The 72089-nt window shown below is 51.4% G+C and overlaps 1 protein-coding gene across 1 annotated transcript; it reads right to left on the bottom strand.

The window, feature by feature from the left end:
- Window positions 1–10697: 10697 nt before the first annotated feature.
- On the bottom strand, window positions 10698–28786 carry LOC144136797 (uncharacterized). Its single transcript, XM_077687538.1, has 2 exons — window positions 27461–28786; window positions 10698–10781 (listed from the first exon to the last, which is right to left on the bottom strand). Exons 1-2 carry the CDS (start codon window positions 28784–28786, stop codon window positions 10698–10700), a joined length of 1410 nt encoding a protein of 469 aa, XP_077543664.1.
- Between the last annotated feature and the right edge of the window lie 43303 nt (window positions 28787–72089).

The raw sequence follows: 72089 nt of genomic DNA on the forward strand, positions 1-72089 counted from the left end.
TTTAGATGATGAAAGCACCACAGATTCAAGCGCAAACTCATCATCGGACAGCAGCAGCATCAGCAGCAGCAGCAGCGACAGCGACGATTTGACATTGCATGAGTTTATGTTCGAGCACCTGTTCACCCCACCGGAGCAGCGACCGATGGTAGAGTCGTATCTGGAAAAGACTGCGGACGCTGTTATCGTTCGCAGCTAATTTTAGGGAAATACGATGGTGACCCTATCATGGAAATGAACATCCGCTCGGCTTCTTCATTCGTCGCCATGCGGAAGGCAGACATAAAACCACCGGCACGTATCTGGCAAAACTGGCGAGGAACAGCGTGCGGAAAACACGAGAGCGCGAAATGCTCCGGGAAGCGAGAGCGGGAAAAGTTTGGTCACATGACTCTTGATATCACGCCCTCCCCCTCTTTTCACTGCTGCCGGAGCAGCGCGAATGTTTCATTCGCGGAACGAAAGCACACGTCCCCGTTACTCCCGTGTGGCTGCTCTGGCTGCTCGCTCCACTTGCTCCTGTTCTCCCAATGGAATTCGCCATAAGTGTAACACCAAACAATCTGCTTAGCACAGTCCAAAACGTTACCTCTACACGACACTGAAACAAGGCATGTTCCAATGTTTCAGTGTGCCCGCAGTGCGGGCACCGTGAGGAACGCACAATGCCGAATCTCGCCAGACGGTCACACGTCGGAAGAACTTGCCAGCCACGCAACCATCCGAAATCCCTAACATCAGAAGGAAGCTCCGTCGAAGTCAGCTGATGCCAACGGAAACCGCGTGATCTTGCTATCTGCTGATTATCTAATTGGTTTATTGCCAATTTTTCGCACAATTCGCTTGCTGTACTTTCCCTAAAATTTAGGCTTGGCAAGGTAGACTGGACGTTTCTCAGTGTTTTGACAACATAGGCATAAAATGGCGGTGACTGCTCAGCAGAGGGACCGGCAATGCGTTCGTCATAAAACATTGAGCGGCGAGTTCCCAGAAAGTACTGCAGCAGCGCCCTCCCTGGGTACTCCGTTGAGTCCACAAGGTCGAACACTGCGCGTACGGCCAGCTGCTACACATGGTTTGCAAGCAAGGCAGACTGAAACCACCCATTGACTTGGGCAGTCTCAACAGCGCACGCGACACTGTTTCTGCCTTGCCCGCCCAAAAGAACGACCCAAACTTCGTGGCAACCTAACGGGCGAAATGGCGTGGCGGTTTCGCTAGCGAAACCGCCACGCCATTTCGCCTGTCTGTAACAAATTTCTGTAAATTTACAAAGTTTTTACATATAATGTCTGTTGCCGTACAGAAATTTTCCGTGATGCTTAGTAAACAGAAACCTGTGAACAGAAAAAACACAAATTTTCTGTTATCTCCTCGTCTTGACCAATAACCGCCATGAAATAGAAAATAACTATTAATTTGCATAAAATAGAATAAAATATGAATAATTTTTTTACAGTTTTACAAGAATTTACTGAACCGTCAAAACAGTGCCCGGCCGACGTCGTTTTGCTTCGGTCCTGCAACTTTGAAATGCGGCCCTTTGCAAATGGCCGCCCTGTAGGTACAAATCCTCCCTGTTCTGTGTAGGTACCAGGCAACGTTGGTACCAGAACAACGATTCAGCGGCGGGCTTTTTTCTTCGATTTTTCCTCTTCCAAGGGTGAGTACTCAATTTTAACAATGTCGTGTGGAGGCTGCGCCTTGTTCCTATTTATGCCTCTAGATTTTGTGCCTGCACTGTTGTTTGTTCGCTTGTTGGATGGAAATCGATTGTTATGAAGCGCTCGCCCCGTAGCGCAACGATACGTCGCCTCGCGCGACAAGAGCTTTGGGCCTTGCCTCGATTGTGACGCTCGCCTTAAAGGGAAGCTGAAGCGCTTTCCAAAAAATTTGAGTTAGATTAACAGTTATATAGTTTCTTGCGCACTGATTCCGAATATCACATTGAAATTTATCGTACATGAGTCCAAGTGGCATTTATCTTGCAAAAAGCGCGGCCCCGTTTGAAAGACGCGCGCCTTTCGTCTTTTGCCGCCCCTGATTGGTTGCGCCCGTCATGACGTCAAAGGAGGACACGCTTCGGCCGCGCGGGTTGTCGGAAGCATCGCGAACGATCGCACGGTAGCTTTTGCGGCAATTTAGCTTGCAGTTTAATTTTCGCACATGACTGCAAGTTTGTTTTATAATTTCCCGTGCTGTTGGTTCAATTTTCTTGGAGCTTAAATTTGCTTTACACGACAGAGAACCCCAAAGCAGTGACTGTGACGTCGACTAGTGGGTTCCATCAAAATATTTTTGAATTAGGCAACCAGCATAGGGGGATTTTATACCTTATGATAATGTTAGGTACTGCCTTAACTGTTTCTTATTATACACAAAACAATTTAGGCCGAAGATTAATGGGCGTTTTATAAACAATCTACCAGCGAAAAGCACGTACGTGAACTGCGCGAAAAAATAGCGTTCATGCGCTGTAAACGTATATGCGAGACACATCTTGCCGGTACACGCATAAACCAACAAGCAGACTCTGCTTCCGCATTTCCTTTGTTCGTTGTCGCCCACCCCAGCCCCGTTACTCATCCCCGTACACAGACCCGCACGCGCGCGCCATTTCGGCAGCGCCACTACGGCGCCTCCGCGATTGCTAGCTGCACTTCGATGAGTGGCGTCTTACTGCTTCACATGCATTTATTCTGAAAACACTGCAGCATACTAGCGCCTGCTCAGCATTATTGGCTGTAGTAGGGCTTGATTTTCGCTTGTGCGTTGCGCATTCTGCTACAATATTACGGCCACCTCGTTATAATTAACAGACCAGTCGGACGAGGCAGTTACGTTGTAGTTACGTCACTTTAGGTAACAATCACCAAACGTTTGTGATAATGAATCGTTGGCCTGTTTCAGCATTTCTAGATTTAAGCATTTACCGCGCTAGTCGGACAAAGGCCGTATATTTACTCTTCGCTCCTAATTTTTTTAGTATCATCATTATATATATCACCGACTATCACTGGAGCACACTTGAGGTTCAGTGACAACAAATGCTTGCCAGGTTATAATATGCAGCCACACGGAATCTTGGGCAAAAAATTAGGCCCCCGCAGTCAACACAAATTATGGCACGGTGGTGGTTCGGAGTGGTGTTTTTTTTTTAATTCCAGACAAACATTACCTTATCGTGACATGTATACTTGCAAAATAAGTAATGTGGTTGTCTTGGTTCTTTTACTTTGTAGGAATACTGTTTACGTCTTAGCCGGGAGAGAACTTCTATCAGGATTGGCCCCTTGTTTTAGTTTCGCCAAAAAATTGTTTTTTTGAACACTGTCCTGAGCCCATAGGGAAAGAAAACCGACGTGTTTAACGGAACAAGTATTTCCTGAACAAATGTCACTTGGTTTCTGGAATGGAACGAAACATCCCCGGCCAAAGTACAGCAGTATTCCCCATCCTTCCTAAATCTAGAATCTAATGTGAACGTTCCCGTCCGTCGCATAAAAAAAAAACTGCATTGGAGCGGTTTACAAAGTATTTAACGTAGTGTAGTATATTCTCTGTCATCAAGCACAGCCACCTCGGCTGTCGCTTCCGTATGTTATCAAGCATCCCGGCGTGGCATTATTCTGCTTAGGGATACGGCATGGTAACGTATGCCTCGTTTGGCGTTCGTGCATACTTTTTGAACACGAAAATTGTACAAATGAGTGCTATCAACCACAACAACAACAAGTATCATTCACAAGGAAACACGGCTAAAAGAGCATGGCCGAAGCGGCCGATCCGGCCGGAAGTCCAGGTATGACGTTTTTCAGCCGGTTTTCGCCCGCGCTCTTCGGTCTTCCGGTATCGCGCGGCGAGATGGGGGCGGGGCATCGGGCCACTTTTGTTTTCTCATTGCGCCGCTTCTATTGCATGTATTGCGAAAATATTTCGTACACATGAACTATTCAATGTGTACTTGCTGCTAGTCAACTTTTCTTTTAATTCTAAAACCGCTTCACCTTCCCTTTAACATGAGTATTTTTTATTTGTTTGTTTCGATGAAGGATGTTATATGTATGACGCGGCCGCCGTGCTCTTCGTTTCCTCTCTATTTACCCGCTGGTGACCGCGGCACTGGAGTGCGGCGACTTAAGCTTTCCTCTTTTTCTTTGTTTTGGGGCCGTGGCTGGCATTTTGTAATAGTTGTAGCTATACTTCACGCCCCGCATGCGCAGATCGGTACTGGAAAAAGATGTGCACATGCGCGGGCTGGCGGTCCTCCATTCTTGGCAGTAGCCTCGGGCGAAGTAAACAAAAAGGTGCCGCCTCAACTTGCTGCTTGGGGAGCGGCTATGCTTTTTAGGGCTGCACGTTTTTATTTCCTTTTTTTCCGACAGCTCGCAGTGAGTTCGTACGTGCACACAAAAAAGGCTTTCAAAAGAAAGGGGCGAAAATGTTTGAGGCTGACCACGCTGCGAGCGCTTGGCTCCCAGTGAGGGAGCATTGAAAATGAAAAAAAAAAAAAAGTGAAGATAAAGAGGCGCTCCGGCCACTGCAGATTAGTCACGTGAGCGTGCGCCTGCTACCGTGACATTCATGTGAAAAGCACGGGTGACGGGTGGGTGCGGGACGTACTGCTGCACGACAACGTTTCGTGCACGAGTTCCCCGAAAGCCAAACATTTTTGGAGGCGTGTCTTACTACCACTTTATATTCGCCGTGGCGGCCGCGGCTGGAGTGCCGGTATTGGAAAAGGGTCCTTTCCCTCAGTGAGAGCAGTCGATCTCGCTTTTTATTCACTGGCCGAACCGCTGCCGCTTACTGAAGGCTAATGTAGCCACTAATAAAGTTACCTGGGATAATCTGCAAATATTGAAGTGATTAATAACATTGACTAGCAAGTCAGTGAGCGGGCGCAGTTTCGCTGGTTGGGTAAAAATCAAGGTTGACTGCACCCTGCTCCGTATAGTGAAATGGTCAGGGAAATACAGTGAACTGTGTTTATTCACTACCTTGTAATGTTGATAGTCTGCTATTAATATTTCTTGACTGTGTTCAGGTGGTACGTCTGGATCGCCTCAGTAGCACAAGAGACGGAATGCAGTTATAAAGCACCTGAGTCTAGCTTAACACTTGATTTAAAAATACTCGTAGCTGTTATTACAGCATGATACCATACATAAAACCCTGCAAACGATGTTGTTGTGTTGGTGCACATGTATTTTATATGCGGAACGTATGCTATTCTTGTTGCCGGGTTATTGCAGCCATCCACCCGGAAATGGGAGCAAAGGTGGAGAAGTCAAAGCAAAAGCAGCATTTCCTGTTTCCAAAGATCGCATCTCTGATCCCGTGTTGGAAGACCACGAAATCTACTAGTCCCCACTTTCCCTGAGAAGCAGTGAAGATGTCTCTGACGGAAGCGCCCTGCACCAAACATGCCGCGTCCTTGGTTACTCTGCTATTATATGAACTCACATTTAACAGTTCTCTGCTTTTCTGTGATTTCATTAGGGTGGAAAAGATGTTGTGTTTCTAGCCTCACAACACTTCCTCCCTCAGTTTTAATTAGTGTTACTTGCGTTGTGTTGCATCTTTCTGTTCCCAGAAAGGAGGAAAAATGTCTGCTTTTTTTATTGATGTTCCTTTTTTGGAAGTAGAAAAAATGTGTTCCTAGTCCTATCGGAGTTCTCAACGTGGTGGTATTGTACTGTAGTAGTGCGATATATGAACATTTTGTAGCTTAATGTCACTGTAGGAAAGGTGTCCTCAGTTTAGCGTCACTGATTACGTTCTGTAAATAGTTTTTTTACGTCAGTGGCGTGTTTGTGTGCATTTCTGGAAGTTGAAAAGAAACTGATCTGCCTAGTCTAACAACACCTCTGTCACTGAAAGTCTCCTTTGTTCACTGTCACAATATCATAAAATGTGCTTTTGTTTTAATACTCATAGATCCTCATATTTTATTGATATTGTTGATACGTTGTTTGAAACTGCGTTAAGTCGTGGTAGCAAAAGCCTTAAGTTTGGCAGAAAAATAAATTTCATTGATACTTTCACCCTTCTTTCTTGTTTGCCTGAGTGGTCACTTTATGCTGTTTATTGTACACCGGTAATTGTGTTGGCAGTTTCATACAATATGGTACAGGGTGATGTTTTATTTTCAATGTATTATTATTCTCACTCATGATGCACAAAGCCGCAAATTCAACTGCAGAACTTCCAAGATGTGAAAAAGTAACTGAAAATGTACTTTATGAAGGACCATAACCGAAATTGTGTCAAGGTGCTGAATACTTTGGCTTTGACTTATTTTGACAGAGACTGATGTCAAAATAAGTCAAAGCAAAACATTTTAGCCTTATACTTGTTGAATGAGCAAAACAATTTTACCAGAAACGTGAAACAGTACATTATTATTATTTTGGTAAGAAAAAACGATGTATGCACAACACAAATAGTCTGTAAAAAAGCTGCCAGTAGAACACAGAACGTTCACAGATTTTCTGTGGAGAAAAACAGAAGCTTAAATAATAGAAAACTTTTGTAAAAAAAGCAGAGAACTAAAAACCTAAAACAGAGATTTAACATAAATTTTCTGTAGTTAAAAACAGAAAATGCTAGTAAAATAACAGAAACATGAAAAACAGAGAACATAACTTTACAGAAAATGTCTGGCAGGACAGCTGCCAGAAAATTTGTTTTTTCGAGGAAAAATTTTTTTCAGTGTACGTGTGCTACATAAAAAAGTGCCGCCGAGACGGACGACTTCATTATGTAGCTGCGCTCTGCGAGGGAAAGTCTGAACTTTGACGCAACCGCAAGACGCTGCTCCGCTGTCTCGAGGAGGCGCTTCCACGTACTACGCACCACTTCACCCGAGGAATGGAAAATCACACCAAGTACTCGAACACCCGTAACCCACTCTACGTCGCCCGCCAGGCTAGATGCAAATGTGCCGAAGCGCACCGCCATACTTTTGCCCCTGTTCAGTCGAGCTCCAGACAGCTCACCGTACTCATAAAATAGCCGCATAAACGCTTGGTAGCTGTCCTCGTCCCGAATGAACAGGGACACATCGTCCGCATACGCAGACACCTTGACTTGGCCTATAAACGGGAAGCCGCGGATGGCGGTATTTGCATCGATACGGCGGAGCAGCGGGTCTAGACAAATGACAAAGAGCAGAGGCGAGAAGGGTCATTCCTGCCTTATCCCACGGGTGACGGAGAACGGCCTACTTAATAGTCCGTTGACAAGGAGTCTAACGCTCACGTTCGAGTACAGCAGCTCAAGCATTGTTACAAATTCGGCCGGAAAGCCGTATTGACGCAAAACGCCTGCCAGGTATCGATGTTCCACTCTGTCGTAGGCTTTCGCTTGATCTAGGGAGATGAAGCAGCCAGAGGTGCCAATCTTCGTCGCATAGCTGAATAAATCACGCGTCAATGCCAGGGACGAGAAAATCGTGCGACCTGACACGCTGCACGTTTGCGCTTGGCTGATCGGGTAAAACGGCACCGGTGCGTCTAGTCAAATCGGATGCTACGATCTTGTAGTCCGTGTTGAGGAGTGTGATCGGTCGATACGCCTGGGGCTGCGTAGGATCCCCGCCTGGCTTCTCGATCAAGATTACGCGACCTTCACGGAAGGATCCTGGCCTTACTCCATGGAGAAAAAAGCCGTTCAACATGTCAAGGAGCGCACCCGGAATGGCCGGGAAAAACCTCTTGTAAAACCCAGCAGGAATCCCGTCAGGCCCAGGCACCGACGCACCATTCAATTTTTCAACACACTCGCCGAGCTCGTCAGCATCCACGGGAGCACACAGCGAATCAACAAGATGATCTGGCACACACGGCAGCACCTCACAAAACGCACTAAGCTTCTCCTCAAAATCCTTTGCATCCCACTACGCGTTCTCGGTCGAGAAAAGTGTGGCGAGATGTCCCACGAAGACCTCGGCTATATCTTCAGCCCTCGTGCTAACCGACCCGTCAGCGAGTGTAACCTCTGGAACAGTAGCTAGCCCACCCTCGTCGATAGAGCCCGCTCTAATGTGCCGGAGTACAGAGGGGTCCGAGACGGGCCTGCCCAAGGTCTGCGCACGGCTCGCCGCTTGCGATGATTGCCGTAAGAGGGACTCGTAGCGTACCTTTAGCAGGTTAACATAGTCCCGCATCGCAAAGGTTAAGGTGCCCCCTCTCTGTACGATGCGAAGCCTCCACAACGTGTCGTTAAGCGCGGCCGTGATGCGCGCCTTGCGCGCACGACCCTCCTTTACTAAAAGCACGCGCCAGTGGTCCTTCAACTCACCCCAAGGCAGAGAACCGAACTCGCACAGAGCAGTCAACGAAGCATTAAGTGCTGCTGAACTGTCCCTGTCGGTTAGCAGACGTTCGTCCATTCGCCACATCTGGTGGCGTGGTGCACAGTTGCCAAGGTTGTGGGCATCATCCTCTATTCTTAATTCTTGCCATTAACATTAAGCAACAGAATAGAATAATAGAATAACGCGCCGTCGTTATTCTCACTGCTCTCGCGCAGTACCGACCTTGCCCTGCCGAGAGACTGTGTCCACAACGGGTTCGAGAGCGAGCCACGACTCTCGCCGCGTGTGTACGTTGTCAGTCACTTCACCGGGAAGCGAGGTATTTCATAGTACAGGGGTTTATTACGCGGGAAACCACGATACAAATGCTACACTGCACTACGCACCTAGCCCCTGGGCATACAGCCGTCAGCGTGTGCCCAGCCCGTAGTCGGGCAGCAGTTAGCGTCCGCCGGCGTTGGCCGGCCGCAACGCTCGCTGACGTAGGGGAAGGGGGCTCTCTGTGGCCGCTACACATTTCAAGCCACTGGACTCGACCGGGCGGCATCGGCGCTCGTCCGCTGACTTTAGATGGCGCAAGCCGTCACATCGAGGACGCGGGGGCAACCCACCAATGAGTGGAATATGCCCGCGGAGACTCGCCGGGCATCCTAGATAAACGCACTGACGCAAATCGAGGCATGCGCTAATCGGCACGGTGGGTGCCGTGACCCATTTAAGTGGGAAACAACTGCCAGTGCAAGAAACAGCCAAAAGTGGCCGAAGGGCATTTACGTACCGTGCGGTCGCTGCGCGTCCCAAGGGTGGTCTCCCTCCGGGGAGTCTCCTGCGCGCATCCCCCGTCGCCTCGTAGGGAGAGGAGGGAAGCGCGCGAGTATCGCCCTCGCCCCACCAAGGAGGAGGACGTCGCTAGCGCCTTCTCGCCCCGATTTCAGGGGCTTGGCCCCCACAAGGTTAAGCGTCGCTAACACGGGCCGGTGATCGAACACTCGACGAGCCCCAATTGGGAAGGAGAGGACGGCACAGCATTCCAAGTAGCAGCTCAACTAGGGTGGGAAATAGAACTTATCTAGCCTACTGCCAGATTGTCCCCTTTCCCAAGTAGCTACAAACCTGTCGCCGTGGAGCTGCACCCAGGCATCGGAAAGATGGAATTGACCGATCAGGTCCTTTAACTCCCGGGCACCGCTATAGGGTCTACCTTGCCCACGTCCCCGTACATCACGCTGAGGGTCAGTTACATAATTAAAATCACCCACCAAAAATGTTGGGTAAGGTTCGAGCATGAATGCGTCGAGGGATGCGAAAAAAGAGGAAGAGTCAGAGTGCTGCGCGGGTGCGTACACTACAACAGCTCGGAAGCGACGAGCAAGCAAGAAAAAATCAACTGCGAGCACGCGCCCTCCGATCCCATAAGTACAATGAGCCTTGCGGCGCAAGCTCTCACGCAGAAATACAACGCCTACGCCCGAAGCCATCCTGTCAGACAGGGTGAAAAAGCTTGGACACAAAAGCGCTCGCGAAATGAAAGAAAGTCGCGTGGAGTACGAAAATTGCACTCCTGCAAAAAGAGAAGGTCAACGTGTTGCGCCCGAGCATAGTGCACCACTTCCCTCTGTTTGTCCAACTCCCGAAAGCCCTGGACATTCAAAGTAAGAAAACGCACCAGCATAAGGTGATAAATGCACAAACCACGTTAACCCTCCCATCCTCAAAACTCACTATCGTCGGACGGCACGTCGACTTCGACGCACAGTTTCTTGTTGTCGTCGGCATCATCGGTGTCCGCTGACGACGACGGCAACGCCCGCTTGGACGCATCTAGGCGATCCGGTGGAGAGGGTCGGGGGGGAAGCAAGTCGTGCACCTGGTTGATCGGGTTGCCGAGGCGAGGGTCGGTCACAACGAGGGAGGGACCAGCAGGCTCGTCAGTGCCTCCCACATCACCTGAGTCTGCCGAAGAAGGCTGACTTTGCTTGGTGCACGCTTCGAGCCGCTCCAGGAGAGATGGGGAACTCTGCAGATCGGCGACCTGGCTGACAGGATTGACGAGACGGGAGTCCGTAATGTTGGGCGTCGGGGCAGCAAAGGTACTGGCCGTACTGCGACCGGCTACAGGTGACTTAGAGGAGAGACTAGAACGGCCAACCGCTGCCTTGCCGCTCGTGCCGGTTTTGCTTTGTTCGTTCCGGCGGCTGCGCGAGCCGCTCGAGGAACCGGGGAGAGCGATGCTTTTATCCAGTGCACGCCCTGGCTCATGCTGAGCATGCTCCGCGGGGTCACTGCTCTCGGAAGAGCTGAGGCTCGTGAAGAGGGAGGTATCGTCCGATGGCGATGACGTGGCTTCTGCCGCAGGTGCAAGCTCTTCCTCCGAAGGCTACAGACAGCTCTCCAATTCCATCTCTTGGCTGTCGGTAGGGGTGACGCCCAGATCAGCACCTTCACTTGACTCCTCGGCAGGCTGGCCCAATGATACCCGGGGCAGCTCGGGAAAGTCACTTGTACTTTCAAGAGCTTGCAGACCGGGGGCGCGCGAGGCGTCTCAGAGAAATTTCTCGCAGCATCCGCATAGGAGCGGGGCGCAGGCAGTCAGCGGTGGCATGGTTGCCCTTGCAGCGGCGACACTGGGCATTGCAGTTGACATCATCGTGGCCGTACTCCGAGCAGCGGCCGCACCAGGGGGTCTTGCAGGCGCTAACTTGGTGATCGGTCTGGCCGCAGCGGGCGCATACCCTCCGCACATCTTTGTATTCAAACTGGGCCTTGAACCCTCGAATCTTCATGAAGTTAGGAACGGCCTTCGCCATCTCCATCTTCACGAGTCGCATGCCGGTCTTGATATGCTGAAGGCTCCTCCACGCCGGCTGGCTGACGTTGAGGACCTTCCCATACGGTCTCAGTGCTGCCGCAAGCTCCGCGTTACTCACAACGGGGTTCAGGCGGTACAACCTGCGGGCCCATGCAGGCCACAGGACACAAAACTCCGTTCACGATGACGGCTCCTTTCTCGGTGAGCTTGCGAGCAGCAGCAGCCGTAGCCGCCACCGCGCAGAACTTGAAACCACCCTGATGCATCAGGGTGTCCAGGCCATAGCAGCCTACGATTCCCTCCAGGGCGTCCACCAGGTCATCCACGGTGACGTCCTTCGGGGCGCGAAGTAGAAGACATGGGCTTTGGGCGGTGGCTGAACAGCCTCCCAAGACGCCATGATGACGTGTCCTTAGTTCCAAGACGGTGGTTTAGGGGTCAGTAGGTTGAGGCATCCAGGAGGAAGCGGCTACCCCAACGTAAAACGCAGGGCCGCCCCTCTGCAATCACGGCGAAACCAAGGGAACCGTTCACTGAGGCCCCACGACGTGGGTGCTGTCTTCTCAAGTCGACCCAGCAGAACGATGATCACGGTCGTCCTCGGTGATCAATACGAGGAGAGTTAAACGTCGTCGCATGCGACACTGCCTGTGGGCATGCAGTGGTAAGGAGAATTTATTAAACACAAGTTACTGCTAGGACTCGCTGTAGTTAGCTACTACACGGGTCGACAGAGCACAGGATTTACGCAATGTTCCACAAAGGAAAGGAAGGGAACGTCGCACAAGTTCACAAAACAACTAGTACACCGCACCGAAGGTCCTTTACAATAATGTCCGTGGCACGAGACTAAGACACCATAGTTCACGCGTGGTAGTGAACATAAACAAACCACAACAGTTCACACACATCCGTTGGATGTCCGTACAGAGACGCATGCTCAGCCAGTGATGCTTCACGGGTGGTGCAAAGCCCGGTGGCAGATCCCTGGCATGAAGGATTTTTAAGTTGATAATTAAACCACTGGCGTACCGCATTTTGCGCCAGTGACAATCGCAAAAAAAAGATGTGTTTTTACCGCAGTTCCGCATCCATATCCAAAATAATTCAAATGATTCGGTTGAATTTTTTTTTTGTACGTCGAATTTTTATTTAAATCGTCCATGTTACGCCGGTAATACAAAGGTATAAAATCCAGCAGATTCTCTTGCTGCTGAGAAAGCCGCTTAGTGTGCATGCCGGCGCGAGGGGCGGCGGACAAAGCAACGGGTTGTAAACTAATGCTGTATTCGGGTGGTCGTTTTAGAGCGCTCTGGAGCACTCCGGAAAGCGACTCCGTGTTCGGGTGGTCGAAATCGAGCGTTCGATGTATGTTCGGTTGGTCGTCTCAGAGCGTCGTACTCACTCCGAGCGCCTCCGACTGCTCCGACTCCGAAGTGGGAGCGTCGCCGAAATCTGGAGGCGATCGGGTCACGTGAGCGGGCGGGCCGGCGCGGCTCGCCCGCTTGCCTATCTAGTCGGTGGCGTTCGCTGAGGCCTAGCCAGCGGTTTGTTGTGGGAGTATTTCGACGTTTTTGCTTCTCGTGCTATTACTGAAGGAATCTCCGCATCATGTCGAAACGGGGACGTCTATTGAGTGTAGGGGAACCGTCTCCGCTGCTTCTGCAGCTCGAAATCGACGCCGAGAAGGACAGCAGCTCAGACGACGACGACTCGCACGTTTACGCGACAAAGTTCGCCGAACCGTTCGCCGCACCGCTTCCTGTGTTCAAAGTGCAGGAATACGTTCACAACTTTGGCTTGGAGCTAACGCGTCCGATCTGGAAGCCGCAATTTGTTGAAACACCTAGGCCACCTACGCCGGCCTGGCTGTTTGCAGTTGCCGTGTTGGCCGCGCGGCGGCGCCACGGTCGCGTTCGGTTGGGGAGCGGTGACTCTTGCTCGGTTTGGGGGAAGCGGCGCATCGGCGTACTCCGAGTCGGAGTATCAGAGCGACCACCCGAATACAGCATAAGGTAGCGACAACTGCTCGCGAGCGCCAGACTAGCAGACGATGGCGTGCTGCTTCCCGTGATTTCTGCAGGCTCATGCAGATGCGCTCAGCGCCTCCCAGGGGTTTCCCCAGGAATCGAATAAAGGGGGGGGGGGGGGGGTACGCCTCAGTGGCTGGGGAAGAGGGGGGGGTGGCGTGCAAGGGAGGCGGGAGGCTAGATAAACAATAGGCGCCATGCAGTGAACAGAGGGCGACACTGAGCCGCGACACCCAGCGCCGCCATCGGGGAGAAAGAAAAATACTGAGTCGGCCGCCGCTCGCCAGCGTGCTCGTGTTTCGGTTGCGCTCCTGATTGGCGGCACCGGATGAAATGTAGAATACGCAATTTTTAACTTTTATATTAACTAAAACATACGGCAGTAATTCTACCCCACCGGGCTAGGAATAGACTGAAGGACTGAACTGTTGACTACGCGTACGGAGGAAGGGGTCAAGCGATATTGACTTCCCAGCATAGCCAGAACCAGGTGGAGCATTTCGTGCGCACGTTTTCACGTTTCCACATTGTTTTTTTCCAGTGAATTTGTGTTTCAGCTAGAAAGCACAAATTAATTAGCTGTTCACAGCATAGGAGAGAAGCCGTTTTGTTTGTATTCTTGAAATCGGACCACCGTGGTTTTGCGAGTACGGTGCTCCGTCTCACAGGATCGATTGTTTGGGTGTAATGCGGTCTGCACGCTGCGCTACGTGCTAGAGCATTGACTTCAAAGCAAGTATAATTACCTTAAATACGCGGGCTCCAATGTGTATCAGGCGGGTGCGAAGCATCGAGAACTGTGAACGAACTGGCGGTGATTTTCGATTGATTTATTGTGCGGTTCAACCCGCCGAAGCCAGACAGGCTATGAGGCGCGCCGTAGTGGAGGGATCGGGATTAATTTTGACTCCCTGGGGATCTTTCACGTTTCCGGAATCTCGAACACACGGGCGATTTCGCTTTTCGCCTTTATCGGAAAAGCGGCCGCTGTGGCAGGGAAACGAACCTGACGACGATTTTCAATTTCATGGCTTGAATTATCGCCAAACATTCCCAGAATGCGTCCTGCTCCTCGCCCCTGACAGTTCGTTTCCGCTGGTGCCAGTTCGTCCCACCCCGATATCACGGAGCGAGCACGTTTTCTTGCTCCGCGTACGAGGTCAAGCAGTATCGCCTCATGAGCGAAAGGAAGACTCAACCTGTGTGCCTTCCGTCTCCTTTTCCGTGAATACATTAACAACGTACACGGGTTCCGCTGCAAGCCCGCCAGGAAATGCCCGTGCACGATTTAAAGGAGCCATGAAGAGAAAACACAAGTTTGGTTCATTCGAAAGATTGCCTCGTTAGAACCATAGCGACACCACTTATAACGCAAACTTCGCTCAAATAAGCTACATAATTAGGAAAAAAGGAAATGACCATGCGACCCACCAGCTCATTTTCCGCAACAGAACCTATGCCGTCACATGGGCTAAGCTCTGCGATTGGCGGAGGCCGGCAAAAGCAAACGCATGTTAGGCAGGGCTTACAGCTTGCATAGCGAGCTAAATGCCCGTGAAACATACTGCACATTCTTTTTATGACAAAGAACGGTGGAGTAAACGGTTGAAGGTCCGAACGAACTCGCAAGCGAGTGCGCCAATGCGTACGAAACTAGCGCCGCGGCCGAGCTCGACATCTCGCCGTCGCGCAGACGAATTTTCGGGTTCGAGGCTCTTCGGGGCCAACGAACCGTTCCAGCACGCACAGCCGCGACCTTGCTTCGTATCGTAATCCCTTCACAGGAGGTTGGCCGTCATATCGCCAACCAGCAAAGGTAAAAATAGAAACGAGGGGAGTAAGGAACAGCAAGAAGCGACGAGATAATGCCAGTCGTCGCGTAAGTTTCGAATGGTGTTGGCTTGCTGCTGTCGTTACGAGCTCGTTTCCAGTTTACAACCACTGAAAACTTCAGTTTGTTCAGTTACGGCAGGGACCCTTACGTTAGCTCACTCCTGGGACATGCTGGCGCTCGTCGCCGACTTCGTCAAATCGCTCTGACCTTGGGGAAAAAAATGCCGTAAACACCGCGCATTGACGTTCGTATCTTTCTGGTCGAAGCAGAGAGCTCGCGCGAACGGCTTTCCATACACGACACCGGCCAACTGGCATAAGTGATACTGCTACTGAAGTTGAACTATTATTAACCGTAATCAAAATACGGCACATACGTACCAGTCTATATTCGTCCGTCGCGACGGGGCTGACGAGGCAGCGGTGCCGACGGCTGGGCGTTCGTCTGTTGTGGCTATCGCGGCATGGTCGCTTTCCCGTCCACCGCGTATCCCACAACTCTTGCCGCTCGTGCACTTAGAAGCATTGAGCGTTTTTGTGGTGTGAGGTTGTTAAATGCAAGCCCGAGCTCCTCGGCGAGAGTTTTGTTCTCCGGATCAGGCGATTCCATGACTAGGGCTGCGGGTGCACTAGGTTTTACTAGTATTTTTAAAATGGCCGCCGTCTCGATCGACTCCCGCGTGTGGGTGCTATATGGAGTCGACATACTAAGTATCTGTTTCATGGACCGGCTCTATGACGCCATTGTACACGTCACGGAATGTTCAATTTTAGCGGGAGATTTAAAATTTTGGCTTAAATTGCCTTATTTCTCAGTGAATAAAGCATCATTTGCTTCCGGGAAAGCGCTTGGGGTACTATGAAACACCTAATCTTTCGAATAAAACAAACTTTTGTTTTCTCTTCATGGCTCCTTTAAGACTACCTCTTCCTTTTTACGGGGTACGCAGGGCCTCCAAATATTAGAATAATCATAAACTCCGTTTATTTTTTATTGTTGTCTGATGTTGCTGTTGTGAGCCCCGTTAAAGCGACTTTGTTTTATTGAACAGCATTTATTTGCAGTGCAAAAATCCCACATGCATTGCTTTTATATCTTGTACTGACGTAGGTATTTCGACTTTTTGACAGCTTATTTTCAAACAAATGGCGCTACTTTGTTTAAAAACAATCATATTTTATCCAAAAAAAGGGGTGAGATGTTGCAGCCATCAATTAGTTCTCTTACAATTAAAATACGGCTGAGTGTTACGTACCGCATGAATTTTCATTATAAACGCCGCGGAAGACGCATTCACGATGCAGAGAAACCAAGCAATTTATTGTAAGCTTACGACTATTGACAGCTGGCAAACCGATATACTTTACTTTGACAGCAGCATGTAATCTGCTTGGTAGTCATCGCCGTTGTATTTTCTAAAAATTTCACGGAGGCATGTGCCGCCTGTGAGGCTGTGACCAGCCTTCCCAACTCGGACGATTCAGGGCAGCGAAGGCGGTAGCTTTCCTTCTGGGCTTTGTTTCTTTTAACGCCTCTCAGTCGATAACACTCCATGCTGTCGCCATTGCAGCGTATCCCACAAACTTAAGCCACTTATAGCGCACCTAAGTTGATAGACGCCTTTGCAAGGGCGCGGGCACAGTGTGTAAAGCAGGCGGCTGGCCAGGACGGTGAGGCTCGGCCTACCCACTGTTGCGCGGAGGCGCGGTAGATGGCGCTGCGCTCGCTCGGAAAACTTGACTGCACGGAGCCTATTCGCCGCGAGCTCGACATGTAGGTGGCGACACCGTCGCGCTGCTAGTGTGGATGCTCCGCTGAGCGGCCCGTAAGAATGCACACTGTGGGCGCGCTTCGTGCTTTTTTCTCGCAGTATGTGCGCACGAAAGGTGCAAACAAGAGTAATATGCTGTAGTTTGGTTCCTCAACGTTCAATGTAAAGCATGGAAGCGGCAGTGAGTTTTCATTACTACGCCAAAAAAAGCGACGGCTCATCGGGAATCTCAGAATTGCCGTAATTGTGACAATGAACTTGTACGCTGTGGCTCGTAGCAACCTCGATCTTTCCAGACTATGGCTTTGAGCCTTCAATAAAAGCATAATTAGAAACAAATCAGGAATCCTCGATCTCTGAAATTCAGTTTACAACGGCAATCTCAATCGCTTTCAATGGTAGCATGACGCATTCTTGCATTTGTGGGATGCCCTGAAATGGTAACACTACTTAACTGCCCCGAAATTCTTTCTAAGAGCTTACGATATTTTTTGTGGGTTCAAAAGGCAACATAAAATTACTGAATTTTGATCAACGCAGAGATATAAATGTAACCGCTCTAACGGGTCTTTTAAATTAAATTTTAGCGACTCTGAAGGTTTGATGAATAACGGGTTCGATTCCCGGCCGCGGCGGCCGCTTTTCTGATGGAGGCGAAAAGCAAAAACGCCCGTGTGTGCGAGGTTTCGGCGCACGTTAAAGATCCCAAGGGGGTCAAAATTAATCCGGAGCCCTCCACTACTGCGCGCCTCATCGCCTGCGTTGCGTCGGCGCGTTAAAACCTGCAATCAATCAATCAAATTGATGAATAACGGTTTCAGATCACTTATTTACGGCTTTCGTCGCAAGTGAACTTGCGAATTGAATTGTCAACGCACGCAGTACAATCAACATCTCATGTTTAGCTAGGTTTTAGCAAAGTGACAAGCAGGTTTACAGTGTGCAAACCAAGCTTCTGGGACCTCACAGTGAGCACAAATTTTCTGTTACGGCTGCTCTGTTGACCATCGTTCCTTTTAAAATCTAACAGGTGCCTGCAACAGCGACATGTGTTTGCATTCTTGCGTATAAGGTCACTTACGAACCCTAAAGATGGCAATAAATGATCGAAGTTGCGCTTTTGCAGATGTAGTAAAACATTTCCTTTTTATTTCTCGTTGCGAATCAGCGCAACGGGTTCCCGGTAACTACTTTGTTTTGTAAACTCAATATCGCCTTTGGCTTGGCATTTAATTCTTGAGGATTGGTTAAAAAATGAAATTCTGTGCATTTCTTTTTTCTTGTTTTTTTTTCGGGAAGAGGGGGGGGGGGGGGGTCCTGCCAACGTTGCAAGAACAGAGAGAAGAGAACGCATGTAACGCGAAAAGCCAAACTATGGTTATCAATACTGACAATCGAAACTACACTAGGAGTTGTGTTCTGTAGCGGTGAAAAAGCAGTACTTTAACACGTATTTTCAAAATTAATTAACCCCCCTTTGGTCCGAGATTGTCCAGAAATTGTGGTTCGCCTTTTTCAAAAATGTATTGAAAGCAAGCATTGTGGGAAAAAATTAAGAAAAAATCAGCGAGTCAAGGCACACACCCCTCACACATGTGGGCAACAACGTGCATTATATTACACGTTTTCTCCTCTTTCTTTAAACTTAGGTCCACCTTAAGAGGTTAAGACGTGACCATATTAGGCATTTGGTTATGCTGAGTGAGACACGTTTCTGGACAAGGTGATTCATGTCGGATTTGAAAATGATATATATGAAAATGACACACGAAATACCACATGACAGACGCAAACTCACAACTGCTTAATTTTACCAAAAATCCCCCCTAAATACTCTAGCGCATCCATAGAAACGTATTTTAAATAATACGTAAAATTAGCAACTCGATACAGTTGAATAAATGTTTATTCCTCCTCCTCAGTATAAACACGACTAATGGTATTTATTTTAGAAATATACGGGAAGGACACGATCACACAGGCGCTTGCTGGTGTAAAATACGTGTCCGGTAATGTATGGGCGATAGCTCAGGGGTCGTGTGCAGTGTAAATGTTTTTGTTTGTTTCTTCTATAAGGACACAGCGCAGTTTTACAAGGGTGTGGAATTTGCACGCGTATGCACAGGTCTTGTCGCTTCTTACCCGTTTCGCGTACTAAACTTTTATCCTTTAAATAATCACCACGCCACCTTCAAAAAGCACCCTTCGACGTTCCCGAAACGGCAGACGACTGCACTCAGCAATAGGAAAAGTGGTATGTGTGGAATCAATTGATGTTCACACTCAAGCCGCGGTGACCACGGCGAAGATGTTTCGCGGAATTAAACCAGCGCATTAACCCGCAACGGCCGCTGATTATTGCGTTTCTAGAGGAAATGCACAAGCAGAGGTAACTATGTCATTGCTTACTGCCAAACGAGCACACATATTGGTTGTTTCGTCGTGTGCAGCACGCGTCTTGCGCCGCACGCAACGTGAAAAAGCAGACGACGCGAGAGCGCCATCCACACTAGGAGCGGTTCGTCCCGCCGCCGCCAGGGGCCGACTCTGTTAGCGCTCGGGGCGAATAGAAACTGTTTGTTAAAGCCAAGCTTTAGTAATTCCTCCAGCGGCTTCGCGGAGGATGCGCAAGTTAATTTTTTGACCGGAGGCACACCCCCCGGCAACACTCCCAAGTGCATCACGTGATTCGCTGGACCCGCTGTCGGCTCTGAGCACAAGGCTCCATTTTAAGTCGTTCTGCTCACATCGCGGCCGTTCCCGTTGCGGTGGCGACGGAGCGGCCGCTCAGCTGATCGACAGCCGACCAAACCCGCAGCCTCCCATGCATGCGCCTCTGGGGATACTCGGGCGATGTGACTCATCTTGCGCCGCATTCGCCATGAAAGAGAAACGCCCCGTTCGCCGAGAATGAAAGCACGGCCGGGCCTCCTCCTGTGAGCGTTGCACAGGACCGAACGGCTTTGAGCCGTGGTCGGCAATGCAGCTACATCAAAGGTTAACCCAGCGAAACCAGGACTCAACCAGACTAAGCCAAGCTTTTGCTTTGCATATCCGAGTTTAGCTGAGCTAAGCCGCTTCCATTTTTTTCATTTTTATTCCACTAGTTAAATAATGGATGTCTATTAACTAATTCTCATCCCCGTGACTCATGTTTCCCTTTTTTCTCTACGTACACCTGGGAGGCCGTGTTATATATTTAATCTGAAAAAGCACGTAATCTTTAGACATTCAGTTTTTTCCGAGAAAGGTCAGTATTGAGTTTTCGAATGTCTGACCATTTCTGACCAATAAATGCCTGACCATAAGCAGCGTTTCAAACTAGCTGCCAGGGCTAAAGACGAGATTTAAGTTTTTGAAAAAAAATTGTTTAGGGAGTACACGAATTATGCAGCACTCATAAAGCGGGCAGCGATTGTCTTTTGACGCTCACAATTTACTAAAACGCCAGGATAACCTTCCGTAGCCCCTCGCCTCGCCAAGCTGCCAATTTTGAATGTAGATTCTGAAAGAGCTTCTTCAAAGGTCTGAGTTGTAAATAAAGAACGTTCCCGAATCAACGAGGAATGTAAATTTTATGTCCGTTTACTACACTCAGTTCAAGTCAAACGTGGCCTCAGTTTTGGGTGGCAGCTTGGGTGAGTAATTTTGGGTGAAAACTTGTCGATAGATTCTTTGCCCGTACTCCTTCGCGGGCTTGTTCGTGTTCTGTACCAGTAGCCTCTGACGAGTCAATGTGTTATTTATGGTAGTTTTTATCACTAAATTTGGAAATTTCTTTCTTGACGCAGCGTGAAAGCAACTGAAAGCAACGCTAATAATCCAGGTTCGCTAATAATGAAATCTATCGAAGACCGGACTTATGGCAATGGGCCAAATAAAACTCCGAAAAAAATCTTCGAATCTCGAAAACGTAAAATTTTATTTATAAATCTACAGAAACACATCAAAGCGTTATTATTGCTAACGAAAGAAGCAAACATTGACTCTGAAAATAAAAATGTGAAAATGTCCGCATTTTTAAGGACAAAACCTTCAGAACGCCGCACCTTAATTAAAATCGCCTAGAGTTTTTGATGTAGCACTGCACCGCTTTTGCGATGAAATCATTAAAAACACGTCGGTAAACGTCAATAGCATCTCTGGCGTCGGATGCCTCCGGAACTCCAATAGTCGTGCTCATCAGCTCACTCCCATGCTTGCGAACAAGACGGCCTCTTTCTGGCGACGAAACCCTGTTGAGGGCCGAAAACTAGCGCTCAACAGTGGTTGTTATGATCGGCAGCAGCAGGAGATGGCAAATGACATCTTGCAGGCTGGGGAACGCAGCGGCATGGTGAGGAGGAAGAGGAGGAGGAGGAGGTGGAGGAGAAAGAGTAAGAGGAGGAGGAGGAATAAACGTGTCTCTAAAGCAGTCAGCCTTGTTGAAGAGTCCTCCTTCCAAGACCCCTTGAGTCCGTCCGGCGTCTTGGGCTCTCTGCACCAGCCAAGTCTGGTCCTCAGGGCCCGAGCTGGACAGTGCTCAGGGGAGGGGAAGGGCAGGGGGGGGGGGGGGGTCGGTGGGGATTCTTATGACAGTCTCAAATGGTATGGTAGAGGGTGCCCGGAGCCTCGCAGAAGCCGCATTGCGAGGAGGATCGGGTAGCGACCAGAATGTGGGCTCTAGGGGGGTGGGGTAATTTGTTTATTTTCAAGAATGCCTCGGAGATGGCGCTCTTGTAGGCTTTTGTGCGCAGGGGGATATAGTGTTCGTTCCAGACGGTAATGCTGGGTGATTTCTTGGAGCGACAAGAGGGGGAAGATCTGCTCTTGGCTTGCCCGGTGGGTCAACTCTCGAGAACACTGATTGGCTGCTTCGTTTACAGATACGGCGGAGTGGGCTGGAGCCCAAATAATCCTTTCGGGATGTTGGGGAGGATGCTGGAGAAAAATTGCTCTGGCAGGTTGTGATATCAAATCGCTGGAGAATGTTCTACATGCTTGCTGTCTGTATCTGGTGATTATTTCTACATAGGTTTGTGTAATGGTGAGGGAGATTATCGCTTCTTCCGCCTGTAAAGAGCGGATTGTGGGAATTGATATGCATGATCTCACTTGTTCCCGGGGTCACCGGCGCGTCTAGGTAGTTGCTACCATCGCGACCCGCAGCTCGTACGCAACCAGCTAATGCCAAGGACGATGAAACTGATGCTGTAGAAAGTACACTGTTAATTCATTATGAAATATTTGCGACGTGACATGTATGAGACTGTGTGTGCAACGAAAATAGACCTCCACTGAGAACGACGTGGGTCGCGTTTTTCCACACAGTGACCTAGACAAGCTACAATAGGGGTTTATTAAACGTGGAGCGCGCTTCAAGGCATGTTATCAGAAAAGCATTTAAGTTTGCAGCAAGTACAGGTCCTCAAGTTTACTAAAAAAACTAAAAATTATAACATTAAGCCTTATAAATCTTTAACCAGTATGTTTGTGTTAGTTAAAAAAGAACTAGCAACACACGCCAATGAACCGAGTTAGCTTGAAAAAGCGACGTATTGAATAGTAATGTGGCTGCTGAAAACAAATTTTTGATACTACAAATTACAAATTTTAATACAGATTACGTGTTGCAAAGTACGGTGACGAAACAGCAGAAACCAGGTCCAAAAGCTTGAATTTTCTTTATTAAATGCTTAATAACCTCCAATGTACATACAACTTTTCCCATGCCCATCCCAGTTCATTCCAGAAATAGACCTTATGCAAAAACGGGTGCCCTCTTGCGGGAACCGCGTGTGCTTCCACCATGTTGGGGGATTCCCTGATCTCCGGATACCGCAGTATACATGATAGGCCGGGGTTAGCGACGCGCACGTCGGCATTTATATTTGTCCAAGACACTTAAATACTGCCGTGTAACTTGCTGTGCACAAAGAAGATACGAGGACGACCACAGAAATAGCGCACACATCTTTTTATTTCTCAACGGAAGCAGGATTCGAGCCCTGCGTGAAGTTGCTTGCGAGTGTCGACTTCCCTTCGCGCAGTAATATTATAGCTAGATCGCATACATAGTCACGAAACGAATAATATGTGCAGAACTAAAAAGGTCCCAAAGTGAGCTATGTTCTACCCCTGTATTTGGAGCCGCGCACTCCTGCTTGCTGGTAGTTAAGGCGCACTGCATCGGTCAGCTCGTACTTTATCGTGTGGGACGAGTTTTGAGTCTGCTGTTCGTGCTTTGCGCGCCCGTGTTTTTCTTTTATTCTGGACGTTCGGTGGGCTTTTATGGAAGTACTACGCATTCTTTCGTTTGCCAAACGTTACAGGGAATAAGGGATCCGCGATAGTTTCAACCTTCACGTAGCGCCATGAGTAAGTAGCGCAAGTGACGTACGTGGTAATTCCGTGTATCGGTAATTTACCGCTCGTCGCCTGCTGTTCGACCGTAGCCTATTTTCCCAAGATCAAATTTTTCGAGCGAAATTTTCTAAGCGGTAGTATGCACCCAGTTTTGTTGTCCAGGGCGCGAGCAGGGGACGGTCAGTGGTCGGCGCGAGGCACGCGCTCACGAGCGCTCGGCATTTTCTCGCTCTTTAAGCTTTTCGCAGTTTTTTTTTTTTTAGATGCGACGCATCTCTGTAACTCGCCTTGTCCCTCCGGCGTCTTCCGTCGTCCGTAGTCCGCATCCCTCCCCCTTTTTCCTCGCCGCGCCCGCTGCGCGCTAACGCCGCTCTCACCGCAGCGCCATCTGCGTGTTAGCGCTCGCTCCCGTCGCCGTGCCAGCTGTGCGTCAGCGCGCTTTAGCACTCGGTTAAACATCGAACACATGCGCATGCGCTGCTCTCTCTCATTTCCCTCACCGTTAACGCGCGGAACATATAAACGCGGTAACTGCGCCGCTCCGCTCAGTCGTTCCGCCGCTCCGATGATATCCGATGACCACCGATGATTTGAATGGAGACTATCAGGCCTGCTATCGCGATGGTCGGGGGAATCATACGTAATGTAATGGAAACAACAACAAATGGACACGCTAAATGGAAACAACATAACGGAAACGCAACGGAAACCCCACGATGCGTCGCATCTACCCATGGTTCCCCTCGCGGGAAGATGGTGTAAATGTTTGCTAAAGCCTTTGCGTCTGCTGGGGACGCTCGGCGGTCGCCGCGAGGCACGCGCTCGGCAATTTAGTGGTAATTTAATTATTCACTGGCAATTTATTGTTAAAGGGACAGACAACCGATTTTTGTCGCGTATATGTTCTCTGTCCCAAATGAAAGCCGGCGTTTTATTTAGCCCGGTAACCACAAGCAATTTCTAAAGAAATTGGCGGAAATAATTTTAATTTGGCAGCAAACTTCCTGAAATCGGAAGGGTGGCGGTTCGTAGTGTCGAAACTTGACAGTACAATATGTGTACAAAAGCGCCGCGGAAGCACAAATAAAAAATCGAAAAAACACCCTCACTTTGAAAGAAATCGTATTTGGCGGGCTAACACATTTAATCGTTATAATAGCGCAAGTGTACATCAATGTCGAAAAGAAACAGATGAAAACTATAAAAGATAAAAAGATGTATAAAAATAAAGTAACCCTACCTATCTGGATACATATGTCACATCTGGCTATAAAAAATCGCAGTCATGAGAAGCGGCGAAAATTATAAACTTAGCTTTGCGTTTTATTGATTCTGTTTATTCCCGTCACTCTAGTATACTCAATTTGCATAATAGAACAAATCTTCAGAAACTTAAGCAGCGCAGAGTCGTCTCTAGCCTAATTTTTTTTTACTACAGAAACTTAAAATTGTCGCGGGAATACTACCTCCAAGGGCCTTTCAGACGTTTAGCGAGAAGACATCATAGTAAGAATATTAGGCAGCCAATCAGCTGAATTACTATTCGAAAGTTCTCTTTGTTTCCTCGGGCAATTTCTTACTGGAATAAGTTAGGTGAACGAACAGGAACTCGGTATCATTAGAAGAATTTTCCCCACGTATTGGAAATGTGTGTTCTGGTTGAATGGTGGTGTTTGAAAATTGGAATACATTACGAATGCATATCGTTGTTCGGACCCCGTTGCGTTCGGACCTCTTTGCGTCTATTACATATTTATGTATTTTACTTATTTGTGTGGGGCGTTTTTAAACTACGCCAACCAATACTGATGTGTTTTTTTGTTCACTCCTGCATGAGCCCGACCAGGCCCTAAAGTATCGGTAAATAAATAAAAAATCTGCCCATTACTCACGCAGGAAAGGCATTAGTAGCCAATTCTCAGATTTATGCACATGTTTTTTTTTAAGTCTCTCCTACGGACATCTTTCATCTAGATCTCGCGAACCCGAAGACAAAGCTACGCTCCAAACAATGAGCATACTAGAGGCTCATAAATAAATTTCTGCCGCACGTACGAACACCAACTGCAGAAAAATCCAATGCGTGCATTACTCAAGATATTGGGTATCTTTCTAGTACACTTTCGCCGCTACAAATTTTGTGTCAAAAGAGCAGTGTCGGCCTAAGGCATTCAGAAACTTTCGGCCGGAGGCATTCGGCCGGAAATATCGGTCGATTCCGGAAAATTTCCTGCATTCAAGTTTTCAGTGCATGACCCGTTGCTTGTAAGCACATTTTGGAGAACAGTTTCGAAGACGGTAACGCATATTTTCAGAAATACAAATGGGTTGGAACGATGCGGGTTCAAATGAGAAGGGCGCTTTGGGAGCGGGTTGTAACGGGAAGGGCGTTTTGGGAACGGGATGAAACAGGAAGCGCCCAAGCAGGAAGGTCGTTTCGGGAACGGGCGCACACGGGACGGGTCAAGCGGGAAGGGCGTTTCGGGAATGGGTTCAAACGGGAAGGGGTCAAACGGGAATGGGTTCTTTCGGGCTACATCCCTCTGGATGTACTGAGCATGCTATCGCAGCGGCTGTGAACAAACGGAAATAAATGAAAAACAATATGAAAACATTTTTTATAACGTTTCATAAACTGGGTACGTTATTCGGGGAACGGGCTAAATAGGAAAATACGAAACGGGAAGGTTCTTTCGCCCCGGGTTGAAATGGGAAGGAACAAATGGGAACGGGTTCAAACGGGAACGGGCCAAGTGGGAAAGGGCGAAACGGGAAGGGCGTTTTGCGCCGGGTTGAAACGGGAGGGAACAAGCGGGAAGGGTGAAATGGGAATGGATTCAAACGGGAACCTCCCCCTCCCCGTACGTAGTAATCGGGTTGAAGTCTTCACCTTCGTTGTCGTGATCGTCCGCTAGAGGAGGGGAGACCGAGCCGGCGTTGCGTCTAGTGAGCGCACTCGCCATCCGGTTCGCGTCCTCGTTGCGGTTCGTTTCGGGTCCCACTGTGCCCATGTGGGCTGGGAACCACTTGATGCACACCGTTGTCTGTGATGACCGTAGGGCCCCGCATACCCTCACAACACTCGGGTGCACCTTGTTCTCAGCGAAACGCAGGACGGCCGTCCGGGCGTCGCTGAGGACGGTGGTGCAGTTAGGGTTGGAGAGAGCCAGCGCGATGGCCAGCTCTTCCGCTTGTTCAGTGGATGATGCCACGATGCTGCCGGCCGTGTAGAGCTCACCGGTGGTGGCTGTGACGACGGCGGCGGCGTACGTGTTCTTGCGGTCCGGGTACCAGGCCACGTCCACGTAGAAGGCCCCGATGTCTTTGGAGTGAGTGGTTGAAGTGCCCGCGCTCGAGCGAGCCGTCTTTCGTTGTTCTCCCCTGGACTCATGTGGCGGGGAAGTGGGGCGACCTGCAGCTTGCGCAGTAGGTCCCGCAGAAGCGGCAGCCAGTCCCTACCTTCCTGCAGCCTCGGTTGATATCCTATCCTTTGTAGTATTGCCCTGCCCATTCGGGTCTGCGCGAGACGTGTAAGCTGCGCGGTTTGCTGCGCCTCGACTATCTCGCCTAGTGTATTATGCACGCCTAGCTCAAGGGGCCGTTCGTTATTTGTGTGGTTGTAAAGACCAAGTGCAGCTTTGTGTGCTTTGCGTATGAGCGCCTCCAGCTTTCTACGCTCGAGGTCGGTCCAGTCATGAAAGGCCGCGACATAGGCCAGGTGGCTGATGGCGAAAGACTGTACGAGTTTGAGCAGGTTGTGCTCTCTCATGCCAGCGTATTTGGTTGAAATCCTCTTAATTAAGCTTATGGCTCTGGAGACCTTGGAATCCAGTAGCTTAACGGTGTGGCCGTTGTAGCGTAGCTCTTCGATGTGGAGGCCCAGGACACGCAAGGTGCTGACTCTTGGGATGGTAGTACCGTCACCCGCATGGAGCTGTATGTCAGGTGCGCTGTCGGATCTGAACTTGCGGCGTGGCAGTAGTACGAGCAGTTCTGACTTGGCTGGGGAGCACTGGAGGCCCGTGCCTTGCAGTTGGTCTTCAACGACGTCGATGGCTTGCTGCAGGGACGCCTCGATCTCGCCGTCACTGCCACCCGTCACCCAGAGGGTGATATCATCGGCATAGATCGTGTTTTTGACTTTCGGGAGGGTGCGGAGGCGTTCGGCCACTCTAATCATGACTAGGTTGAACAGCGTCGGCGAGATCACGGCCCCCTGCGGTGTGCCTATGCTCCCCAACGTCTTGGTCGGTAGCTCCAGATCCCCTGCCACGATGGTGGTGGTGGTAGGAGCTGTGAGGAAGTCCTTGATGTAGTTGAATGTCCGTTCTCCCATGTTGAGGTGGGAGACTTGCTGTAGAACCGCCGAGTGGTGGATGGTATCAAAGGCACTCTTCAAATCGAGACCGAGTATGGCCCGGTTGTCCATGGGGCTTGTGGTCGTCGACGGTTTGTCAATGATCTCGTGCTTGATGAGGAGCATGGCGTCCTGTGTGCTCAGCCCTGCCCCGAATCCCAGCATGGTATCCGGGTAGAGGTTGTTCTCTTCCAGGTAGTCTTGCCACCGGTTGAGCAGCACGTGCTCGAAGGCCTTGCCGATACACGATGTTAGTGAAATCGGGCGAAGGTTCTCGATGCTTGGTGGTTTGCCGGGCTCGGGGATGAGTACTGTCCGTGCCTCTTTCCACTTGCGGGGTAAGGCTCCGTTTCGCCAGCAGTGATTGAAGAACTTTGTGAGTGCTGTGATCGCCCCGTCGCTGAGGTTGCGTAGCGCCTTGTTAGAGACACCGTCGGGTCCCGCCGCGGACTTGCTGTTGATCTTCTGTAAGACCGCTCGTACCTCCCATTCTTCAATGTCTGTGTCGAGCTTAGGGTTGGAGTCGCCCGTGTAACTCGGTAGAGAAGAGGGTGGCGTTGCCGGTAGATACTTGTCGTTGAGGCGCTTGCACACCTCGTCGTCACCTAGCTCTTTTCGAGCTTTAAGCAAGGTACGTGCCAGGGTGTGTTGTTGCGTGCCCTTGGTTTGACTGTCGTCCAGCAGGTGACGGAGTAAGTGCCATGTGCGACTCTTATGTATTTGACCGTCTGCCTCCTGACAGATCGCATGCCATTGTTGGTGACACAGCACGGCACAGTGCTTTTCAATTTCTCGGTTGAGTAGGGCTATGCGCTTGCGGAGCTTGCGGTTATGCCGCTGACTCTTCCATCTTCGCTTTAGTGAGTTCCGTGCCTCAAGTAAGTGCGCTAGCCGGCTGTCCATGTTGGGCATGTCGTCCGTCGTCTCTAGCTCCGTGGTAGCTCGCTGGGCCTCGGTGAGAAGTGCCTTCGTCCACTCTTCTATGTCGTCGATGTGGTCGGGAATGGTCTCCAGGTTGGTACGGAACCTGTTCCAGCCCGTGAGTTTCTGTGTTCGGCGAGGGACAACGTGACTGTTGAGAGGGATAATGATCTCGATTACACAATGGTCACTGCCGAGTGTCTCCAGGGTGTTTCGCCACCGCACTTTCGTGTTGTTGCTGAAAGCCAGGTCGGGGTTGGTGTCCCGTTGTACGGACGTGCCGTGCCTGGTAGGAGTGGATATGTCATTGATGAGGTGGTAGTCGGCGTCCTGGGTCTCCTCTATGAGGTTCCGGCCCTTCGCCGTCGTGCGCTGGTAGCCCCATGTGGTGTTGAGCATTGAAGTCGCCACAGATCAATGTAGTGTTGTCCCCCGCAAGCTGCTTGATCTTGCGAATACGGGTGCCGTAGCGCTGTGATGAGTACTTAGGCTTGGTGTAGATATTAGTGATGTAGATGTGCTCCTTGTGCTTCCTGTTCCTCTTGCCGACGACCACTTCAATCGTAAGATGTTCGGTGTTCGTCGTATGCTTGAGGTCGTGCTCCAAGTATACTATTCCCTTCTTTACCAGGGTACAGACTCCCCCTCTTGACCGGGCCCACTTCTCTGTGGACTTTGGGACTGAGGTAGCGTAGGAGCGGTACCCTGGTATCTTCGGGGAGACTTCACAGTGTGTCTCTTGCAGGAGGATTATGTCCGGTTGTCTTGTAGCGTGTTTGATGGCTTGAATGACCACTGCCTTCTTTCCGTGAGTACTGTTCATGTTCCATTGCCATATTATCAATTCCGTTGGCGGGGTCCTGGTCATTACGGTTGACTGGTTGTTCGTTGCTGTGGTGCCATTAAGTTCTTCTCTATTAAAGTGAGGACCTTTTCTAGGCTTGCAAACCGTGCCTCCATGTTTGATGATGGAGCCCGGGCCTCCAGGTCGGTGAATTTGACGACCATGTCTGCCATTGTGGCTTCTATGGTTAAAAGCCGCCTGTTGATTGACTCAGCCTGCTTGTCAGAGTCTTCATCCTGCCAAGTGGGTCGTTCGTTAATGCGTCGTAGTGCGCGTTTCTTGGCCTTTAAGGCCCTTCGTTTCGCCCTAGGCGCTGACATATCTTCTATAATCTCTTCCGGGGAGCTATCTTATGTCGTAGTATAGGTGGTGGTAGGACTGTGTTTGGGCAAAGCCTCCACGATGGGTTCCGGCAAGGCCGTTCTCGGGGGTGGTAGTGTTTGGAAAGCCTGAGGCTGGGGCACTTGCCTGTGTTCGCCGACCAGGAGCATCTCGACCTTCCGGTTCAACTCCTGGATGAGGCTGTCTTGTTCAGCCATTCTTTCCCGCAGGCGAGAATTCTCTCCGCGCATTTGCTGTAATTCCGCCTCGAGCTGTCTGACTCGAGGATCCGAGGCGTTGTTGTTAGAGCGAGGAGCCGTAGTTCCATTAGCCACCGTGGCCCATATATTGCCTGTGCACGGCGTTGCTTGGCTGTTCTTATTGTTCTCCAGGCCGTTGCCTGCAGCTGCTCTCACGTCAGCGCTGACGTTCGCCCTTTGTGTGTTTTCGCGGGCTTTCGGCTGCAGATGTGGAAAATTTTCCACTGTCGACTGCGGCATCTGTTTCTTAATAACCGACCTTTGCTGTTCCTTCTCCCAGCGTCGTTGAGTTACGACGTGGGGCATCTTATATCTGTTGCGGCAACCCGTGGCGCCAGTTGGGTGAGCCCCGTTGCATAGCTTACAGCGGAGTTTGCACGTAGCTTCGTGCGCTTGATCTGGGTTAGGCTTCCCACACGCAAAGCACACTTTAGTCTCTGGGTATGGGCAAACATCTGCCCGGTGTCCTAATTTACCGCAACAGCGGCAAACTTCGTGGTGTTGTCTATAAAGGCTGCAGCGCACAATCATGGCGCCGTACTTTACGGTGTTAGGGACTGTTATGTTCGAGCACCCTTCTTAATTGGCAAAGATCGCCAGCTGCTCGTTTTACGGTCGTTCGTTTTTCTTTTCCCGCCTTTTTGGGACGAGGAGATGAATGGGCAGAGCGGAACGCGACGATGGGGAAGCGTTTTCTTCGTGTAGTCGGGGGGACGCATGAGGCAGGTTCCGAGAAGTGGCGCGCCTGGCGCTCCCGCTCATTGTTGTAAGGATGCCGGGGACGCTCGAAGTCGGCCCGGCGCCGTGACCGCAGCCGTGAATGGGTACTGCGCCACCTCGCAGAGCAGCGCTGCAGAGGGTGCAGCCGGAGCGCGCTAGCGACGAGGGTCCAACCGCACGGTGAAACGAAGTGTCAAAGTAATGGCCGGGAGCGAGGGGGTCAAGATTTATAAGTGTGTGTGTCGCTACTGTCTCCGGCGGACGGGCAACTAACTCTGCTGCCTTTGGTTTCAGGAATCGTTAAGAGTCGAAAAGTCAGAATGCCAGACGCGCACTCTGTTCGGCACGTGGCGGCAGTAAATTACGGGTTCTTAAGACCCGGGGACAGCACTGCCGCCTTTGTCATTTGCTTCCCTGCTCCGGTACGCATTTCGTCAAACGTCCATGTCCAGCCACCCCATAGAGGGCTAGGCTATAGAACACGGGTTCGCACTCATGGCGCAGCGGGGTTTCCGTGAACCGTCATCTTCGCGGAAGTCGAGTGTCAGACGCGGTAGATTCCGTGCTCAGTCACAGAAAAGCGAAATTTATGACCTTAAAGGCTTCGGCGTGGTATGAGACACGCGTTCTTCGAAACGGCTTGTTTACCGCTCGACCGGGTTTGTGCCGTTCTATAGTGCTCCATTTTGGTTTGTTTGTTGCTGGAACCCGGGTGGAGAGAGAGCGTGGGGTCACGTGAGTGGGAATGAATGTATCCGTGATTGGGTGTAATTGTGGCCAATGAGTGCTGATTTTGAACCATTTTGGGAGGGATTTTCACTCTTTCTTAAACGCCCACTTTAGAGGCGGGGTTTTTGTGATCAAAAACCGAGTGTTGTGCATTGTTTAGGGTCGGTCAGAGATCAGGAGATCTGAGAGATCAGGTCGATCGAGAGGCGAGGCGAGTCTCGCAGGTTGCGGGCTCGGCTCAATGTTGAGTGGCTAATACATGCCCTGTACATAGTTGTACTTGTAAATAAACTGTAAATATTCCTTGAAAAGTCAGTCGTCTGCTACGTGCCCTCGACCAACGAGCCATCTATCGTCGACTACGACATCATCGAAGAGCGATCGATCCACATCAACTTCCATCGTCACATCGACGTCATTGTCAACTGGTGCCGTGACCAGGATCGGTCGAGATGGCTTTCGGCGGACGACGGGGCGGCTACTTCAAGGAGGGGGCGACATCCCAGTGAGAGGCCCCAGGGAGCGGAGTCTCCACGGCTGCGGCAGAACCCGGGGTTCAGCGAAGGAGAGTCCGAGAGTTCGAGCAGAGCTCGGGACGGGAGAGAGAGTTGCAACGGGAGCGGAGTCTCCGCGGCTGCGGCAGCAACCGGCGTCATCGAACGAGACGTTCGAGCGTTCGAGCTGAGACTCAACGGAGCGACAGGTTGGTGCGAGGCTACGGGAGCGACGCTACGACCGGCGTCGAGAAGCGAGCGGCACCACCCGGCGTCATCGAACGAGACGTTCGAGCGTTCGAGCTGAGACTCAACGGAGCGACAGATTGGTGCGAGGCTACGGGAGCGACGCTACGACCGGCCGTCGAGAGGCGAGCGGCAGCACCGGCAACGCCAGGCGGGACACGGAGGGAACACAGGTGGGCCCTGATTTGTTTCCTCCGGTTTCATGATGGCGCCCACCACACGATCCCAGGAGCAACAGGGGGAAGCCGTAGAGGTTGACGAATCAAATTCTTCTAATCGGACAGATTTGAGCGATCCGTCAATGGCGACAGGGCAACAGGCAGTAGCGAGCGGCGGTACCAGCGACGCCGACAAAATGATCGAGGCACTGAAGCTGCAGATTGAACTTGAAAGGTTAAGGCAGCAGAACGGTAGCATGGACAGCGGCAATAGGCCAAATTTGAAGGGATGGGCAGATTCACTACGAGCAGTCCTTGCGCCGATGCCGGAATCCGATGAGCTCGTGCCCGCATGGTTCCGCAGCGCTGAGAACATGATCCGTACTTGGGATATTCCTAATGAGGCTGCAGGATCAATCATTGTCCCGTTCCTAAATGAAAGGAGCCGGGCGCTGATTGCAAACAAGTCGGATGGTCGAAGGCTTTTGTTTGAGGAAGTCCGCGATGTCATTTTAGAGGAACTAAAAATGACTCCCGAAGAATACAAACGCAGGCTCTACGGTTGCAAAAAGGGAAATGAGACGTGGGGCCAGTTTGTTACTAAGCTTGAAGGGCTGCTAGATTACTACTTGCGAAGCCGCAACGTTCGTTCTCTCGAAGAGCTGCGATCTCTGCTCGTAGCAGATCGGGTAAAACAGCTGATGAATGACGAACTACGTTCGTTCATTCTTCAGCATGAAACGAAGGATTGGTTGAAACCAAAGGAGGTTGCATCGCTTGCGGAGAAATTTGAAGACAGCAGGCCGAAGCAGCGCGTGGTAAACCTGCGGAGCGGTGACTCGAACGGGGCACGCGAGGGGAGTCAGCGGGAGTTCGCAGACAAAAACAAGAGAGGCGAGTTGAGAAACCCTCCGAAGTGTTTCAGCTGCGGCCGAATTGGTCACATGCAGTGGAGCTGCCCGCAGGAGAGGAGAGGAGAACCGCCTCCGGAGCGACCGAATAAACCGCCTTCTTCGAAACTAACCGCGAGGGCACACTGTGACCCGGGGGGCGTGTTGGAGTGTGGAGTGAGCAAGGGGGTGCAGGTATCTAAGCTGACATGGATCGAGCTAACCTCTGGGAAGACCCCGTTTAGAGCCCTTTTGGACTCTGGGGCAGAGATAACAGTTGTGAGAAGGGACCTGATTCCAGACGCCGTAAGTGAGAAGGGGTCGGGGAAACTAACGATGCGTGGGGCATTTGGGCATGCGGTAGAGGCAGACCTCATGTACGTTCCTTTGAGCTTGAGTACCGGCGAGGGTAGCGTGAACCCGCAGTTGGTAACGCTTTGCGCGGTGACTAACGAGTTGGCGGAAGGGGTGGACGCGATCCTTACACCCGACCTTTACGATGAGCTCAGGCAGGCCAAGAAAGAAGCCGATGATCTAGCCGCTAGGATTGTACAGGCTGAGAAAGACATGGCACAGCGGGAAAGTGTGGGGCACGTGAAAATCACCCTAGAGCCCGAGGAACGTGAGCGCAATGAAGAAAGCGGAGAAATAGCGCAGGTTGCCGCAGTCGACACACTGCCACGGGAGAATGAGGCTGAGGTGAGGAGAGCATTTGTGATAGAGCAAAGGGACGACAGTTCGCTGTCACAAACGTGGGAGCAGGCGCGAACGGGAACACATGGGATGGTGATAGAAGATGGCCTACTCTTTCACCTGGAAACGATCGATGGTAGACGGTGTAAGCAGCTTGTTCTGCCGGAGTCGCGCCGCAAGGAGGTACTTGTACTAGCGCATGACAGGCCCTGTGGCGGGCATTTCTCGCAAAAGAAAACAAAACAGCGGATCCGGAGCGCGTTTTTCTGGCCGAACCTGGCGGGAGACGTTAAGAAATATTGTCAGTCTTGCCATTCATGCCAGATGTTCTCTAACCGGAGGATAACAGATCGAGTTCCGATAACCCCTTTGACAAGACCGCAAGAACCGTTCGAAGTGGTCTATCTGGACTGTATCGGTCCAATCGAACCGACTTCAGCGCGTGGGCACAGGTATGCCCTGTGCCTCATAGACCTGTGCACCAGGTGGCCCGAGGTTATTCCGCTCCGCTCTTTGACAGCCCAGGCGACGTGCCAGGCGCTCCTTGAAGTGTTTTCGCGGTTTGGTACCCCACAGCTGATCTGCTGCGATCAAGGTACAAATTTCACCGCTACACTGACAAGGGAGCTCGCTGAACGTTTGGGAATCAGGATGCGATTTTCGACACCGGAACATCCACAAAGCAATGGCATAGTGGAAAGGTGGAACGGCACCTTTAAGACCATGCTAAGGCATGTAATGCTTGAAAGGGGGCGCGAATGGGATCGCCTAATTCCATGCATGCTGTGGGCGTATAGAGAGGTGCCACATGAGATCACCGGTACTTCGCCGTTTGAGATGATGTACGGCCGGGTGCCGCAAGGCCCCCTGAGTATATTACAACGAACATGGTCAGGGGAGTGGTCGCCGCCTGTCGGGCTCAACAAAGTAGCTACGGAGTATCTAGTGGGGCTCCGGCAGCAGATGTCGGAGGCGGCGCGAGCGGTGGACGAGCGAATAGAAGGTGTACAGCGGGCATACGCCGAGAAATATAACCTGAGGGCTCGCTCAAAGGAGTTCAGCGAGGAGGAGCAGGTTTTGGTCCTAGATGCCAATCCACAGAATAAGATGCACCCCAAATGGATCGGGCCGGTCAAAATTAAAGAACGTAAGCGCCTTGACAGCTACGTGGTGCAGTTTGAAGACGGAACGGAGCGTTGGGTGCACGCAAATCGTTTGCGAAAGTATTACGTCCGTACAAACAACGTAGGCGTAATATTCGAGGAAGACGCGGAATTTGGAGAGGTAGAAAGTACCCCGTGCTCTGGAAAAGGCACAAGTAAGATACTTGAGGTGTTGCGTGAGGCAAACCATTTGACGAGCGAGCAAGCCGAGGAGCTTGGCCGAGTCATCATGCGATATGAAGAGGCGTTTTCCGAAAAACCAGGCAGGTGCGCGCTAGGTGAACATAAGATCAGAATAGTGCCCGGTGGAGTACCCGGAAAGGCGTACCCATATAGAGTCCCAGTGGCACTTCGACCTGAGGTCGACCGACAGATTGATGAGCTTAGGGAGTGGGACCTGGTGTATCCCGTAGCTAGTAGCTGCGCGCACCCGATTGTGTGTGTAGCCAAGAAAGACGGCTCCGTCAGGCTATGCATTGATTATCGTCAGCTGAATGCTGTCTCGGAGGTTGACAACTTCCCGATGGGAAACGTCACGGAGTTGCTGTTCGAGGTAGCCAGGGCTCGGTACGTGACGATTTTGGATATGACACGGGGGTACTGGCAGATACCGGTAGAGGAGAGCTCCCAAAGATACACCGCTTTTGCAACGCCTAAGGGGTTGTTCGCTTGGAAGGTGATGCCATATGGGCTTCGCAATTCGGCTGCCACATTTCAGCGCGTCATGAATGAAACCCTGCAGGAGCATAGAGGGTATGCGTGTGCATACATTGACGATGTGGCAGTGTATTCCGAAACGTGGCAGGAGCACCTCGAGCACATTGACGCGGTCCTAGCGACTATTGCTGGGGTTGGGTTCACCGTTAATCCTGCTAAATGCAAATTTGCAGAGTCAAAGGTCCGGTACCTCGGTCATGTGGTCGGATCGGGTATTCATTCCCCCGACCCGGAGAGGGTGGAGGCCATTTTGCAACTCAAGGCACCGGTAACCAAAAAGGACCTGCGTAGTGCGTTAGGGTTATTTAACTACTACCGCGAATACATCCCCTCCTACTCGGAAATGGTGCTTCCATTGACCGATTTGACTAACCGCCGAGTCCCAAATGCGATTCCTTGGAACGAGGAGGCAGAGAGTGCATTCAACGCGGTCAAACATGCATTGAGCAGCTTGCCTGCGCTAACTGTACCCGAGGTGGGTAAAGAGTTTATTTTGACAACTGATGCGTCTGAGATGGCGGTTGGAGCATGCCTAGCGCAGGAGACCGACGGGGAAGAAAGGCCCATTGCGTTTCTCAGTAAGAAGCTCACTCCCCAGCAGGCAAAGTGGTCAGCCATTGAGAGAGAGGCGTTTGCGGTCGTGTGGGCACTTGGTCGTTTGGATACATGGCTATTCGGCGCTAAGGTGAAAGTAGTGACCGATCATAATCCGTTGACGTACCTGACGCGCTCTACGTCGTCAAGCGCTCGCCTAACCCGCTGGAGTCTGGCCCTGCAGAAATATGATCTGCAGTTCTCTCACATCAAAGGGTCGTTAAACAAATGTGCTGATGCCCTGTCAAGGTTGGAGAGCTATAATTGAGAGCCGCGTGATGGCGAAGCTCAGGGGAGATCTGTCCGAATAAAGCGGGAAATTTTAAACCTAGAGTGGGGCCTTCCATGCCCGTTGGCAGTAAAAGTGTGGTGACCGCCTTCATGGAGCATGGAATGTACAAGTGGGGCCCACCTTGTGAATGTGTGGAGCTGTGGGCACTGGACCGTTTGAACGGTGTGTGTTGTGGTTTGTGAAAACATTCTTGTGCGCGTGCGCGAAGAGACGATGAGAACGTTATCCAGTGTTGTAGGAGCGCCTGTGTTATTGCGGGAGTATGTGCTGTGTGTTGTTGTTGACACCATCCGTAGTATTGGTTGCCTCTACTGTATCAAGGGAGCACGCCACGGTTGTAATGTAGCCTGCGTATTCAGTGGGGTTGTTGCCCTCATTGGGGGTTTATGTTGTAGCACGTGCTATGAGTGATTGTTTTTTTTCGTTCTTGTGAAATGGGGTTTCTTAAACCGCGGCAAGAGTTTATGTTGTCCGTACAGCAAGTGTACGGACAACATTCTTGGTGGGGAGGTGTTATGTTCGAGCACCCTTCTTAATTGGCAAAGATCGCCAGCTGCTCGTTTTACGGTCGTTCGTTTTTCTTTTCCCGCCTTTTTGGGACGAGGAGATGAATGGGCAGAGCGGAACGCGACGATGGGGAAGCGTTTTCTTCGTGTAGTCGGGGGGACGCATGAGGCAGGTTCCGAGAAGTGGCGCGCCTGGCGCTCCCGCTCATTGTTGTAAGGATGCCGGGGACGCTCGAAGTCGGCCCGGCGCCGTGACCGCAGCCGTGAATGGGTACTGCGCCACCTCGCAGAGCAGCGCTGCAGAGGGTGCAGCCGGAGCGCGCTAGCGACGAGGGTCCAACCGCACGGTGAAACGAAGTGTCAAAGTAATGGCCGGGAGCGAGGGGGTCAAGATTTATAAGTGTGTGTGTCGCTACTGTCTCCGGCGGACGGGCAACTAACTCTGCTGCCTTTGGTTTCAGGAATCGTTAAGAGTCGAAAAGTCAGAATGCCAGACGCGCACTCTGTTCGGCACGTGGCGGCAGTAAATTACGGGTTCTTAAGACCCGGGGACAGCACTGCCGCCTTTGTCATTTGCTTCCCTGCTCCGGTACGCATTTCGTCAAACGTCCATGTCCAGCCACCCCATAGAGGGCTAGGCTATAGAACACGGGTTCGCACTCATGGCGCAGCGGGGTTTCCGTGAACCGTCATCTTCGCGGAAGTCGAGTGTCAGACGCGGTAGATTCCGTGCTCAGTCACAGAAAAGCGAAATTTATGACCTTAAAGGCTTCGGCGTGGTATGAGACACGCGTTCTTCGAAACGGCTTGTCTACCGCTCGACCGGGTTTGTGCCGTTCTATAGTGCTCCATTTTGGTTTGTTTGTTGCTGGAACCCGGGTGGAGAGAGAGCGTGGGGTCACGTGAGTGGGAATGAATGTATCCGTGATTGGGTGTAATTGTGGCCAATGAGTGCTGATTTTGAACCATTTTGGGAGGGATTTTCACTCTTTCTTAAACGCCCACTTTAGAGGCGGGGTTTTTGTGATCAAAAACCGAGTGTTGTGCATTGTTTAGGGTCGGTCAGAGATCAGGAGATCTGAGAGATCAGGTCGATCGAGAGGCGAGGCGAGTCTCGCAGGTTGCGGGCTCGGCTCAATGTTGAGTGGCTAATACATGCCCTGTACATAGTTGTACTTGTAAATAAACTGTAAATATTCCTTGAAAAGTCAGTCGTCTGCTACGTGCCCTCGACCAACGAGCCATCTATCGTCGACTACGACATCATCGAAGAGCGATCGATCCACATCAACTTCCATCGTCACATCGACGTCATTGTCAACTGGGACTTTAGTTCCTTCGAACGCTACAATAATGGTTGTAGTGTTTCCGATCCTATGACCTTCAAGAGCTAGCGGGTTCACTTCATTTACAATATTATCCTGTAGATCTTGGTGTGTTTCCGAGAAGTCGATGCCTCTGATCACACCTTTCGCGGTTCCGTTGGGACGTACGCGAAAGTTTCATACTGCACGTTCCCTATCTGCAGCCGCTTAACTTGCACGTATTTCCGAGCGCGATCCTCACTGGGCGTGCTAACAATGATAATGTTCTGGGTAGGGTTTGTGCATATGGTGTCTATCTTAGACTACTGCATAGTGATTCCCGCGGCCGTAATGATGGCCGTCATGAGGCGAGTGGCCTCCGTTCGGGCTACGTGTAGCCCGCCACGTGACCGGACAATGATCTTGATCTCTTCTTTCGGTAGTGACACGGGCATGCGAGCTGCCTTGCTAATTCTAGCGGTCACCTGCCTCGCGAAACGCGAGTTACTCTTAGGCTGCGAGGCTGCCGGGGTAAGGACTGGCTTACCTGCGGGCTCCTCGGCGTGCCGGCGTTGTAGTTTCCTTCCAGCTGTGATCCAGCCGTCGTTGTCCGTTGGCGCGGCTTCTTCTTCCGCCACTATAGCGAGCGTTCGGCCTCCCTCGTGATTTAGCACAAGAGTCGTTTCGGTAGGTTCCATACCAGCGTTCGTTATGGTTCCCTCGAACTCCATGTCTGCCGTAGCGTTGGCAGAAGTGGCTGACGTGGCCGTAAGAGCGGCCGCCATGGCGCGCTGGGCCGAGGTTGAGCTAGGCCTAAAGTAGGCTTAGCGGGGCGGCCTCGCAAGCGAACTTTAAAAGGCGATAACTTCGCGAAAAATGCGAGGACTCACCAAATTTTGGTGCCTGCAGATTCCGTAAACTAAGCCTTGCACGTTGACAATAGATTTGATTCGATGGGAGAAAAAGGTCCGGCGGAAAATGGCATAATATGCGGAGCCGATTTGAGACACGTCTGCCGAACGCTCACACGTGAATAATACAAGAACTGGAAATACTTGAAAACAGATAGGCACAAACACAACCGCATGGTAAGTGAAATCATTATATAATACTAGAGGATCGAGAACGCGTCAGTATTTATCAGAACTTATCAGTACGCATTAGTACTAAGTACACAAAGTGAAGAAAAAATGGTTGCATTGGTTTACAACAAAACAATTTTTCAATTTGTGGTGAAATGAGCGAGAGCTGTGCAATGATTTGATATTGAAATGTAACAAGCATTTTGTAGGTGGTAAAGGCACAAGAATAAATGATGTAGGAGACAGACTGCAGTGAGATGGCTATGGATAAATGAGTAATATAAAGAACGAAAAATATGCTGCGGAAAATACCAGTGCGTTTTGATAAAGACACAAATGCGCCAAGAAAAGTGACCGAATCTGACGGGTTAATTGCAATGATATAGAGCAGAATAGGTGGTATCGCGACAGCTTCTTTAGAGTGAGAACAAAAAGCCATGAAATTCGTGTTTTTCGGATAATTTTTAGTTGATTCATTTCGCACCAGTTGCCAATATTATTTAGACAATTGTTTCAAGTTAAATTAGTTTGTTAATATTATTGCTTCACTGAAAGATAGCTGTATTACCAGCATACAGAACGGCCCATCAAATACCCCTTTTCAGTAAAAAAAGAAAAAGTCAGAAATATAATACGGAATTCTTTTTGTCTACTATCCAATGATTACAGGATTGAAAACAAATATTAGTGAGTGATATTGATGCGATAAAAGTTAATTAGTTCTAAATCCTTCACACGTGGTTTGGTGCTGGCAAGGTCCAAAAAGGCATGTTCCACAAAAGTTAGAGCTCTGTGTGCCTTCTTGGGATATTGAATGTTGAAAACCCAGAACGACGCAAACAGACTACACAGTCCTCCCAGTAAAGATGATGCAGTCAAGACACGCTGGCCATCGATGCGGAGGCTAACTTCCCCGTTCACGGAATGCAGGCAGGGAGTCAGAGGAACATCTGCCTGAAAGATCAAAAAAGAAAAAAAATGCCCCACACGTAAACTTCAAAACAGACACTATGGTAAATGAACTTAATAATTCGGTACAGTAATAAAACTGTAAGGCCAGGCTCCCTGCGAATTCCAGTACCTAAATTAGGAATGCAAAGGCTTCATAAAACCAAGTGCCAGTACATTAACCGTCGTGGCTTTGGCAGCAATAAAAAAGATATTAGTTCCGCACAATATACTCGAGCACAACTTTAAATGACAGTGAAGATAAAATGCAAGTCTCTGTAGGTTGATAGATTAGTTTTTGTTTTTGACTGAAAAACACTTTGGTATTGCATGATTTTGTTAACTGCTGTCTCTTGCTTTGAGATGCCAGCTTGCATCTATTCAAGTGAATGGGCACACTGAAACCCTTACACTGCATCTCCCCTACCATGGTGGCTCACTTTAATAGAAAAAGTGCAGCTTTTTCGAGCTAGACAGCTGTTGCAAGCCGTGGCAATACTCACTTCTGCTGGAGGGGCCAACTTGGTTTCCGAATGCAGCCTTGCCTTGTACAGCACAGCCTATCCTGCCTTAAGATCTATGAAGTCATTCAACTCGATCACGTATCAGGATCTGCAGAAGAAAATCGTGTCAGCAAATAATGAATTCATGCCGGACAGGCACCCACTGTTTCAGTTATACTTGCAGATACCTCCACCTATTGCCCTCCTGGTGTTACATCCAAAGCTAATTTGTTACGGCTTGTCTCATCAAGTATGGTCATCTGTCATAACACAGCTAGTCATACAGGAAAGTCCTTCACTGGGTCAGAAAACACTTTCTTTTTTTACAGTAGTGATAAACTAGGCGACTCAGTCACCCGTATTCTGACAACTTAATATTCTGTGTCACCGAGCTGACAAGCATGATTAATGCATAAGGTCATTTGTAGCCGCAACCGTTACTACAGCCTTGTTAGCTAACGTAAACCTCGTTCGTGGCACCAAATTACTTGTGACTGCATGGCAACAAAAAAAACAGCTGAAATGGAAACGCTATTCTCGCAAACTTACCAACGCTGCATGCCACACACACCTGCCTTATTTAATTTACCGTGATTGTAGAAGTTTCCGTCACGCAAAACCACAGTGCACTTTTTGGAGCTGCAAGCTCCGTGTCAAAATCGAGTGTCAGATGAATCTAGTAATTTTTGTGTATGGTCTTACTATTGATTATGACAAAGTTATTACCAACAAAAGAAGAGTGTGTGCATTGTTCTTCTCGGTGGTAGCCGTCCTCTTCTTGCTTCGTCGGTGCCGGCGTTCGATGCGCGCGGTCACTCGCTGGACGACGTGGGCTCCGTGCGTCCCGACTTATTTCCTTGGTGGCTACCCCCTGGTAGCCGCTCTCGCTGGAGGTCCTTGATGCCGGCGTTCGACGCGCGCGGTGATCCCTTCGGCGGCGTGCTCCCTCGGTGGCTACCCCCTGGTAGCCGCTGCCGCTGGAGGTTCCAGGTAGGCTCGGCACGAGCGTCGCTTTTCGGGCCCGTCGAGACGAACGCCGACGGAGCGTGGACGCTGGCCGCTGGTGCCCGACCGATGCCGCTGGGGCCACGAAAACACAGGTTCGTGGTGCACCTAGGATGACGGTGCCGATGTGAAGTCGATCCGCTCCCGCCCAGGCTCGGATGGCGTGGTCGATGGCCTGGCCGCGCCCCCTGGCTCGTTCGTTGAAGCGCACGTGCCCCCGCACGGGGCACCTTGAGTATTCATGGTGACGGTGTTGGCGACACCGCGGACCCCGAGCCCCCAACATAAACTGTAACCTACCGTGGTGATGTGTTTAAAGGTGAAGGGTAGAAGCCTCAAACGGTGGCTGTCGGAGCCCAGGTCAAGCTCCGGCGGATGGGCTCCCTGTCTGTTTACCAGGCAGGGAGCTCCGGGACCTCTCAGGCTATCAGGGTAAGGTTTGAGAAGAAAGTACCCCCGTCCCCTGCTTCTATACTATGATGTATGGCATTCTCTAAACCCCCCCCCCCCAAACGTGATCGGTCCCTGAAAAGGGGCCGCACCGAAGTATCTTTTCCTTCATTGCCATCTTTGACATTTCCTGAACCAGATAATTTCTCTCGATTTCTTGTCATGGAATCCATCAATCCAACCCACCCTCTTGCATCTCAGTCAGTCTTCTTGATTGCCAAGTATCTTGAAGCCATAGTAGGAAAATCGTATAAGTGCAAAAAACAAAAGGCTGGTGAACTCCTAATTGAAATAAATGACAAGCAGCAGTCTGCAAAGCTTCTTGCTCAGACTAGACTGGTTGATCTTGACATCCGGGTCACACCCCATCGGAGCCTCAACAGCTCGCAGGGTGTGATATCCGACACAGACCTCCTGAACGAAACGGATGCGGATCTCCTTGACGGCTTGAAGGATCAGGGCGTCACTGCCGTGAGACGCATCACTATCCGCAGAGACGACAGGGAGATTCCGACCAAACACATTATCTTGACTTTCGACCGCGCAGTTCTTCCACAATACATCAACGCAGGTTTTATCCGTTGCTCCATCCGTCCCTACATCCCGAACCCGCGGCGCTGTTTTAAGTGCCAGAGGTTCGGGCACGGTACGAACTCTTGCCGTGGCCGAACGACGTGTGCAAAATGCGCGGCGCACGATCATCCGAGCGAGAACTGCCCATCCGAAACTCTCACTTGTGTAAACTGCGGGGGGCCGCATGCAGCGTACTCCCGCAAGTGTGAAAAATTCCAAATGGAAAAAAAGATAATTAACATCAAGGTCACGGAGAACATCACCTTCCCAGAGGCGCGAAAGAGGTTCGCCTCTTTCCCTCTGGGGAGGTACGCAGACGCGGCTCGCCGGGGGGCGGAGCGGCGTCTGGTTTCCACAGGGACCCAGTTCAGCGAGTCTGACCTGGTCCCGCCCCCGCCCCCCGCTGGGTTGCCACAGGCAGCCCAACCCGGCACCACGCCGCTTGCTGAGGCAGCAGCGGTTGTGGTGCAAACCACTTCTGTCGGGACCGGTGCCGCTCCCGCCTCTGTCTCCACGTCCTCCAGTCCGTTGGAGGGTACAGAGGTGATGGACACCACGGGCCCCGCACCGGCTCCCACCGTCACCGCACCGCCCGTGCCACCTCTGGTGCCCCGGACGCCCTCGGCGGTGGTGGCTCAAACGAAGGGCTCCCGAGGGGGGGCCAAGTCTGGGGGGCCCGGTCCGTCGGGCACCCCTCGGACATCCGACGACGAGATGGATGTAGGGCCGTTCCTGCCTGCAACGCAGCGCAAGGAGCGGCCACCGACTTTCAAGCCTAATGACAGGCCTAAAAAGCCTAACCCCAGAGTAACAGCCCCGAAAGACGACACTTGAACACATACACACACTCCATTCATTCTTAAACCTAAATAATGGGAACAGAAAACATCATTCAATGGAACTGCAGAGGCCTCCTTAAAAATCTTGATGATGTGTATGATATCCTGCATGCCAATCAGCCAAGTCTCATGTGTCTCCAAGAGACTCACCTCAATTCCAAACAGACAAATTTCTTAAATAGGTACATGGTATTCAGAAAGGACAGGGTTGGCTGCACACACTCTTCAGGAGGTGTGGCAATTGTCGCCCGGAAATCCTTAGCCTGCCACCCTGTCACTCTGAACACTGTCCTCGAGGCTGTAGCAATTCGAACAATAATATTTAATAGGTTGGTAACGGTGTGCTCCATTTATATTCCTCCTGATCATGCACTTTCGAGCTCTGATTTCGAGGCGCTGGTCGACCAGCTGCCCGAACCATACATCCTAACAGGCGACCTTAATGCGCACAACTCTCTTTGGGGCTCCTCCAGAACGGATGCCCGAGGTCACCTGATAGAGAAATTTCTTACATCTTTAGGAGCATGCCTTTTCAACAAAAAACAGCCTACATACCATAACTTAGGACATAATACGTACTCACATCTCGACTTGGCTATTGGTTCTGCAATTCTCTTTCCATGTCTTGAGTGGGGCGTGGGCACGGACCCATATGGTAGTGACCACTTCCCCACATCCCTAACATACAGAGGTAAAGGCCCATGCAGTCCATCTGCCCATAACAGGTGTAATGAATCAAAAGCAAACTGGAGTACATTCACAGAAACATCTACATTCACAGAAACACCACACAACCATAAAACACCTACACGTGGAGGAAGCAACCCAACTCGTCACGGCGCACATAGTCGACGCCGCCGAAAAGTCCATTCCCCAGGCCTCCAGTGGGTCCCGCACCCCAAGGAGGCCCTGGTGGAACGAGGACTGCAGGCGGGCGCGAGAGGCCCAGAACAAGGCGTGGGGTGTCCTTCGCCGGTACCCCACGTCACATAACCTCATTTCTTTTAAACGGGCAAAGGCTTTTGGGAAGCGAGTGCGTCGTGGGGCGAAAAGGGAGAGTTGGCGCACCTTCCTCACTTCCATCAACTCATACACTGACACACACAAAGTCCGGACACGAATGCGAAAACTAAAAGGACAACAGACACACAGCCTGCCCCTGGTTAGTACAACAGGGGACACACTGGAAGACCAGGCTAACACACTTGCGCAACACTTCGAACACGTGTCTAGGTCAGCACACTACACCAACACTTTCATTAAACACAAAGCATCATGTGAGAAGAAGTCACTGCGTGATAGCAACAAGTCGCACACTTCTTACAATTCTCCTTTTTCAATTTATGAGCTGAAGGCTGCTTTGACCACATGTAAACCTTCAGCTCCAGGTGCAGACAGGATTTCATACACAATGATACAACACTTACATGCAGACACGCTTGAAACACTTCTTCACCTCTACAATAAAATATTTCTTTCGGGGCACTTCCCACGCTCTTGGAGGGAGGCCATAGTAGTGGCTTTCCTAAAGGAAGGGAAGGACCCTTCCTCTCCCGCCAGTTATCGCCCCATTGCCCTGACAAGCTGCCTGTGTAAGCTCTTCGAGAAGATGATAAACAGGAGACTCGTGTACTTCTTAGAGTACAACGGTCTTCTCGAGAGCTGCCAGGCAGGCTTTAGGGCGGGGCGATCTACGAACGATCAACTCGTTGCGTTAGACTCGTATATTAAAGATGCCTACCTCCATAAGCAGTACTGTATGACAGTATTCTTTGATCTTGAAAAGGCGTACGACACTGCTTGGCGGTACGGCATCCTCAGCGATTTGAAGTCCTTTGGTATGTCGGGTAACATGTGGAACACGCTTGCCAGTTACCTCTCTGAAAGAACGTTTCGCGTGCGATTTGGAACTGCACTCTCTAGAGTTCATGTGCAGGAAAACGGTGTTCCGCAAGGTGGAGTTTTGAGTTGCACTTTGTTTATTGTAAAAATGAACTCTCTTCGGAAGGCTCTGCCACCAACCATTTCCTGCTCAATCTATGTAGACGACGTGCAGTTATCCTTTAAGTCTTGTAACCTGTCTATCTGCGAGCGCCAAGTCCAGCTTGGTGTTAACAAGCTAGCTGGCTGGGCAGATAGCAACGGTTTTAAATTTAATCCAGTGAAGTGTACTTGTGTTTTGTTTTCGAAAAGGCGCGGCATTCGGCCGGATCCAGACATCAAACTCAATGGTGTCTCAATTCCAGTCAGAAATGAACACAAGTTTTTAGGTGTAGTCCTTGATGAAAAGCTCTCGTTCATTCCCCACATAAAACAACTTAAACATAAATGCTTAAAGGCCATGAATATACTCAAGGTTCTCTCCCACTCTTCATATGGGACTGACAAACTACTTCTTTTACGTGTTTTTACCAGCCTGATAGGTTCACGGTTAGACTATGGAAGCGTTGTTTATGGGTCAGCAAGTAAGACATCCCTCAAAATGCTGGACCCAGTGCTTCATCTGGGGCTGCGGTTGGCATGTGGCGCCTTCCGGACTAGCCCGGTCGAAAGCCTCTATGTGGAGTGTAATAAGTGGAACCTACAACGTCAGCGAGCATACACAGATCTCCTTTTTGCTTTTAAAATTTCATCTATGCCACACCATCCTTTTAAATCGGCTTTTTATGATACGTCTATGACTGCACTACTCCTAAACCGACCATCGTTCTCTGCGCCCTTCTCTTACAGAGTTAGAGAGGAAGCGTCAGAGCTTTCTGTCTCCTTTTTAGACACCATACAAAGTTCTCAAACAGATTTTATAGCACCATGGCATCTCCGCCCTGTATCATGCGACACATCCTTCACACATGTAGATAAAAACCGAGCTCCCACATGTGCAATTCTGCAGCACTTCTTGTATTTGCAGCAGAAGTATCAATTTTCTGAATTTTATACGGACGCCTCTAAAACTGCCACCTCTGTGTCCTGCGCGGCGCATGGGCCCGGCCTTAATGTCACTAAAACTCTTAACAGTAATACGAGTATCTTTACGGCAGAGGCTTATGGTGTACTTCTTGTTGTTAATCATATCCTTCAAAGTCACATCCCACAATCCATTATATATACAGACTCCCTCAGTGTCGTGCGGGCGTTGTCGTCAACAAAGTCTTCAAAAAATCACGTTGTAAATCTAATAGTCAAGGGTATTATGTCTGTGTATGTCCACAAATTTGAACTAGTCCTTTGCTGGGTCCCTGGCCACTGTGGTATAGCCGGGAACGAAGCAGCGGATCGAATGGCCGTTGGTGCTACACTCTCGAATACAGTAGACATAACCACATTACCCTACACCGACGTGAAACCACACATCAGACAACAACTTCGCAAAACATGGCAAATACACTGGAGCGAACAAACCGACAACAAGTTACACGTAATAAAACCACACTTGGGACCATACACCACCGACACACGCAATAGATACACTGAAGTCGCCTTGGCTAGATTACGGATAGGGCACACTCACGCAACGCACTCGCACCTGCTCACTGGAGAGAGAGAGAGAAACTTTAATCACAGTTGAAGTGAGCATATTTGTGGTCGGGGTCTTCAGTCCAAGACTCCGTTGGTACGACCGGCTGTCTTCGCCCTTTCCGCTAGCAAAAGCTGCGTTTCAGGAGAAGAGCTGGCCAGCGTACTCTCCCACTGCTCGCGTGAGGGGTTGGGGATGGGGGGAAGGTCTGGGTTCCGTTGACATTCCCAGACAATATGGTACAGCGTGCCTGGTGCTTGGCAGTGAGTACATAGGGGGTCGTAAAGAGTAGGGTGGATGGCATGTAGTCGTGTTGGGTGGGGGTAGGTATTAGTCTGTAGTTGTCTCAGGATGACTTCCTGTTCTTTCGTGGCCTGGATCTCCAAGACCTCTGTGCAGCAGGTGCGGAGAGGCCCTATCCGTGATCCACATCCTCATAGAATGTAAGGCACTCGACACTACACGACGCAAACACTTCCCTCAACTACACACACGACATATTCCACCACACCCATCATACTTCTTAGGAGATGATGCCATGTTTTCTATTCAGCGCACGTTTAAGTTCCTATCAGAAGTTCACTTTTTACAACTCATCTCATACCACCCATAGCTTTACCCCTGTCCTATACACCAGCCACCTTATTTATTTTTTAACCACTCTTGTTCTTCACCCTGGCCCTTTACACCAGCCGTACTCATAGTTTTTAACTGATTTTATTTCGTGTTGTCTCCTCATCAAATAACTTTCTGTTTGGCGCTCTTTGCCCGTGTCGGCCTTGCGCCAATAAAATCAAACCATCATCATCATCATCATGAAGCGCACGTGCTCCGGCCGCCTCCTGGTTTCTTCGGTTTCTTACCTCCCCCTTCTCTTTGTGCGCCCCGCTTTTATACCCTCTGGGCTCTCTCGTGGCGCACTCCTATTGGCTTCTTGCTTCCTCCCTGTCCTTTTCATGGCCATCTCGGCACTTGTCCCATGCGTGGCCCTCCCTGATTGGCCGACCAGTGCACTGCCACCTTTGCCCATGATTCCTTGGTGCGTCGGCGCTGGCACTTGCTGATTGGCGCGCTCTTGGCGCGCACTTCAAATGGCCGTTCCTTTGTTCCTTTTCCTCGTTGTTTCGGGGGTTTTGATGCGTCCCCGTCTCAGGGGGTGCCCTGACACATGACAATTACCCCCCGCTTTAAGAGTTTTTTTCTCAAAAAACTGCTTCATCTTGCCCGCCGTTGTCCTCTTCTTATCACCACCACTGTTCACTACTCACACACAACACCCCTCATTACACACCACCGTTCACTTGTTCATCACTCTACCGTTCACTTCTTTCTACACACCATAATATATATTTTGTCCGCACAACCTTCATCACTTTACAAACCTGAAGTAATCATGTCTCACACAACTCTACTCACGCAGTCCGCTGTTCACCACCCCTGCTCACTTCTTTAGTCGTACTTTTCACTACACACTTCACTTTCATTTCTTTAACACTTGTCTTGTGTTCACACAATTTTCACCACTTCCATTGCCAACACCACACTTTCTCAACCCTTACCTATCGTTCCCTGCATGTCTACAGGACCCACATATTGGCGCACACCACGTTCCCGTTCTCTCACCAATACATCACTTTCTCAAACACCAATCTACTCAAAACTCCGCTCTCACACATCATAAAAAATCAACCGCTGCAGTGAACTCTTATTGGACAAGACTCGATCAAGCGGCACAAACTAACGTTTTTCCTTCTCCTACTCCTCAGCCGCAATTTGCAACTACTTGCATATTTACACTTTATGCACATACATCCAAATATTCATACAATTTGCTCTAACATCACCCAAAAGCACCCACTTCGATAATCTTCCATTAAACACCACTATTCTCACTATATACCTTCACACAAAGCTTGCCTTTACACGTTACTATACACTACTGAGGCTCTACCACAACACACAATCATTCGTCCAATTCCAATTCCAATTCCTTTCCGAGCCAACTCCGTGGTTTCCATCAGGCTCGTTGACCTAAGGCTTCATCTTAACCTTCTTCCGCCTCAGCCATTCCGAACCCACAACTGCACTGTCGGCTCGGCTTTGACAGCCAACTTTCCTAACCTTACTCGCGCGCCTCTGGCACGTAGCCTGGCGCGATGTTTTTGCTATAAATGGACGGCTTTCTATTTCCCCCTCCTTTCTGCGCTTGCGCACTGCTCTTTGCCCCCTCCGAGATCGCCAGCCACTTAACGCTCCACACCCATGTTGTGAGCTACCCTTCTTCCCGTGCTCACTCTGGGGCTTCCTATGAACCTGTGTCGTCTTGGCCCATCGTCTACTTGTATTTCTCCCTTTGGCTGTTAGCTGGGCCACTTTTCTGCTTAGCCTGCCTTTCTCAGCAGGGCTACACTCACTCACTCTACCCCGTCTATGCCACACGCAGTCCTCCTCCCTTTTCTTCGGAAGCCCGCTAAATGATTCCCGCTCTTTCTCACTGATGTCGGAGCGAGATTGCTTATTCGAAGCTCCCAGTGCCTTTTTGCCAGAGATCACTACATCCTGCACTGCATCTCTTTCACGCTGCTCTAGTTCTCGCTTTCCATCGACCACCGAGATCTCGGTCTGAGGGTGCTGTCCTAGTTTCTCGGCAATGCCCCTACTTGGCTGCGAACTGGTGACCCCGCTGACAATCCTAGACGCTGAGCTCTCCACTGGGCTGTCTAAAAGATTTGCAATGTCTTTTTGCGGGACAACTATACTTTCAATAGTCACCGGCTTTTCTAGCGCACCGGCAATAAGGCCTTCTGGCGGGATGCAATTCGTACCAGTGCATGGAGCGGCAGGCACATCGATCTCAGCAATTAATCTTTGGGTTACCGTGACACCCGCTAATTCCTCAGAGCTACGAGGCGGCAGCAAGCTGTTCTCTCCTAGCGTGTTCGCAGGAACCTCATCTTTAAACGCTCGGCGTGCGGTTGAGCCACACCCGGCCATTTCACTGTCTCGCGCTTCGAGCTCGCCTTTCACCTCAGCAGGCTGTCCACACAAACAATTGTTTTCTTTTAAATGCGAATGCATTTATTAGTCGGGGGTTGTCTTGCGTCCATCGAGCGGCGTGCGCGAGCGCACGTGAGCGCGCGCCTCGTAGTTCTGCCTTCGTCGTCGTCGTCGTCGTAAATGCGAATGCATTTCTTAGTCGGGGGTTGTCGTGCTCCGTCGGCGTGCGCCCGCAGGTGTTATCTCTCCGCGCTCAATGCCGAACGCATGCGCTTGCAGCGAGCTGTACTAGTTTGCTCGAAGCGGCAAGGACGGCGAGTACTGCGGTGTTAGTCTCGTGTCTAACTTGTATGGGAACTTGATATCGCACGCCGTTGCCACGTCTCCCGTTCGAGACACGTCTACGTACAAGGACTTGTACACCCTTGCCTACACCGGAGACGGAGTCTTTGTGGTGACCGTGTAGCTCGCACCCAACCTCGCTCGAGACGCCGTTGCCGCGCAGCTGGACGCGGCTATGGAAAGTGTGCGCGTGCGCTCCAAACCCTCTGACCCCATGGTCTTGGTTGGCGACTTCAACGTTGACGTGCACAAGAAGAGTGGCGAGTGGCTGGTCGAGTACATGCAGACCAGGCACTCTATGCATTGTCTCTCTGCCGGCTTCGACACGTGCCCCACTACCATTCACGGGAGTTGCATTGATCTGGTCTTTACGCGAAACTGTGACGCGCGTATGCTTCTCAAAGACCCTTTGACCGTGCACTTTAGCGATCACAAGGTAGTGATTGTGGCCGTCAGGTACAACGATAACACAAACAGGTGCTGGTCTTGGTTGGCGACTTCAACGTTGACGTGCGCAAGAAGAGTGGCGAGTGGCTGGTCGAGTACATGCAGACCACGCACTCTATGCATTGTCTCTCTGCCGGCTTCGACACGTGCCCCACTACCATTCACGGGAGTTGCATTGATCTGGTCTTTACGCGAAACTGTGACGCGCGTATGCTTCTCAAAGACCCTTAGCCGTGCACTTTAGCGATCACAAGGCAGTGATTGTGGCCGTCAGGTACAACGATAACACAAACAGGTGCTGATGAATAAATGATTACGTTCACACTCTCGTCTTGCTCGCAACACACTCATCGGTGCAACCAATGCATTCGCATTTCTGCACGATTCCCTTCGGGGAGGTGCGCGGGAATTTTTTTCTTCCTTTTCACTTGCCGCTTTATGGTTGTCTGCGACCTGCGTTCTTTCTATCGCACGTGACTCATCGCGGTCGACGGTCCGCGTGCCTTCAATCTCACGTGCGGCATGTTCACTGCTCTCTTGGCGTCTTTTCTCCTGGGCGCTCTGTCGCGAGAGCCCCTTTTCTTTTAAATGCATATCCCCCGATACCCGACTTTCCATCGAAGGTGCGTTTTTAAATGCAGAGCATTTTAGTAACTCACGATGTCACCCGCGTTGGCGTCCGTGGTCCGCGTCCGCATCGCTCCCCCTACACTATATAAATACTTGCCGGCGCCAGGTTTCGATCCTACGACTCTGCGGGCGGAACGCAAGGTGCACGGTACTCTACCAACTGAGCCACAAAGCCGACACAGAACGGAAGGTTACGAACGTGCCTTATATCCTTGACTCATTCAACCGTCGGCCAGAGGTGCGCCCTCTCCCCCGCGTCCTCCTCGCCTTCTCTCCGCTCGCAACGCCCTCTCTCGCCGCGTTCGGTTCGGGCGCACAACAGGTGGGGACGTGCGCAACACCCTCTTTCGCCGCGTTAGGTTCGCGCGCAAGAACAGGTGGGGCGCTCGCATCGCGCTCTCTCGCCGCGGTCGGTTCGCGCTTAAACCACATATGTCGTTCGCGCGCGCTGCGGTCGCTAACATCTGTGGCGTGATCGTGACGTGAGCATCACGCGTTCGCGTGGTGGCGATTTCGGCGCTATAACACTCTCTCGCGAGGGGCATTGGATTGGATTCGATTGGATTGGATTGGATTGGCTTGGATTTGGATTGGATTGGATTAAAGTGGATTGTGTTGGATTGTGTTGCGTCATAGCCGCGCCACGTTGCGTCATAGCCGCTCCACGTTGCGTCATAGCCGCGGCAGGGGGTTCACGGCACGTTTCACATTCGACTTCATCGACAATGTCTACGCTGGAAGACAACAATTGCAACAACAACAACCAATACGTAATCCATACGACTTGCAGGCGCGCCCCCCGCAGAAATGCTCTGCATTTGATCGTGCCCCTCGCGAGGGGGATGTTTCCTTTCATCAATTTATCGGACTTTTCCTGGTTCATCGCCAGGAGGAGCCGCTAAGCCTAAGCGAACCCAGGGCTCGCTAGGCCTAGCCAGCCGTTCTTCTGCCACGACAACATGGAGGGCTCCGCCACCGCTTCGACGCACGGTTCCTAGGTTTTTCAAATGTGCGTGCAAGTAGACGGAGAAGAAATTACACCCGAGGAATTTCAGCGCTCGCCCGGATGGCTGCACATCGGCGGGCACAAGAGCCGACCACGCCGGCAAGCAACACAGGGTGAGTCGACTTCTCGTACCGATACTCCGAGCTCTCAGCAGAAGCCGAAGTTCAACAAAAACTTCCGGACCGCAGTGATTAGGGCAGCTCGCATGCCAGCCATGCCTGCAGACGAAATTAAGATCGTCGTGCGGCCCCGCGGAGGACTCGATATTTTCAAGGCAGGAGCTGCGGGCGTGGCAACCGCCATCCTGGCCGCAGCAGGAATTGAGAAGGCAGATCGCGCTGAGGATATGGCGTGTCCCAACACCCAGCAGAACATTATGGTGCTCAGCACTCCGAGCGTCGAGCGAGCGGAGAAGTATGCTCGAATTCAAGGTATCAACGTCCAAGGCAAAATATACGAACTGAGCGCTTACGGAACGACCGCCCATGACACAGTCAAGGGCGTGATTAGGGGCATAGGGCTTGAGGACAGCGAAGCCGAAATAATGCAGCAGATCGTTACTAAGTACAACCCCCTTGCCGTAGGGACGAAGCGTATCGGGAACACGACGACAGTAATCGTTGTGTTCAACGGTACCAAGGTTCCCAGGTATGTGCGTTACGGATCCACGCTCTACCCGTGCAGTCTTTACAGGAAGCAAATAGAAGTTTGCAAAGTATGCGGCAAGGACGGTCACAGGCGCGACGTGTGCCCCACACCAAGCGTACGTGTTTGCCTTACATGTGGCGTTTGTAATCCAAAAGAGGGCCACAACTGTGTCCCCAAATGCAAGCTCTGCGGCGGAGAACACCCCACCGGGGATCGCTTCTGCAGAGCGAAATACAAGGTTCCATACGTCGTGCGGCGAAGGCGATGGGAACGCCGTAACGCCGAAGAACGGCAAAAACAAGCACTCGAATCAAGCTCGTTTCCACGCCTTGGACGTTCCCGCTCGCGCAGTGCTTCCCGTAGCGGATCACGCCGCGCGTCACGCAGCGCATCGCGCCATGCGTCACGCCACGCTTCCCGTAGTGCATCGCGCAGCGCATCCCACGGCCGTGACTCATGTGACAGAGTCAGCTGGGCGGACGCAGCAAGGGGCAAAGTTAAAAGTAGCAGCGTTAGTTCCAACAGCGCCACTACTGGCCGAAGCACTCCGAGCAGCTGGCAGGCGTGGACTACCAGCCCCTACTACAAAGAACTTGAACAACTCCGCGCGACCAACGCAACGCTGGTAAAAACCACGCGTCGGCTTGCCCAAGAGCTAGCCGAGGTCAAGAAAGAACTCCAAGCCCAACAAGCCCAGCCAATCACTGCCCCACAACAGTCTAACGAGACACCTACACCCGCCGTTACCAACGAGCAGAGCACCTGCACGCCATCAGACCAAGGCACACAATCAATGGACACAGCCCAAGACGCGCCCCAGGAAGAGAAGACCACTGATCCAACTCCCAAGAAACGAGCACACACGTCATCACAAAACCACACAGAACTGACCGAATTGGAAACTAAGCTCGAAGCAAAAATTGAAGCGATCGGTAACACGTACGCCAGCACGGCTGCCGTCACCGACCAACGACTTGCGCGACTGGAGGAGTTGATCACCACGTCCTTCCGCAACATACAAGAGCAGTTCGGCTTCATTGAACAGACTCTCAAGCCCATAGTCTGCAGCCCCATCTTTGCGGCGCAATTCGGCAACCACCCATACCTCCAAGAACAGACGCAAGCCCCAACTCCGCTACAATCATGTCCCAGCCCCAAGCCAGAATAGGATCGCTGCCGGGCCTTACGGTCTGGCAGTGGAACTGCCACAGTTACAACAAGAGAGCAGTGCTGCAACAACACATCACAACAGTAACCAAGAAACCCGACATCATCCTGCTGCAAGAAACGGCGACGGCGACCCCCACCCTCCCTGGGTATCGCGCTCACGTTAGCCCGGCGGAGGGACGAGGCGTCTGCACGTTCATCCGCAAAGGAATCACGTTCATCGAGCACCAACTCAAACACGGCCGCAGCAGGGTGGAGTACACCTTCACCGAAATCCTTCCAAGCAAACAACGTAAACGCAGCCTGTTCATCGCCAACATCTACAGTAACCCCAAGCACCACACACAGAAATTCAAGACCCTACTACACACAGCCAGCACCCAGGCCAAAGACAACACTTTGCTAATTGGAGGGGACTTCAACGCCGCCCACCGAGCGTGGGGTTACATAAAGGACACGGCCAAGGGACGGGACCTGTTACAGGATGCCCTGGACCACAACTGTGCCTTGATAACGGACCCCGCTCATCCCACCCGCATAGGAAACTCCATAGCACGCGACACCACACCAGACCTTACATTTACCAAGAACGACCACACGGGCAAAGCAACATGGCACAACACCGGCGTCGACCTGGGCAGCGATCACTACATCCTCGAAATTACGGTACCCAACCTATTCCGGGGCCACACCATTGCACACAAGTGGACGGACTGGGACAGTTTCCGTAAGGGACGTCCCACGACAGCACAAGACATCACAGACATAGAAACCTGGACGGCAGAGCTCCGCGATGCAGTGCAGTCGGCCACCAAGACCATCGAAACGGACGAGGACGTCGTTACCATGGACAGCCGCCTGGCCCATCTTATCGAGGCCAAACGTTCGATACAGGCGCGTTGGAAGCGGCAACGGCTGAACCGCAAATTGAGAAAGAAGGTGGCCGACTTAAACAGGGCCATTGAACACCACTGCAAGGTCCTGTGCCGTCAGCAGTGGAACGAAATCTGCAGCCGAGCTGATGGGCAAATGCACCGCGGATGCACCTGGAATCTAATTCGGCACCTTCTAGATGAAACCAAGACCAAATCACACCAGCGCGACCGTCTGGCCCGCCTCATGCACACAGCCACACAACATCAAGGAAAAGACGCTGTTATGAAGATCCTAGAAACCAAGTATCTGCCGGACACGCCGACGGAAACCCACCCGCCGTACAGTGGGCTGCCCAACACGTGGCTCGACCGAGATATTACCATGTCAAAGGTACGGGTAGCGCTGCACGAGCTCAATACCCACTCGGCAGCCGGCCCTGACCTCGTTACCAACAAGATGCTGCGCAACCTCGATGATGCATTGATCGACGCCCTAACCCGTTACTTTAACGAATGCTGGCGGTCGGGCAAACTCCCTAGACAGTGGAAAACGGCAAGAACAATCCTGATCCCGAAACCGCGCAAACCACCTGACATTAGCAACCTGCGTCCCATCTCGCTCACGTCCTGCGTGGGCAAGGTGCTGGAGCACGTGTTAGCCACCCGATGGCAAGAATACTTGGAGAAGGAAGGCCTCTATCCAGACACGATGATCGGCTTCAGGCACAGACTCAGCACACAAGACGCCATGTTGCAACTAAAACAAGAAATCATCGACAACAAGACACAAGACACCAAAGTAATTCTGGGGCTCGATTTACAAAGCGCATTCGACAAAATCAAACACTCAGCCATATTAGCCGAAGTATCAAGACTCAACATGGGGGTAACGAGCTACAATTACATCGAAGACTTCTTGACCAACCGCACGGTGGAACTGCACGCCGGAGACCTCAAAATACCTGAACGCAAGCTCGGCAGCATGGGTACACCGCAGGGTTCAGTCATCTCGCCGTTGCTGTTCAAACTCGTCATGATTGGGGTAGCGAGGGCAGTGGCGGCGACCGGCGTCCGGCACACGATCTACGCCGACGACATTACCCTGTGGGTGGCCGGCGGCACCGACGCCAGCATCGAGCAACAGCTGCAAGCGGCGGTTACCACCATCGAGCAGCACCTTGAAGGCACCGGCCTAGTGTGCTTGCCCGCGAAATCCGAGCTGTTCGTCTTCACACCGCTATGAGCGGGACGGAAACGCGCTCCGCCTCGAGAGTGCGATCACATCAAGATTGTGACTGCATCGGGGCAACGCATTCCCGAAGTTTCCAAAATCAGGGTCCTGGGTCTGCTGCTAAACAAGAGCGGCCGCAACGACGAGACCATCAACAAGCTTACCACCAAGGCAATGGAAGCCATCCGGCCTATACACCGAGTCCCGACGCGACGGGCTGGCATGCGTGAAGACAGCCTCGTCCGCCTCGTCCAGTCCTTTGTAATCAGTCACATCGCATACGTTGCGGCCTACCTCAACTGGCACGTCACCGACAGGACCAAGATCAACACGCTGATCCGACGGGCTTACAAGACGGCTCTGGGCTTAACGGAGACCACGAGTACGGCTCGGCTCCTGCAGCTCGGCGTCCATAACACCCTAGAGGAAATAGCCGAGGCGCAGCTCACCGCGCAAATGGAGCGCCTCTCTGCCACCAAGACGGGCCGCAGTATCCTGGCGTCCCTAGGTTACAACCCGCGAGCTCCCAGCCGGCAACCGTGCGAGATCAGCGAGGAGGCGCGGGCCCACATCCACGTGGACCCCATCCCGAAGAACGTGCACCCCGAGTACAACCAAGAACGACGGCAGGCGCGGGCCAAGGCCCTCACCAAGCAACACGCCCAAGACCCGCACGCCCGGTACGTAGACGCTTCGGAATACGAACGAGAAGGCTTTGCGGCAGTGGTCGTTGCGGCGGCTACCGGGACCAAGACAACGGCAGCGAGCGTGCGGTGCACAGACGCCACAGACGCCGAGGAGGTTGCCATCGCTCTGGCGATCTCCGAGGTCGAGTGTCGCACCGTGCTCAGCGACTCGAGGAACGCCGTGCGCAACTTTGCCAAGGGGCAAGTGTGCGCGCCGGCGGCCGCCATCATCGGCAAGCTCAAGCTCCAAGACCGCGGCCGTACCATCCGTATCAAGTGGTCCCCGGCTCACGCGGGCGAGTGTACATCCTCACCGAACCACAATGAGACGGCCTATTCGGCGGCGCGAGCGCTTACCCTCCGCTCCCCCGAGAGTGAGCGTTCCGTGTGGTGGTTTGAAACCAAGGACCGAATGACCAGTTATAGCGAAGTTACCAAGTGTTATCGCCCAGCTCGACGGACAATGCCGCCTCCCCACCCGGCACTCAGTCGGGAGGAGGCCGTTATCTTAAGGCAGATACAGACCGGGTCACTCCCCGCCCCGGCAGTGCTACACGTGCTTCACCCAGAACTCTATCCGAGTGGTATGTGCAGTGTTTGTGCAGTGGGTTTGGCGGATCAATGGCACATCATGTGGGACTGCGCCAGGTTCCCGACTGAAGCTACCTCCAGGACATACCCACCCGAACTTCAAAGTGCAGTGGAGTCTAAAGACAAGGACACTCAACTATGGGCCGTCCAGCAGGCCCGGGGTGCGCTCGAAAAGCACAAGCATCACGACCCGCCACAAACGGGCCGAACTGGGGTATTGCAGAGTAGGGCATAACTCCGGGTCGACGCTTGGCCAACGTCACGACGAGTTAAACCGTCGGTTGCCGGCATCAATAAAGTTATTCCTACCTACCTAGAGCATTTCAGTAACTCACGACGTCACCCGCGTTGACGTCCGTAGTCCGCATCGCTCCCCCTACACTATATAAAAAAATAATATTTACCGGCGCCAGGTTTCGATCCCACGACTCTGCGGGCGGAACGCAAGGTACATGGTGCTCTACCCACTGCGCCACAAAGCCGACACAGAATGGAAGGTTATGAACGCGCCTTATATCCTTGACTCATTCAACCGTCGGCCACAGGTGCGCCCTCTCCCCCACGTCCTCCTCGCCTTCTCTCCGCTCGCAACACCCTCTCTCGCCGCGTTTGGTTCGGGCGCACAACAGGTGGGGACGTGCGCAACACCCTCTCTCGCCGCGTTGGGTTCGCACTGAGCAAGATGCGGTTCGCGCGCAAGAACAGGTGGGGGCGCTCGCATCGCGCACTCTCGCCGCCGTCGGTTCGCGCGCGCTCCGGTCGCTACCATCTGTGGCGTGATCGTGACGTCAACATCACGCGTTCGTGTGGTGGCGCGATTTCGGTGCTATAACACTCTCTCGCGAGGGGCATTGGATTGGATTCGATTGGATTGGCTTGGATTGGATTAAAGTGGATTGTGTTGGATTCTGTTGCGTCATAGCCGCGCCACGTTGCGTCATAGCCGCTCCACGTTGCGTCATAGCCGCGGCAGGGGGTTCACGGCACGTTTCACCATAGACTTCATCGACAATGTCTACGCTGGAAGACAACAATTACAACAACAACAACCAATACGTAATCCATTCGACTTGCAGGCGCGCCCCCCGCGGAAATGCTCTGCATTTGATCGTGCCCCTCGCGAGGGGGATGTTTTTCTCAATCCAGCCCTCCTATTACAACCTTCCCATACATACTCTCCGGTTACCGGAGGTTCTTCCAAGTCTCGTAGGTGCGTCTCGGTCACAGCGTATACCTGAATATCTTCCTGTTCTAGCTGCTCACTAATCTCCATCCACTTCTATCTTTTCCTGCCGCCCTGCATGTTTATGTATGCGATCTTCAGTTTCCTCCCTCTCTTCTTTACACGCCGTAGTCGTCCCTTTCGTTTGCCTGCACTAATATGTACCGACCCCGCTATCTCACTTTGCTCCTTGCATTTGTCTACACCATCTTCGCAAAGGCCTGTGGCGCCCCTAAAAAAGCCACAGTTCACGCCGCGCGTTGTCTCCCGATAGCTGCTCACACCTGCCCGCTGAAATGCACTCCGTCACGCTGGAACGCCCTTTCCCGGCCAACCCATCGGACATCCCTGTTGATGTCTACGACAGCGAAACTCAGCTCCTTGCGCAGCTCCCGTATGTCTCGGTTTACCGCTACAACTTCCTTTTCCACATGCACCCCTCTCCAAATGATCTCTGATACCGTGCTAACGACGACCTGCACATGTGGGCACAGCGTCCGAAGCTCCTTCACCCCCTTTTCCAGTTGCTTGCGCACTCCCGCGCCCCTTCCCTGCAGAACGTCATTGGTTCCTCCTGCGATAATCACTAGGTTCTGCCCCTGCATATTTTCCCACATTTTATCCTTAACCTTTTCTAACACTACTCTGACCGTCTGCCCCGGGAACACGCCAACCTGCACTCTCTCGTCCTCTCTCACCCGTCCTCTAATCCCCATCTCTGAGTAGCGCATGTTTGAGTCCCCCGCCACAATCACCATGCGTCTTTCATCCTTTTCCTGGCTGCCCCCCGGCGCGGCCACCTGCTCCCGCACCGGCTGAGTCAGCGCCAGTCCGGGATCGTTTTCCGGCGTGTCGTCTTTGTCCTCCTCCTTTCCCTTCTCTGGGTCAAGCCCTGTCGACACACCTGCCTCGTGACCTACGTCCTTCTTTCTCGGGATGTCACCCTTCGTCACCAGTTTGACCTCCATTTGTGCCAACCTTGCTTCGACTGCCTTTCTCTGCCTTTGTTCATCTTTGAGCTCCTCCTGTAGCTCGCCTACCTGAATCCTGAGTCGCTCCTTTTCTTCCTCAAGCCGGTCCAAGAGCGACGCTAGCACACACATTCTGCACCTGAAGTCCTGCCCTTCCGCGTCCTCGACCGACTCGAACCTCGTCTCCTCGAGCGGGTATTCGTGCTCGCATCCCGTGCACACCACATCCGGCTTCCTCTTCTGAGGCATGGTACTGCCCGTCCAAGTCTTGCACAACTCTGACTTAATTCACTGCTGCGTTCTCGCGCGCTCCCCTCCAATCTAAAAGTAAGCCGCAACGCGCGATTCTTTCCTACAGCATCAATTATTCTTTCACTAATTACCCACTAGAATCACTAACTAACACGCTTTCCAACCGCCACGTGCAACAACCGCGCGACACATCTGATTCGGTCACTTCCCTGCGCTAACAACTACCGCTCCTTCAACTAACCCTGTTGTCTAAAACTACATCTCTATAAAACCTGGTCAATCTAAAAAAGGAATATGAAATTTCAAACACTTGTCCGTTTTCGTCGTCGATGCCTCCGCCTCGCTCTGTACGTCCGCTCACCACGACAGCTCGGCTGGCTACCTAGGCTAACGGCGCAGCCTCGCGGCGTGTGTCTGAGTTAGCAAAATTACACCGCTCCCCGTACTTCCGTGCCGAATGGGACGATGATGATGATGATGATGATTCCTATTGGTTTCCCCTTTGAAGCGGGGTGATGACATGTCATCTTACCAAAAAGGACTAATATAAACATGTTTTACACTCTTGGTTTAATACTAGCGCTGCTTATGGCAGGCCCTAAAGCTTATTAGGCCCGAAATACTTTCTTTTCCCTGTTACAGGTGGTAACTGTCCTAGGCAATATTCCCCTCTCTGCTTTTCGTCCACCAGCATTCTAATCTTCTTTTCGTCCCCTCGACAGCCTTGAAGTTAACTTCCTCTCTGATACCCTTAAATCCTAGGGCTTCTGAAAGCCCAATATTCCCTTCATGTAGATTTGGATGGATACCCTCACATTGGATGGATACCCTCACCGGATGGACGGCCGGAGCAACAGTGCGCCGCCGGCAGCAAATCGCGGAGGCCACGATTACACCGCTCCCCATGGAGGACTTTTTCTTCCTCCATGCCGTTCCCCTTGCTTCCGCGCCGAACGGGACGGCCGGAGCAACGGCGCGCCGCCGGCAGCAAATCGCGGAGGCCACGCTTCCAAGCACTGCGGCGCGGGCCGGTGCTGCCGCCGACCAGGCGGTGGTGATGCGGTAGCGTTGAGATCGGTCTCGGCGCGTCGTCTGCTACTGCTTGCTTGGAAAGGCGCCGGTGAACGAGCACCACCTACCGGTAAATTTCTTTGAAATGCAAAATCCAACCTCGCTCTAATCTTACGCTTTAGTGACAAGAGCTCTACATTTTTATCCCCCATTGCGAGGAAAAGCAAGCTGTACTTCGGATGGGAAAAAGGAAAGGAAATGAAACGTTGCACAGTGCGCTTGCCTTCAGGTGCTTCCCGTTCCAACGGCTGTTTATTTTGCCCCAGTACTGAATTCCTTATAGCTCAATAAAATTGAAAGCATACCCGAACACGTCTTATGCGGCTGAAACTGCGGAAAAGTTTAGTAGTCAACCACCTGCTTGGAATCAAGAAAAGATGCTTTGCCATTCGTGGTTATGCTGTGGAAGCAAATGCTGTAGGCACATTTTCAAAGAAACATATTTACAATCCCAACAAAACTGACCAAGTGAGCCGACTGGAAACCAAGTGCTGCAACAGTGGTTGGCTTTATTAATGAGGAAGATTAAACCAATTATGAAACCAATCTTTTTCAAACGTTTTTAATTCTTTGACTGGTATAAATGCGGTTTATCTAAAGAAATAAAGTTTTTCTCAGATGTGTAGGCGAACGATTCGTCCCCCTCCCATATCTTGCGTTTCCTTGTGTATTTTATTTTAGTGTCAGTGGTCTTTTTATATTTCGGACTTCTGTTTCCCTTTAAGTCGAGCTGGCGAACGTGGCGTTCGCCTCGTTGCTCGCCGTCCCGGGTGCTGTGTTTATGACCTACGGAGCGGCGCCAAGACATCCTACACCGGCATCTAAAGTGGTCTGGCACGGGGGCGCGAGACGGACTGTGCCCAGGCAGTCGAGCGTTTTGAGCGTCAGAGAGTGTGCGTGTGTGGTGAGAGCCCTGAGCGGATCGCGAGAAAGCGTATGTGAGCGAAAAGAACGGCGCCGCCCAGGATCATATGTCGGTTTTGTACGAACCCAAAACAATAATTAAACAGTTTGTTTTTGCCTTCGCCTAAAATACCGTACGAAAGCTATTATTCGACCGTCCGTCTTCAAGCAAGAAAACGACCTGAGTGAAAGTTAATTCAAGAAAGTTAACAGATGACAATATTTGTCGTGCTATTTTTTGTTGGTTTGTAAATCTGATGGACTGCGTATTAGGGTCACAGAATTTTTCAGTTATATTCTCGTAGCTAGGTTATGCCCATTATTTTAAGCGTTTATATATAGCCTGATAGTTTTTCCGTTGTGTCATCGTTTATGCAGTCTTCCTGACTTTTTCTGCGTAGATTTTTCTGCTCGTTTCTTTTTGCAATCTACAGCTAGGCAACACTTAAGAGGTTTTATTAAGACGTTTAACGCGCCGGCGCTACACAGGCATTGAAGCAGGCCCCATAGTGGAAGGCTGCAGATTAATTTTGACCACCTGGGGATCTTGAACGTGCGCCGATATATCGAACACAGGAGCGTTTCCGTTTTCAGCTTATGTCAGAAAACCGGCCGCGAGTTGAACGTACCCGCGTCCTTGCACCCAGCAGCACGACGCCTTAGCCACAGAGCCGGGTAGGGTAGATAGGGTAAAAGTTTTGATCTGGCAGCACCGGGCATTGTTGTCGTTCACCACACACTGCCGTTTTACGGCTGTTGCTGCTGATCAAATATGCCTTGAGACAGGTATACCATATGCTTCAAGGGCTGATATTTAAGGGAACAGTGTAGCGAAGAAATGCTGCTACATTCTCCTGGCTTGTCAGCTGAGGGGGAATATTCCCATTTTTGTTGCTGTAGCTGCATGCGGCAAGACAAGCACTCCTCTTGAACTAACTTATACCGACAAGTTTTGCCTGACTACATCAGCCTCCTCACAATGCCCCAGACTCTTCGAGCTGGCTGGGCGTAGCCTTCACATTCCACGATTGAAACGTTGAACATTTGCAGAATTCCTGCACAACAGCGAGGCACAGCACAGTTTCTAACGTACCGACTTCAGCGGTTTTCACACCACCTACACCGACATTTACGCCAGTTTTGTTGCACAAATTCCCATCATTTTGGCAGGACGATAAATGTGTGTGAACCATGTGCACTGTACTCCCTTTTGGTGGTTTTCTGCATAACTTTGGCGTCTTTACCCGACGTGGTAGCTTGCGTTGTGCTGCTGAGCTCGCGAGGACGCGGGTTCGATTCCCGGCCGCGGCGACCGCTTTTCTAATGGAAGCGAAAAGCAAAAACGTCCGTGTGTACGAGATTTCGGCGCAAGTTAAAGATCCCAAGGTGGTCAAAATTAATTCGGAGCCCTCCACTCTCATCGCCTAGGCGTTCCGTCGGCGCGTTAAACCCTACAATCAATCAATCTTTGGCGTCTTTGGTTTGGGCAGGTGCTTAGGTATGTTAGGTATAATACGGGGCACCGCGCTCTCCGGCTCCACCTGCCTCGCGGTATCCTTAGTTTTACCGTTCACGACTTGTTCGTAACAGTTGACAGTGTCTGAAGGCTCACAATGAATGCCACAAACGTATGTTTATGACGTAACTTTGAAGTTTTTCCGCTGGGTCGCGCTTTCCCACGCCTTCAATCCGTCAGTATCATTCGCCGGCTTGAAGAAATTCCGCGGCACGGACTTTGCCGCTTCCGGAGCATACCCCCAACGGCAGCCCGGCGCGCAACGTATGTCTACACAACGCACCGACACTTCAGAGATACACTAAAATATGTATGCACTATGACAGCACAGAGTTAATACGCTGATACAGACGTAAAAGGACAGGCGAGCACCAACAGCACAGCGAAAACACATGGCCGGAGCGAGTCTCGCTCCCCAAACTAGATCTCAACTAGAGTTCCTCTATTATGATGATGATGATGATATTTTGGCTGTACCCTTTGAATCGGGTGGGTGTGCCGCGCACACGCTAGCCAGGACAAACAGAAAGAGAAATGCATGACAAACATAACGACAATAACGCGGCCCGAACGAGACACAAACATATGGCACACCAAAAAGAAACACTTGACAACACTCAGCCACATACGAGAAACCAAGAAAAAAACAAAAAAAGCATAACATAACGAAGAATCTGAGAATGTACAATTAACGTCCCTGGGCTGCCGTCGCACACCAGCGTTCCAGGCGGCGCTTTCTACGCGCAACAGCGCGCACGTCCACCACACCGTCGGCGTCCCCGAAGCCGAGAGCTTCCTGCAGGGTCGGAGGAGGACCACTTTCGCGGATATTGTCACAGTGTCCGAGACCTGCACAGCTTAAGATCAAGTGTTCAACGGACTCGTCACCCTCACCACAAGCACGGCACACCACACTGGACACCTGGTCGTCGAACGTTTTCTGGCGCACAAGGGTACGGAGGGCTCCCGCACGAGCCTCTAAGAGCAGCGCGCTCCCCAAGCTGTTGTCGTACAGCTGGGAGCCACCGATCGAGGTCTTGTGCTGCGCGTAAACCGCCAGAGTAGGCTTTTAGATGCAGAGCATCTGATTCACTCGCCTTGTCCCTCCGGCGTCGTCGTCGTTGTCGTCGGCGTTGTCCACCCCTCCCCCATTCTCCTCCCCGCGCCAGCTGCGCTCTCCGCCGCTCACCCCCTCTCTTCTCTGATAGCGAACACTCTCTCGCGAGGGGCATTGGATTGGATTCGATTGGATTGGATTGGGTTGGCTTGGATTGGATTGGATTTGGCTTGGATTGGATTAAAGTGGATTGTGTTGGATTGTGTTGCGTCATAGCCGCGGCACGTTGCGTCATAGCCGCGGCAGACGCGCTGGGGCCGGCGCATGTGCAGTACTCTCCCGCGGTTTCCTCTCCTTCGGGCGCGCTGCGCATATAACCGGTGTGCCGTTCTCCGGCGAAGCAACATCCACGCTTGGCTCAAACACCTAGAGTCCACGCCGCTTTACAAGTACGCCAACGTCGTCATCGACTGGGACCGGCTTACGCAGTCCCCTCAACGTTATGTGCGCTATAAAACGCGGTCCCTTCGCCGCTCCGCCTATGCGTCGCATCTACACAGGGGTTCCCGCGAGGGGAGGTGGGAGTTTTTCCCGCACAGCACGCTGCCACATCGCCTCCTCTTCCTCACGCACTCGACGGCGCGTGTCACGTGTCCAGGCTGTTACAGTGTCCGCAGAAACAGGCTCGCGGAAGAATCCGTACTTCTTTTCCAGAAAGTACACACGGCGCGTCCAGTTTGTGCGGATGCAAGTCGCTGCTAGATACTCGAACACGAGTCGCGCCCAGCGCTCCCGATACATGAACTGGAGGCGACCGCGGTACGACAGCTTACTAGCCGCTTCACGTGCCTCAAAGGACGACCAGCCGAGATCTCCCTGCACCGCTTCGTTGGCCACATACCTATGACATCCTACAGCGGTGCGTCCCACTGCGCGCTGCTGTCTCTCGGGCCATTGCCGAGTGGACGTTGAGAGGCACACCACAGCGTTCGCGAACTTGAGAGCCGGTACATGCACGAACTTCCACAGGTCACGCACCATCAGGAAACGGTTGCAGCCCCACAAGCTTCGGCGGCGGAGAATGCACTGGCCACGGCCGGCAGACTGGCGAACCTTTGCCTCATGGTGTGAGTACATGGCAGCACCGGAAGAAAGCACTACGCTAAGGTATTTGTAAGACGAACACATGCTGATTTCTTCCCCACCGAGGGTAACTGCTGCGTCTCCGCTGGTTCCTGCGAGGGTAAGAACCGCCGACTTCTTGGCGCTGAACCGGAGTCCAAGCTGTGTTACCTCAGCGAAGCAGATGTCCAGCAGGGTCTGCAATTCCTGCGAGCACTCAGCCATGAGTACCAGGTCATCGGCAAATGCAAGCCCTGGCAGGCGGTATTGCTCGTCCGCCCCAGTGGTGCTGTATCTGAGTCGAAAACCGAGACCACATTGGAGTAGTTTCCGCTCAATATTTGAGGCCAGTGTTGTACACGTTCCTCCAAAATAGGAACGAAAGCTCGTTCCTCGTTGCTTGCCAATTTTGAAACGAGTTCCCGTTACAAGTTCCTTTATTGCGAAAGGAACGCGTTCCAGTTCCACTTCGAAAATTGGAACGTGTCGTTACATTAACGTTACAATTAGGTTTTTAAATTAAAATATAGTGCCGGATAATCCTGGGTCGGAATTAAGTGAGACATTTAAAACTCACATCGAACTACGTATATTATACGAATATTAACACCACCGCCAGCAGATTATCTGGAGATAAAGATCATCAAAAGAAACGCTCCTAGGCGAATTTTTTCAGGGAGCACCGGACAAACTCCAGACGGCTCAAGGACATTTCGGTGCAGGATATTTCGGTGTGGAAATTTCGGTGTCCAAATTTCGGCGACCAAATTATCCGGTGCTTGCCTGTTTGCGACAGCCGTTATATTTTTATTTCCGCTTAACGTGGGTTATGGACAACAACCTGGAACAGTGAATATATTTTTTTGATTGATGCCATGTTCGATCTTTGCCAGGTATTTTTAGAAATTCTACATTTATATATTTTTGTTTAATACCTCTTCCTGGGGACACCTGTTATGCAGCCGATTGAATTCCTTAGCACACGTTTTTTTTTTTCATTTATGAGAGGTTAATTTATATTCGCTCTTTTTTAGCTAAGACAATTACCCGTGTTTACGATGGTCTACCGCCTCTTTTGTATTTTTTTCAATCACACCCTCACATTACATAAATTACATGCACACTCTCAATATCCAAAAAGTAACAAACATTAGCTAGACCATCCGAATGAAGAAAACCTTATGAAGAGTATTACGTAGGCTGGGCTGCCTTGCTAAAATGAATTCGCGAACACTGGTCTAGGATATTGTCGGGGAGGAAAAACGGGCCTTTTGGAAAACAGCCGCAGGTTCTAATGTCCTAAATGCTGATTAAGCGCGTACCGATTGTGCATACAAAATCCAGCCATTGTGTTCGGGACAACCAACCTTCGTTTAATGTTTACAAGCCTACATTTAACACATTTTAATTCTTTGTTCTAAAGCCCCCCCCCCCCCCCCCCACCTCCCACCTCCCGCCTGTACGCTCGAATCTCGTCCAGATTTCTTTTTCAGCCATATTATTTTCGGTTTCCCCTGAAAATCCTACTGGCATGGTGGAGTTCACGGTTTCCGAAGTGTCACCGCAGTGATTTTTTATTTTTTATTTAGAACATACTGCTAGCCTCTTGTGAAGGCTTTTGCAGGAATTGGGTGATACATTCAGAACAATTACATAGCACAGTTCGCGTTTAAAACAGAGAAAAGGCTTTACATTCACCATGGGCGCACGAAACATCTATAATGTGACACAAAAAGCCACCCAAAAATCCGCTGAGAACACAATGGCCACTATCGTTTGCTGGCTACGCCCTTCCGCGCGTCGCGGTCATATCGGCGGCGCCCCCACTCCAGGAATCGCTCTTTCTGTGCCTTCAGTCGCCCCCTTGTGAATTAACTCATCAAGTCGCGCATATCATGGACACCCCTGGTATACATGGCTTCCTCCCATTATAAGGAGCCAAAAAAATGAATAGGCTAGTGTGACGAGAGCGGCAACAGTCGCCTTCAAGTTTTCGAAGTCCAGTCGACGCAATGGGGACGCACAAGTGACACCCCTCTCTCTCCACTTAGGGGGATGATTGCCGGCGGCGCTCAGCTTTCCCTCCCCTAAGTAATGCCACCGTAAGTGCGATGGTTAGTTTGTTAGTTTTAAGTAGAACTGACACCGAATGCAACGAAGGCGAGATTGATTGAGAGATTAATTAAAACGAAATGCACACACGCCTAATCGACCTCGTTTTTCTATTGTTTTTTTTTGCGGAAGTTTTCCTAAGGGGGGGGAGGAATAGACTAAAAGCAGCAGCATCTTGCACCGTTGGGTGAAGTGAAAGGAAAGCGCTTGGGTAACACTTAAAGTATTAGGGTTGTTCCCATGAATGTTGAAATAACAAAAAATGGTTGAACAGATCCAAATTAACAACGTTAATTTTTACCATCTGCTACAGAAATTGGGTTTCACGTGGCAATGCTCCGCCAGGGTTTAGCGTTCGTTTCCACGAACGGCGGCGCAAGCACAAGTCTCGAACGTAAAATCATATCAAGTAAAGAAACTACAATATTGAAGCTAAAATGTTCAAAGAATGCCTGGGACATCCCCTCACTCAAAATGTCTGGGCCAAGACGTCGTGCACCAAAATATCCGTGCACAGAAGTGTCCACACCGAAACGTGCTGGACCGAAATGTCCGACACCGAAATGTCCGGATCCCGTTTAGCAGTCCGTCCGTTTCGTTGGCTACGTTGTTACCGGGTTTACCAGGACCCGTCTGCTCCTGAGCGCGCGGAAGGGCGAGTAGGAAGGGTGCGGAGGCACGGACATGGCGAAGGCAGGCCCGCGGGACTAATCCCCCTGCCACGACGAATGCCCAAGTGCCCAGCCGGGTCCCGGATACGTCAGAACGGACGGACTGCTAAAACTCTCTATTCTTTCCCCGCCACAGAACAATTCTATCGGCCAGACGCGCATTCTGGCCTCCCCAGACAAACGATAAAGGGTGAAAAAGCATTCTTGCGGCTACGCTATTCACCCCTCGAACGCCGCGCAAGCAACCAGCATGAAAGCAAACACAAGCTGCGGCCTGCTGCGTGGTTAGTCTTCTGCCTTTGACCTTCGAGGAAGCACGTACGGCTGAAGGGCGAGCCTTGGCATCAAAAACAGCCAAATCCTAGCGATGTAACGGCAGGAACGCCGTTCCTGCCGTTCCTTCAAAAACGTAACGAGTTACCGTTACAGTTCCACCGACCTTTAATGGAACGGTGGCGTTCCTCCAAAAAGGAACTAGTTCCAGGAACGCCGTTCCTTCTAACGCCGTTTCGTACAACACTGCTTGAGGCATACAGGATATACAAAAGTGGGGATAGCGGACAGCCTTGACGGAGGCCCCTTGTGAGAGGGATTTGGTCTGACTGAATCTGACCAAAGTGCGCCGTGAAGGTGTTGCCCTCGTAAACTCGTTGGACCGTCCGCAGCAGCGTTTCCGGAAGCCAGAGACGACTGAGTTTCTGGAAAAGGGGGCATGGGGGACAGTGTCGTACGCCTTTTCCACGTCCAAAAAGCAGCACATTAAAGAGCGCTGCTCCCTGATCGCGATTTCGGCATACTGTGTCAGTATGAACAGGTTATCGTCCAGACGACGGCCTGGGCGAAACCCGTTCTGAAGTTCGGTCAGGAGCCGATTGGACTCGGCCCAACTGCTCAGCGATTCCTTGAGGGCGCCCATGAAGATGCGGTACATCGCGCTGGTCACCGTGAGGGGTCGACAGTCCTCCAGGATATCCGCTTGACCACCTTGCTTAGGTATAAGCGTCAGCCGACCGTGATGCCACTCTTCAGGGATGGGTCCACCCTCCAGAATGCCGGTAAACAGCACCGCCAGCTGTTCTCGTGTCGCTGGCCCAAAGCACTTCAAGAGCCGCGCTGGTAAACCATCCGGTCCGGTGGCCGTACGAGAGCCGAGTCGAGCCAAGACACTGTCGACTGTTATGCTGGAGAACGCCCAGCGGAGTTGCGATGCTTCTGAATCAACAACCTCAAGCGGAGTTAACAAGGGGCCGCTACCCATGGCTGCTTCATTTGGTGAAACATTGGTGGAATCAGCATCCATGGAGCCGAACAAGCGAGTGAAGTGCCGATTCAAGTGCTCTTTGATATTGGGGACTTGTTGTCCCGTCACGGCATGCATCCCTGAGTTGCTGCGGGGGCTCGTCTCTTCGATCTAAGCTCTTGACATAGCGCCAGAACTTTTGGGAAGTAGCTTTTCCCTCTTCCCGCATAGAGTGCAGCAGGCGCAGGTTATGCTCGGCAAGCTTTGTCTGCACTAATGCTTGCACCCTGCGTTTGAGCGTCAGGTAGTGTTGCCAAGTCGTTATTGTCGCCTCAGCGTCGCCTGCTTTGACTGCACTACGGTGGTCACGGTTTGCAGCGCGACGCGCTTGCCACGCGGTTTCCACCTCGCAGTCCCACCAGCGATTCAGCTTTGGTTGGTTGGATCCGCGTGCTCTGCTCATGTGCCACTGCATAACGGAGCGGAGGACTGTCACAAAGTCATCGTATGTAACTGCCTCGCTTCTTCTGTCGCTGCTCTCAAACTCTGCGGCGACTGCCTCAATGGCCCGGTCTGGCAGGTAAGTTCCCGCTGTTTCACGTGGAAAGATGTGACGCCTCCTCTCGCCACCATGTGCGAAGTGAAGCAGCAGGCGGTTGTGGTCGCTCCCCAGGCTGTGCACGCCAGGCTCGTCAATGTAGAGCATTTGGAGAAGGCCAGTGAGACGGGGAGACACCAACGCATAATCAATGGTTGTAGCACTGCCACGCGCACACCAGGTGAGTTGCCCTTGACAACGTTGACCAAGGTTGGCGATTTCTAACTGCAATTCGTCTGCCAACTGGAGCATCAACCTGTCATTTGCATCGGTGAATCCATTCAGTTCAGTTACGTGACCATTGAAATCGCCTATAATGACTATTTATTGGCCCTTGGCCCATTTTCTTGCATCGTCTAAGACACAGGCGAGCAGTTCCGCGTTAGCTGGCTGGTGCGTTGATACAACAGACAGGTACAGGACGCACACTGCCGCAGGTACGCCCAAAAGTTCGCCAAAAGCCCACAGGTGGTCACGGCACTCCCCCTTTTGACGTTTCCACCGGAGGCCGCGTCACACCTCCACCTCAGCGATCGTTTCCCGACCTATTCTGGCCTGTCCAGCACCAGTCCTGGTGAATGGGCGGTTGCTCTTCATCACGGAGGTGCGTTTCTGCTACTGCGTAAACAGATATGCCCTCCTCCTCAAGAGCACGATACAGTTCTGCCCATTTCTGGGTACGCCGGGCACCGTTCATGTTCAGGTAGCCTACTTTAACACACCTACGATGTGCGCGTCGACGACTGCGGTGGGTTCGCTGCAGCTTAGTTGATCTTTCTACGGCACGCACTGTTGGGCCATGTGGTGGCGAACGAAGTCGCCGACCAGTCGGAACAGGTCGAAGCCCGCACTGGGTGGACCCGTTAGCTGCGGGGGTGTTGGCCACAACTGCGGTAGAGGTACATATTGGGCAGGAGGAGGAGGCTGGGGTCGGGGTATTGTCTCTAACCCATGGGGGACCCGTACTGCCGCAGGTGCAAAAGGGGTTGGGGGCGGTGACCTTTCCCAAGGGAATGCCTGTGACCAGAGAGGAGTAGCCGGGTACTGTACTTGGTGCTGTGGGTGGGGTGGTGCGTTGACGCTGTGGTCGCTGTGGCGCTGTGGTCAACGCAACGCCAGCGCCACCTATCGGAATGGCTACAAAATGGTGCCGCCTCTCAAGGCGCATGCAGTTTGCCAACCGAGCTAATCTAAAAACGTTGGCTATTGGCCGCGAGGCCCACCACTGGAGAGGCCGGCGGTGCGGTCGTTTTGACGTCACTTGTAGGATCACCGTTCCTATCTTGCGGCGTAGTTGGCTTGCAGCGCGTGACACTTCGCTTAGGAAGCGCGTTCTAAAAGTATTTTCGTTTTAATTTCCTTCGTTTGAAGTTATTTCTCAGTGCGTCAAGCGCAGTTCGGCCTAATGGTGACTGTATAACCGTATCAACTGGGGTAGATTATCCGCAAACACCATGAGCGTGGTGGTGTATTACGCATGCAACCGGAGCATAAGCAGCGGC

This window comes from Haemaphysalis longicornis, unplaced genomic scaffold, assembly GCF_048455015.1.
Source record: "Haemaphysalis longicornis isolate Haplotype H1 unplaced genomic scaffold, Haemaphysalis longicornis Haplotype H1 scaffold_1, whole genome shotgun sequence".
In the NCBI taxonomy this organism is placed as follows: domain Eukaryota; kingdom Metazoa; phylum Arthropoda; class Arachnida; order Ixodida; family Ixodidae; genus Haemaphysalis; species Haemaphysalis longicornis.

Excerpts from the sequence above, each read along its gene's own strand:
- LOC144136797 (XM_077687538.1), bottom strand. The coding sequence starts at position 28,786 with ATGCTCAACACCACATGGGGCTACCAGCGCACGACGGCGAAGGGCCGG. Across the intron at positions 10,782-27,460 it reads ACTCGGCGGTTCTACAGCAA|CCTGCCGAGGAGTCAAGTGA; the intron begins GTCTCCCACCTC and ends TCATTGGGCCAG.